Below are 69,077 nucleotides of genomic sequence, written 5' to 3' on the forward strand. Positions count from 1 at the left end.
ACAGGTTTCCAGCATTCCTCAAGTATCTTCTACTATCTAAACTATACTTTAAAGGGACAGTTCACCCAAAAAATGAAGATTCTGCCATCATTTACTCTCCCTTTACTTGTTACAAACCTTTTACGAGTTTAATCTTCTGTTAAACACTAAAGAAGATAGAATGAAACCCAGTAGCCATGACTTTCAGTAGGAAAGAAAAACAATTACCATGGAAGTCAATAGTTAAGGTTTCCAGCTTTTCCTCAAAGTGTCTTCTATTGTCTAAATTTAAAGGGACAGTTCACCCAAAAAAGTGAAACTCAACCATGATTTACTCTCTCTTTAAGAGCTTATTCTTCTGTTAAACACTAAAGACGATAAGCTGAAAATTGGTAACACTGATTTCATAGTATGAAATCAAATACTATGAAGTCAATGGTTACAGGTTTCCATCATTCTTCAAATGATCCTCTTTGACGTTCGTCACAAAAAAAAAAACTTCATTTCTTCATTTCTGGGTGAACTGTCCCTTTAAGAGAGAGAAGTCATAAATCAACATACCTTTGATATCCCTGTGGTCTCATAGAAATGCTGGATGAGTCTGTGTGTGAAGTCAGTGTGTGTTTGTCATGCTGTGTTCCCGCAGTGAAGATGAAGCTGTAATAATCAGCTATCTGCTCCACGTTCTGTGATCTCCACAGCTGGAAGAGTGTGTGTGTCTCCATTAGACTCAGCCGTTAGTTGCGTAATGCCTTATGTAAAAGCAGAGCTCAAGACGGCAAACACACTCCGTATTCAGTTGCTAAAATCTATGCTTTTTAGTATTACTATGCATTTTTCCAGATCAGATTAGAAACACTATACACTACCTGACAAAAGTCTTGCTGCCTACCAAGTTTAGGAACAGCAAATAATAATCTGACTTCTAGTTGTCTTTGGTATCAGAAGTGGCTCATATGAAAGGCAAAGGCCTCTAGATGACGCTTATTTGACCAAAATATAATATGATCAGGCCTTGTTATTAATGTTTGATAGGACAGTAAGGTCTGACTCTGCTTAGACAAAGTCTCCTCACTGAACCTTCAATAATGTCCAGAATAGAATATGTGCTCATGCTGCAGTGGAAACAGAATGATATTGTGTCTGACTCCATCATGAGCTTGGAGGACTGCATCCATACATCTCTGCAATGACTCAAATCACTGATTAATAAAGTCATCTGGAATGGCAAAGAAGTGTTCTTGCAGGACTCCCAGAGTTCATCAAGAGTCTTTGGTTCATCTTCAATGCCTCCTCCTCATCTTACCCCAGACATGCTCAATAATGTTCATGTCTGGTGACGGGCTGGCCAATCCTGGAGCACCTTGACCTTCTTTGCTTTCAGGAACTTTGATGTGGAGGCTGAAGTATGAGAAGGAGCGCTATCCTGCTGGAGAATTTGCCCTCTCTGTGGTTTGTAATGTAATGGGCAGCACAAATGTCTTGATACCTCAGGCTGTTGATGTTGATCATCCACTCTGCAGATCTCTCACATGCCCCCATACTGAATGTCACCCCAAACCATGATTTTTCCTTTACCAAACTTGACTGATTTCTATGCTGGTTCCAGTAGGACTTCTGCAGTATTGGTGATGATTGGGATGCAGTTAATCAGATGATTCATAGGAAAAATCCACCTTCTGCCACTTTTCCAAATGATCAACTAGAAGTCAAGTTATTATTTGTAGCTATTACAAACTGGGATCCACGACAAGACCTTGTCAGACAGTGTACTTCTCTAGGTTTGTGTTATAAGTGTTTCCTAAAGATCGCTGTTTCTAAAGATCAGAGCTGCAGGTACGAACACGTCTGCTCTTCTGAAGAATGCTCTCATATCAAACCACATTCTTTAAAGGCACCTGTTACAAAACAAAAACCACTCTTATAAATGCTTTAAACACAGTTGTGTGGCTAATGTGAATAAAATCGAGCAGAGAAAATGACACAGCAGATTTTTTCTGTGTCTCAGATTAGAGGAATGGCAGAGGATCCCCAAATCCAGGTGTGAAAAGCCTGTTGCATGTACAGAAAGCTGAAGATGAAGATTTCTCAAGATGAACTGATCTGAGAGCAGATTTACTGTGGGTGTTCTGCTGAATTTGACCCAGCAAACACACATGAAAACACACTGACAGCAGCATAGCGAGTGTGTGCATGAGTGAGTGTTTGTGCGACGCTATGAGAGATCAGATGTCAGCTCTTCTCACTGTAAACAGACACTACACAAACACACGACAGATCACGGTCTCATATAAAACACAGAGCGGGACTGCCTTTCTTATTGTGAGACGCATGGACAGATAATGATTTATTCATTATTTACTATTTTTAAAGAAAACAAAAGCAGAGAGATTAGAGAGAAAGAAAGAATATAAAAAATTAATGCTAAACTATTTAATTTATATAAAAATATTAAAAATAATTTAACAGCAATCATATTTTTATTATATAAATATGTATAACTATGTATATATACACAGAGTTGAAGAATTATTAGCCTCCTTTAATTATTTTTTCTTTTTTAAATATTTCCCAGATGATGTTTAACAGAGCAAGGAAACGTTCACAGTATGTCTGATAATATTTTTTCTTCTGGAGAAAGTCTTATTTGTTTTATTTCGGCTAAAATTAAAGCAGTTTTTAATTTTTTGAAAAAAATTATTAGCCTCTTTAAGCTATATATTTTTTCGATAGTCTACAGAACAAACCATCGTTAAACAATAACTTGCCTAATTACCCTAACCTGCCTAATTAACCTAGTTAAGCCTTTAAATGTCACTTTAAGCTGAATACTAGTATCTTGAAGAATTTCTAGTCAGATATTATTTACTGTCATCAAGGCAAAGATTAAATAAATCAGTTATTATAGATGAGTTATTAAAACTATTATGATCAGAAATGTGTTGAACAAATCTCTCCGTTAAACAGAAATTGGGGAAAAAAATAAAAAGGGGGGCTAATAATTCTGACTTTAACTCTATATATGTATGTATGTATGTATATGTATGCGTGTATTCTGTGAATTAAACTGCACAACCCAAAAGAAATAATGCTAATCAAAAGGCTAAAAGATGTCTCTCTATAGAACAAAAATGACTGACTTTACATTACTTGACATTTTTGCATTTATGAGGAAAAAGTGTCATTATGGATGTGACATCTCTTCGTTATGGATGTGACTGATGTGAAATTGCCACTTGTGTGACTTTTGTAAATCAAATATAATTGTTTGAGAACACTGACAGAGATATTTTTGAGTATTTCTAAAGTACTTTAAAATACAAGCCAACACAAAAAATGTAGAAACAATTTCCATATTTTGGTGAAAACCTAATTTTGGAATTGCTCATTTATTTATTTATATTATATATAGATATATATATATATATATAATATATATATATATATATATATATATATATATATATATATATATATATATATATATATATATATATACATACATAAATATATATATATATATATATATATACTATTATATATATATATATATATATATACATACATATATATATATATATATATATATAATATATATATATATATATATAACAAAAATCTCCCTCTCTCTCATTTATTTCATCAAAAATACAGTACAAATAATAAAATTGTGAAATGTTATAGAAAAAATTCAGAAGTAGATTATAATTTAACTTTATCTTTTATTCCAGTGATTTTAATGATGAATTTTCAGCTTCATTACTTCACTCTTCAGAGTCCTTCAGAAATCACTCTAATATTAACTATTATTATTTATATTAATATTATTATTATTATGGTAATAGTAATAAAAGCAATGATGACTGAAGTAACAATTTCATTTAAAACTACATTCAATAAGTAATAAATAACTACTTAATAAATAATTATTTAACGAGGGCAGAACAGTGGCACAATGGGTAGCGCTCTTGCCTCACAGCAAGAAGGTTGCTGCTTCGAGCCTTTGCTGTGTGCTCCTGTTTCCCCCACAGTCCAAACACATGCACTATAGGTGAATTGGGTAACCTAATTTGTCCGTAGTGTATATGTGTGAATGGAAGTGTATGGGTGTTTCCCAGTGATGGGTTGCAGCTGGAAGGGCATCTGCTGCGTAAAACATAAGCTGGATAAGTTGGCGGTTCCTTCTGCTGTGGAGACCCCAGATTAATAAAGGGATTAAGCCTAAAAGAAAATAAATTAATGAATGAATAAGTATTAATATTTTTTTACATTTAATAAACTCCGCCTTGATGAACAGAATAATTTCTGTAAAAAAAAAAAAAACTGACCCCACAAACTTTGAGTTATCTAGTTATCTTGATTAGCATAAAATCAAACAGACAGTAATAATAAGCAAACGTATTTTATAATTACATTTTTGTTGAAACCAGAGTAACTCATTAAAATAAGTTTGTTATTAAAAAAACATTTGTCATGACTGTCATTTTTACAGTGTGTGTACATACAGCATATAATTGATTATGATTTATTGTTATTGTTGCTTAATGTTTTATTTTTAAAAAGTAAATAATATTGTATAAATACTTGCAAATTAACACAAAATCATTAATATATCTAAAAAATAAATGCATAAAATAAATGCATAAAATAAATGCATGCAATCATTAAATATATATATTTTTTATTTTAAAAAGCTGAAGCACAACAAAATTACAACAATTTGACCCTTTTTTAAAATCATATTTAAATATTAATAAACAAGTTTAATTAGAATTTAATTATGAGTCTGAAATGTAGAGAAACACTTTAAATGACAAAATAGCAAAACAAATTATAAAAGATAATTACAGAAAATATAAAATGAACAGAAAAGGTTCAAACTTTAATAAGAATGTTAGCAAAACTGAACATATTTTTATCAGACGGTTATAATAACTAAATGTTTTTCTTAACAAAAATCACCCGAGCTCCACTACACTTGACAGCTTTATCATTCATTCATTTTCTTTTCGGCTTAGTCCCTTCATCAATCCGGGGTCGCCACAGCGGAATGAACCGCCAACTTATCCAGCACATTTTTACACAGCGGATGTCCTTCCAGCCACAACCCATCCCTGGGAAACATTCACAAACACTCATTCACACTTATACACTACGGACAATTTAGCCTACCCAATTCACCTGTACCGCATGTCTTTGGACTGTGGGGGAAACCGGAGCACCCGAAGGAAACCCACACGAACGCGGGGAGAACATGCAAACTCCACACAGAAACGCCAACTGACCCAGCCGAAGCTCGAACCAGCGACCTTCTTGCTGTGAGGCGGCAGCACTACCTACTGCGCCACTGTGTCGCCTTGATAGCTTTATACCACACCTTTTTTACTTTATGACTACATTGTATAAACCAGGGGTCACCAAACTTGTTCCTGGAGGGCCGGTGTCCTGCAGATTTTAGCTCCAACCCTAATCAAACACACATGAACAAGCTAATCAAGGTCTTACTAGGTATACTTGAAACACCCAGGCAGCTGTGTTGAGGCAAGTTGGAGCTAAACCCTGCAGGGACACCGGCCCTCCTGGACTGAGATTGGTGACCCCTGGTATAAACTATCCATAAATTAACAGTTTTACATCTTTTGTTATGCTTTTACCACATATATTTCTGCTTTTGGATTGCATTATGGGATCTTGATTTTTCCTCCAACAACATTTGATGTTAAAAAGTTTAAAAAAGTTAATTTTATTGACATATGTAATAGTTTACAGTGCTATATTGTCCGCGTTGGTGTTGTATGTTACGCTACAAACACCCTGTAATAAACTGCAGCACATCTGTTATTTTACAGACTTATTTCTTTATATATTATCTCTTATACATTATAATATTTCAAACGATTAAAATGTCAATAAGTCACTTCGTTAAACTGTAGAGTTGAATTTACAACATCAGAAGTTGACAGAGCAGAGATCAACATCCCATAATTCACAACCATAAATGAACAGAAGACACTTCACAAAATACAGAAACTGTTCATCAACTGATCATTTTACAGGTAATCTACTTCCAGCAAATCATTAGAAACATTCAAGACACTGCTTCTGCTTCATTAAGCCTTATTATTAAGTGAATATTAAGCTGTAAACCTGCTGTCGTGTTAATAATACAGTAAGTCAGGAGTTCAGCAGCGGATGTGGCCAACGGGAACGCTGAGTGTGGCTAAAAAACAGGAATATCAGCCTACGGGACCTGAAGGAGACCCCCTGTGTGCGCATTCTCTACAGGATGCAGTACAGTACAGCTGTCAACACAAGACTAACACACCATCTGAAGGATATTCACACAACACAACACACACACACACACTCAAACCATCTGTGCAAGATATTATGTTCATATTTCATTGCAATGAATCTTGGAGCAAATCAATATCTTTACTTTATTAAACACAACTATTTTTACAAAAAAATAAACAGGGTAATGAGTGTAAAAATACTTATACTATTAATATACATATACATTAATATATATATATATATATATATATATATATATATATATATATATATATATATATATATATATATATATATATATATATATATATATATATATATATATATATATATATATATATATATATACATATATATAGATAGATAGATAGATGTGTGTATATATATATAAAGATGTGTGTGTGCTGTGTGTGTGTATATATAGATGTGTGTGTGTGTGTGTATATATATATAGATGTGTTGTGTGTGTGTGTGTGTGTGTGTATATATATATATATAGATGTGTGTGTGTGTGTATATATATAGTACATAGTAATCTGCTAGTGTTCGCTTTGCTTTGGATTTTTTTCAAGGTTAATTATTGTGATAACCCTGATTTCAAGAGATAAATACTGGGAAATCTCTGTAGACTGATGGCGTTTCATGCCGTTCAGCCTTATAATCTTAAAATGTCAGCAAAATCAGCTGCTTTGTCTTCACTTTAGACATTACGCTAAAGAATCATTCCAACACTACCTCTAAAGTGACGTTGGTGAATGAGCAGCGGTTTCTGCTGTTCTGACATCAGTTGCAGATGGGAATGAATGGCGGAAGAAAGTAGTTCCTCATACAAAAGGGTTTTTGAGACTCTCCATGTTTGATTTTCTTTTTTGTACACACGATTATGCCGTTGATCTGTCATAAACGCAATATCACACTTGTAGCAGTGCGATGTATCCTCACTGGTGGGACACTAAGGCACCCGGCCTGCGACCCCCCACCAGTGCCGATGCTTGCACATGTGTATATAAATACACTTACACAATATATACACTATACATATATAGATACACAGATAGCTATATAGAACGATAGATAGAACGATAGATAGACGGGTGGATGGATGGATGGATGGATGGATGGATGGATGGATGGATGGATGGATGGATGGATGGATGGATGGATGGATGGATGGATGGATGGATGGATGGATGGATGGATAAAATCTTAAAATACAAATTAAACAAATGAAATAGGATAAATTACTGTTGCTGCTAATTTCATGATATGAATAAAATGACATTTAAATCTGTATTATTTTGTTTACATCACTTATTTAAAACAATAAAAGGTATTTAAATTGCAGTGTATTTGGTGTTATATCCTCAGTGTTTATCTTTTTTTTTACTTAAGTATAAGTTGATAGAAATAACAAGATAACAAGTTTAAATTTGGTTTAAATAACAAGAATGTAGCTAAAAAGATAGACAGACAGACGGACGGAGATAGATAGATAGATAGATAGATAGATAGATAGATAGATAGATAGATAGATAGATAGATAGATAGATAGATAGATAGATAGATAGATAGATAGATTGAAACAGTTTGAAAAAGGATAGATAGATAGATAGATAAGATAGATAGATGGATGGATGGATGGAAAAACAGTTTGAAAAAGGATAGATAGATAGATAGATAGATAGATAGATAGATAGATAGATAGATAGATAGATAGATAGATAGAATAGATAGATAGATAGATAGATAGATAGATAGATAGATAGATTGAAACAGTTTGAAAAAGGATAGATAGATAGATAAGATAGATAGATGGATGGATGGATGGATTAAAACAGTTTGAAAAAGGATAGATAGATAGATAGATAGATAGATAGATAGATAGATAGATAGATAGATAGATAGATAGATAGATAGATAGATAGATAGATAGATAGATAGATAGATAGATAGATAGATAATTGATTGAAACAGTTTGAAAAAGGATAGATAGATAGATAGATAGATAGATAGATAGATAGATAGATAGATAGATAGATAGATAGCTAGATAGATAGATAGATAGATAGATAGATAGATAGTATGATAGATAGATAGATAAATTGAAACAGTTTGAAAAAGGATAGATAGATAGATAGATAGATAGATAGATAGATGGAAGGATGGATGGATGGATTAAAACAGTTTGAAAAAGGATAGATAGATAGATAGATAGATAGATAGATAGATAGATAGATAGATAGATAGATAGATAGATAGATAGATAGATAGATAGATAGATAGATAGATGATAGATAGATAGATAGATAGATAGATAGATAAATGGATGAATAGTGTATATTGATATATTTCAAACATTACATTTTAAAGCTGCTGCCCCATAGTTCAGTGAACATTATACAGTAATTTCATTTGAATATCGTAAGGCACTGACTGCCACACACCAAAGCAAAATTCCTACCTCACCCATCTAACCATGGCATATTCCTACAGCAAAGCAAATGATATAAAAATAAACTGCCAATAAAAAAAATCAAGCCATACCTTAGTTAAATCAAACGTACTACAGCAGTGTTGATAACATGATTCACATTTTCAGGAGATTCCATGATGGTTACATCATAAAACACCACATCATACCGTTTTAAATTGTATATTTGTCATCCAGAAATGCAGATAAATGAATACCTGCACTGTCAGGTACTTCAACGATCAGTAAACGTCACATAAATACCATAGTAAATTGTAAATTTGCATCCTGCAATACAGATAACTAAATGCTACACTGTCTGGTATTTGGAAGAGGACAACATCATAAAACACCACATAAATACCATGGTAAACAATATAGGTCATTCAGAAATGCAGATAAATGAATACCTGCACACTGCCAGGTACTACAACAACAACTACACCAAAAACACACCACATTAATACCATGGTAAACTGTCAGGTACATCTACAGTGGCAACTTCAAAAACAACACGTAAATACCATAGTAAACAGTATATTTGTCATCCAGAAATGCAGATAAATTAATAGGCTACCTGGCAATGTCAGGTACTTCCACGATGACTCAAAAACACCACATAAATACCATGGTAAACAATATAGGTCATCCAGAAATGCAGATAAATGAATACCTGGACACTGTCAGGTACTTCAACAACAACTACACCAAAAACACACCACATTAATACCATGGTAAACTGTCAGGTACATCTACAATGGCAACTTCAAAAACAACACGTAAATACCATAGTAAACAGTATATTTGTCATCTAGAAATGCAGATAAATTAATAGGCTACCTGCAATGTCAGGTACTTCCACGATGACTCAAAAAAACACCACATATATACCAAGGTAAATGACAAATTTTACCATTTGAATACCTGCACTGTCAGGTACTTCCACAATCATAAAACACCACATAAATACCATGGTAAATTGTATATTTGGCATTAAGAAATACAGATAAAAGAATACCTGCACACTGTCAGGTACTTCCACGATGACTACATCAATAAACACCACATAAATACCATGGTAAATTGTATATTTGGCATTAAGAAATGCAGATAAATGAATACCTGCACTGTCAGGTACTTGAAGGTGACTACATAATAAAAGCACCACATAAATACCATGGTAAATTGTATATTTGACATCCAAAAACACCACATAAATACCATGGTACACAATATTTTTGTAATCCAAAAAAACAGATAATTGAATACCTGCACACTGCCAGGTACTTCAACAACAACTACACCAAAAAACACCACATAAATACCATGGTAAACGGTATATTTGTCATTATGCAGATAAAAGAATAGGCTACCTGCACTGTCAGGTACTTCTACAATGACAACTCCAAAAGCATCACATAAATACCATAGTAAACAGTTCAGTGATCAATTTTACCATTTGAATTTCTGTAGTCAGTACTTCTACAATCATGAAACACCACATAAATATAATATAAATTGTATATGTGTCATCCAGAAACGCAGTAAAAATTAATGCCTGCACACTGTTAGGTACATCCACAATGACAACTTTCAAAAACACCATATAAATACCATGGTACATTGTATATTTGTCATCCATAAACAGCCCATAAATACCCCATAAAGTAAATGGTAAATTTTCCTATTTGAATACCTGCTCTGTCAGGTACTTCCACGATCACATAACTCCACATAAATACCATGGTAAATTGTATATTCGTCATCCAGGAATGCAGATAAATAAATACCTGCACAGTCAGGTACTTCACACACCAAGGTAAATGACAAATTTTACCATTTGAATACCTGCACTGTCAGGTACTTTGACAATCATAAAACACCAAATAAATACCATGGTAAACTGTATATTTACCATTAAGAAATGCAGATAAATGAATACGTGCACACTGTCAGGTACTTCCACGATGACTACATCAATAAACACCACATAAATACCATGGTAAATTGTATATCTGTCATTAGGAAATGCAGATAAATGAATACCTGCACACTGTCAGGTACTTCCCCGATGACTACATCAATAAACACCACATACATATCATGGTAAATTGTATATCTGGCATTAAGAAATGCAGATAAATGAATATCTGCACTGTCAGGTACTTGAAGGTGACTACATCAATAAACACCACATAAATATCATGGTAAATTGTATATTTGACATCCAAAAACACCACATAATACCATGGTACACAATATTTTGTCATCCAAAAAATCCGATAAATGAATACCTGCACACTGCCAGGTACTTCAACAACAACTACATCATAAATCACCACATAAATACCATGGTAAATGGTATATTTGTCATTATGCAGATAAAAGAATAGGCTACCTGCACTGTCAGGTACTTCTACAATGACAACTTCAAAACATCACATAAATACCATAGTAAACAGTTCAGTGATCAATTTTACCATTGAATACCTGCAGTCAGTACTTCTACAAATATAATATAAATTGTATATGTGTCATCCAGAAACGCAGTAAAAATTAATACCTGCACACTGTCAGGTACATCCACAATGACAACTTCAAAAACGCCATATAAATACCATGGTACATTGTATATTTGTCATCCATAAACAGCCCATAAAGTAAATGGTAAATCTTCCCATTTGAATACCTGCACTGTCAGGTACTTCCACGATCACATAACTCCACAGAAATACCATGGTAAATTGTGTATTTGTCATCCAGAAATGCAGATAAAGGAATATCTGTATACTGTCATGATGGTGCCACTATGACAACATCAAAAACAACCACATAAATACCGTGGTAAACGGTAATATTTGTCATCCAGAAATGCAGATAAATGAATACCTACACTGTCAGGTAATTCCACAACGACAACATAAAAACACCATACATACTAAATATAAACACCATAAATACCCATGGTAAATTTGTCATCCAGAAAAGCAGATAGGCTAACGTTAATGAAGTGTGCGACCTTTCCTTGACACTGCAGCTCCACATACCGATCTCCGCAGGCTCCATCCCGCAGCCGAGCACCGCGTCCGCGTCCTCCGCCAGCGAGGAACATCCACCGGCCGCGGCGGCCTCCATCACCGCCGGTTTCCCGCGGGGCGTCGAGCGTCAAAACCGGGCGAGAAACGGAGACACGGGAAAACGGCCGTCCGCTGCCGCACCGCGGTCTATCATGAGGAGAAGATTCGCACGCGCGCGCCGCCGCTGCTACGTCAGAAGTGACGTCACCGGCCGCGCGCTCTGCGACACCAACAATAATATTTCACTGTCAACATTCAGAGAAGTTTTGGGATGACTTATCTTTATAAGCCCAAGAAAAAGCAAGGTTTAGGTGTGATTTGACATCCAAATATGAAACAATTTATTTAGATTTAAATTATCTGTGGGATTTATAATGAATCTTTTGATTTTATTTGTTAAATATTCATAAATGTAGATGGAATAATTCTGAAACTTATTTAGATGTTTCATTATAGATTTTCCATTATATATAGACACACTCCAGCGTATAACAGCTAGAAACGTCAAGATACATATACATTAGTTACAATAGATACAAGATACATTATAGTTGCAAAGGAGTTGAAGTTAATTGAATAGTAAACTTACTGTCTATTAGGGTAGGTTAAATAATGCCTTACAGATACTAAAATTAAATGTTAAATTAAAGGTAAGTGTTTTTATTTATTCTCGAATATGTAAATAGTTTTAGCTCATTTATTTCCTTTTTATATTTTAGTTGTTTGCATTATTTAGATGTCTTGTTAAAATAGTATATTTGCTGTTGTTTAAAATAAAAAACAATAATATTTCTGATAGCCCTGTGTTTAATTGTTTCTCTCCCTTTTTTCTTATGTTGTAAGTCCAAAAGAAATCAGGTTTTAGATGTAGATTTGACCTCCAAAGATGAAACTATTTATTTAGACTCAAATTATCTGTGGGATTTATAATGAATCTTTTGATTTAATTTGTTAAATATTCATGAGTGTAGATGGATTAATTCAGAACCTTATTTAGATGTTTTCATTATAGATTTTCATTATATATAGACACACTCCAGCGTATAACAGCTAGAAATGTCAAGATACATTACAGTTGTAAAGGAGTTGAAGTTAAGTGACTAGTAAACTTGCTGTCTATTGGGGTAGGTTGAATAATGCCTTACAGATACTGACAGTGTAAAGGTTTCTATATTGAGGTGAAGTGTTTTTATTTATTCTGGAATCTGTCAATTGTTTTTTTAGCTTATTTGTTTTCTTTTTGTTTTTAGCTATGTTTATATTATTTGGATGTCTTGTTAAAATTGTATATTTGTTGTTGTCTAAAAAATTAATAACAAAAAGCAGTATTATTATAAATTAATATATAAATATATAAATTATATATATATAATATATAAATGATAAATTATTATAATAAAAAGCATAATATTTCTAATAGCCCTGTGTTTAATTGTTTCTCTTTTTTGTTCTTATTTTTTTATTTTTCATTGTTAAAAATAAAGATTTTGCCTATTTGTTATTGTATGTACGTGCTTATATTGTAACACTGCAATGTTGGGCTTAATCAAAAACACAAAAAAAAACCCACAATATTTCTGTTCTTTAATTCATTTTCCTTCAGCTTAGTCCCTTTATTCATCAGGGGCACCACAGTGGAATGAACCGCCAACTATTCCAGCATGTTTTACACAGCAAATGCTCTTCCAGCGGCAACCCAGTACTAAAACACCTATACACTCTCTCATTTACACACACACTCATGCACTACGGCCAATTTAGTTCATCAATTCCCTTATAGCGCATGTGTTTGGACTGTGAAGGAAACCAGAGCACCCGGAGAAAACCCACGCCAACACGGAGAGAACATGCAAACTCCACACAAAAACGCCAACTGACCCAGCCGGGACTCAAACCAGCAATCTTCTTGCAGTGAGGCCACAGTGCTAACCACTGAGCCACCGTGCTGTCCTGTTTTAAATCCATAAATGTAAATTTACCAACACTAAACCATCATTTTTCCTGTTTTTTCTCTTTCTTAATCTCTCTTTGTACCTTTTTTCCATTGACAATGTACACTGACCGGCCACTTTATTAGGTACACCTTACTAGTACCGGGTTGGACCGTCTTTAGCCTTCAGAACTGCCTTAATCCTTCAAGGCGTAGATTCAACAAGGTACTGGAAATATTCCTCAGAGATTTTGCTCCATATTGACATGATAGCATCACACAGTTGCTGCAGATTTGTCGGCTGCACATCCATGATGTGAATCTCCCGTTCCACCACATCCCAAAAATGCTTTATTGGATTGAGCTCTGGTGACTGTGGAGGCCATTTGAGTACAGTGAACTCATTGTCATGTTCAAGAAACCAGTCTGGGATGATTCACGCTTTATGACATGGTGCGTTATCCTGCTGGAAGTAGCCATCAGAAGATGGAGACACTGTGGTCATAAAGGGATGGACATGGTCAGCAACAATACTCAGGTAGGCTGTGGCGCTGACACGATGCTCAATGGTACTAATCGCCCCAAAGTGTGCCAAGAGAATATCCCCCACACCATTACACCATCACCACCAGCAGGATGGATCCATGCTTTCATGTTGTTGACGCCAAGTTTTGACACGACCATCCGAATGTGGCAGCAGAACTGGAGTCTCATCAGACCAGGCAACGTTTCTCCAATCTTCTATTGTCCAGTTTTGGTGAGCCTGTGTGAATTGTAGCCTCAGTTTCCTGTTCTTAGCTGACAGGAGCGGCACCCGGTGTGGTCTTCTGCTGCTGTAGCCCATCTGCCTCAAGGTTCACATCACAGAATATATTTGTGTTGCAAAAAGATGGTATTTTCCAGCTCAAATCTCTATTTAAATGATTCCAATAAGGGATTATGTTCATGTCTTTCTCTTACTCTCTTTGTGCCTTTTTCTCTTGACAATGTAAGAAATATTTAGTGTACTGTATACAAATATTGTTTACATTCTGGGCGTCACGGTGACGCAGTGGGTAGCACGATTGCCTCACAGCAAGAAGGTTCCTGGTTCAAGCCTCGGCTGGGTCAGTTGTCATTTCTGTTTTTGCATCTTCTCCCAGTGTGTGCGTGGGTTTCCTCCAGGTGCTCTGGTTTCCCCCAAAAGTCCGAAGACATGTATTATAGGTGAATTGGGTGATGTAAAAATTGTCCGTAGTGTATGAGTGTGAATGAGTGTGTATGGATGTTTCGCAGTGATGGGTTGCAGCTGGAAGGGCATCTGCTTGCGTAAAACATATACTAGATAAGTTGGTGGTTCATTCCGCTGTGGCAACCCCAGATTAATAAAGGGACTAAGCCAGAAAAGAAAATGAATAAATGAATGTCTGTTTTCTATGTGCACTAATATAAAATGGATAAATGATTTAACACAAGCATTACTTTTGTTTCTGACCTCTTCCATTCTAATGGGGATCTGTTGACTGAGGAATGTTTTATAAATAACAATCGATTCGCTGTCCTGTTTAAGGAATGTAAGTCAATTTATAAAGGCTGTCTCTAATGGATTGCTGTCTGATGAAAGCTGCTTTTAGTTATGAGGCAGGTTCCAAACAGTTGCCACAGTTATTCCTATAGGCGGTAAACCAATTTTAATTAAAGAATGCAACAATAAGTTCATATGTCAAGAGTTTCAGACACAAAATTTAAATGATGCATTCCTAATAAAATAAAGAGCTGCACTTTGTAGACATACAGCACGCAGGGTCTTTAATCAGTTTATTCTGGCCATGTATTTACTATAACTTACTGTGAAAATACTTTTCTATTCATGTAATTGAGAATGTTGATCAAGATTTTACCTTACACTGTAAAAAGTGAAAACTTTAATTACTTTGACTTCTGACAATTAAATTAATTGAGTTGGACTAACTTAATTTATGACAGTATTCAGTAATATATATATATTTTTTTAGCTCTTTTAGGTGTAATAAGTTTTAGTAATTTAAGAAAACATGAATGAAACAGTACAAACAGTACAAATCATTCAATATGCTGTTAATATAATAGTAAAAATACTTTTATTACAGTTCAAATATTTTCCTTCCCATATTATATAATAACTTGTGGCAAGTACAAGTATTGTTCGCTATTAATCGATAGACAGATAAATAAACAGACATAAATAAATTACTAAAACTTGTTCCACCTAAAATAACTACCTTAATTTATTACTGAAAACTGTTATAAACTAAGTTTGTCAAACTTAATTCATTTAATTGTAACAAGTCGAAGTAACTTGTTAAAGTTTTCACTTTTTACAGTGTACTTAAGCGTTTTGTTTGGATTTAAGTACAAAACAGAACTTTTACATTAAACCGAAAATATATTTTCTCAATGCTTTTACTTTATAAACAATGTTTTATACACATGAATGTAAACACACACATCAGAAGCCTTTCTTTTATATATTTCTGACTGAAATGCAGCATTATTTTGAGACTATTTCTAACTCTGCTTGACTAAAAGGCTTTCAAAACAACAGAAATTTGTCAATTGTTTAAACTTTTCCTTTAATGAGTGACGATTTATTTATATACACCTGCTTTAGTACATTTTGGCTTTTATTATTTCCTATTTGACCGTCCCTATTTATGCGCATTGATCTTAATAAAATAATAATAAAAAATAGGATGCACAAGATAATCGATTTATTTCAACACTAGCACAAACAGCCCATTAAAACCTCATTAAATCCGTAACAAATCTCATAATAAAGACAATGAGCAATTTTAAAAGGTTATTAAGTTTTTTAATGAAAGACTTGGAAAAAGCTAATAATTAAAAAGTAAACAGCGCCACCTGTTGCATGACATTGAAATCGCAACATGCAGGAAAAACGCATTCCTTTACATTCTGTTCAAGGGTATTTATATCAGCCTGGTAAGTTTTTGAACCATTGAAATACATTAAAAAATAAATTATTTAAATAAATAACCTAAAAAATGCACCAATAGTCAAACATTTAACAAGTAGTTTTTTTTAAATGCTTTACTTTCTACAAAATAAATCAGTTAATTATGCTTTTGCAAATTATAGTCTATAAAAAAACAATTGATAACATTTAAACTATATAAAATTATCTAAAGAAATAAAAACTTTAATATATTAAAAATATAATTAAAAATTAACTTGCATGACAAAGATAATGTTAGAGATCCATGAACTCAAAATATTACATATCAAATTATTACATAATCATCTGCGCTCATAAAGATAAAATGTGTAGAGAAATACAGCCCATAATAAAGGAGGTTGATTTCAGACACTGTCCTGAGGTAACCCAAACCTATACTGATGACTGTGATTCAAAAGTTGGCCATGTTTTAGGATTTTCTGCACTGTGGAAGTGTTGAACTCTAGCATTGGAATAAGAACAACACAGAATTCTGGTATTGATGACATCATTTCCAACAGCATCTCAAAAATACATTTAAGCTTCTAATTAGATTCCTTTAGAACTTATTCCAAAGCTATGACACGCATTTAAATAGAATCTTGCACACAATTGAAGAACTGTTGGGTTAAAATAAAACTACAAGATGTAAACTGACAATTCAGAAAAAATACGTTTATCTACAATTACACATTTATTAAATTGTTTGTTTCGTTTTTTTTTTTTTTTTGCTGTTTTTAAATAGTTTAAATCTTAAAATGCTTTTTCCTCCAAATTAAACTATATTTGACTAAATTTGAAGAAATAATGCACAAAAGCGCACACACACACACACACACACACACACACACACACATCACTCTAAACACGTGCTCAGCCAAACAGCAAAAATATATTCAAAAAGGTGGCAACAGCAAAGCTCCAAAAAAAAAAAAAAAAACACCAATTTATTCAAACAAAGCGGCTGACACAAAGAGTGTAATTTAATGAATTTTCTTGGAGCTTTGGTATTGCCTCCTTTTTGAATATTTTTTTCTATATATAAAGGAAGAATAAAATTGAGACATAAAAACTATTGCTTTCCAAAACACTGCGAGATGTAAAATCCAAATAAAGATTTGTGAGATGTAAACAAAATGTATAAGAGGGGTAAAAAAGATGTAAATAAACCACTCACAAGATGTAAACTAAGAATTTGTGAGAAAAAAAAAAAAGATTTATTAAATTTGCAAAAAATTCTATATTGGAAGAAAACTAAAATTCATAAGGGGGTACAAATGAAGAAGAAACAAAAAACAAAAAACAGATGTAAACTCAGAATTCTGAGGGGGAAATAATCCAAGATTTAAGCATCTGTATAATAGATTTAAGACTTTAATCAGGTCCCATTAGAACAAATTCTAATATAAACAACTTGCAAGATGTAAACTGTGAGTTTAGAGGAAAGAATTCATTTGTGAGATCAACAATTTGACAGTTTTTTTTTTTTCATTTAAAAAAATGTAATACTTTTTAGAAAAAAAAAATTTAATTTGGAGGAAAAAAAAATATTTCAAGCTGTACAATTTACATCAAGAGCAAAAGATGTAAACTCAGAATTTGAAGGATTCTATATTTCAACATATCAAAGGAATATATATTTTAAAATGTGAACTCTATTGAGCATCTAGATTTAAGATTCTGATTAGAACTAATTCCAAATATGACACACATTCCAATCTTGTGACAAAAGAATAAAATCCTGCACACAAGTTTACAATTTCTGGGTTTGAATATAATATTATTTCACTCGTTTAAGACACATTTAGCCCAAATTTCAAAATAAACAACAACAAAAAAAGAATTTAAAGCATTTTTTTTCAGAAAATGACAATTGACCAGAATAAATTTGCTGTGTCAGTGAAAGTCCACCAAATATTCATTTCTTAGCTCTTCTGAAGATAAAACATGGATATTTTCATGTCAAAATGTAAATCAAAGCTCTTCTAACATTTCCGTTAGTTTGTGCGAAACCAAAATGTATTTTGTTAGTCTTAATGTGGGAAAAAAAACTGTTTTGTAATCTTTAATCAAAATCTGCCCATCTGCTACTACTCTCTTCTCTGATTGGTCAGCTTGGGTGAATTATGCCTAGCCACACCCCTCAAACATAAATTAGCTACAAATTAAACAAAAGGCGGAGCACCAAATTAAAACCACACCCCCTTCTCAATATTCAGTTTGAGTCAAAAATTCATCATAGTACACTGTAAAAACAGATGTATGAATTAGCAGTTTCCCTATTTTGTGATTTTAGTTTTTATTTTATACCCCCCCCCCCATCATTTATTTCTGCTTTTGAATGTCATTAGGAGATCTTGATCTTTCTTCCAACAACTTTCAACCTTAAAAGTTGTAAGAAGTGACTTTTATGAACTCTTGTAAGAGTTTGCAGTACTATCTTGTCTGGGCTGGTGTTGTGTGTTACGCTACAAAAACCTTGTAATAAACTGCAAGCCAGAGGTGGGACAAAGTCATTGTTTGGCAAATCACAAGTAAGTCTTAGTTCATTGCCCTCAAGTCCCGAGTCAAGACAGGCAAGTCCTGAGTCAAGTCCCAAGTCAAAGGCAACAAGTCTCAAGTCAAGTCCAAAGTCCTATGGGTTGACTTTCGAGTCTTTTAACAGAAAAATAAAATGTATACAGATTATGTCTGGTGGTAAGATCTGCATTTATTAAACAAACCTTTTTTTAATGAAAGGACAATGCTCAGATACATAAAAATACAACTGTAATTTTCTGAAAACGTTCTGAACAGTGCTGCGTCTCGTCTCCACATTGCACAAGATCGAGTTCCACCACAATAGAGTCCATTTAGCCTCGCATCACACAGAAATTGCAGGTCTGCTGCTGTCTAATTCATGAAGTTTAGTTGTGCTCTGTTATGTCTTCGATGATCAACTTGTGATTAACTAAAATTACATAAACGACCCCAATGAGGCAGCAGTAGATAAACAACTCTGTCAATTGAATCTCGTGTGTGCTGAAGAGATTGAGATGCAAATCCGTCTAGCAGCAATGTAAAATGGTAGCACATATTCTCTAGGAAGTAGGCTACTTCATACAAACAATAACGTTGTTTTCTTCACATAACGTTGAACTTTGCTCTCTACCTTGTGTGATGCTCATGCACCGATTTCCTGTTTTTATTTATTTATTTAATTTATTTTTGGCGTTTTTTTTAGATAGGACAGTATTTAGACAGGAAGTGAAGTTGGAGAGAGAGAGAGAGAGAGAGAGAGAGAGAGAGAGAGAGAGAGAGAGAGAGAGATAGGATAGGGAAATGTCCTCGAGCCGAGATTTGAACTGGGGACGCCCTGACGTGCCACTGCACCATGTCAACACACCAACCACTAGGCTATTGCACCGACCGATTTCCTGTTTGTGGACAAAACTACTTACGAGCTCTCAAACAGACGCTGCTCTCGCGGGCAAATTCTCACGCTCTCAAATATGCAGTGCTCACAGCATATATTGTTTTATTCTATATTTCTGTAGATATTATTTCTTACACATTATATTATTTCAAACTACTAAAAACTTTGCTCTCTACCTTGTGTGATGCTCATGCACCGATTTCCTGTTTTTTTTTATTTATTTAATTTATTTTTGGCGTTTTTTTTAGATAGGACAGTATTTAGACAGGAAGCGAAGTTGGAGAGAGAGAGAGAGAGAGAGAGAGAGAGAGAGAGAGAGAGAGAGAGAGAGAGGGATAGGATAGGGAAATGTCCTCGAGCCGAGATTTGAACTGGGGACGCCCTGACGTGCCACTGCACCATGTCAACACACCAACCACTAGGCTATTGCGCAGACCGATTTCCTGTTTGTGGACAAAACTACGTACGAGCTCTCAAACAGACGCTGCTCTCGCGGGCGAATTCTCACTCTCAAATATGCAGTGCTCACAGCATATATTGTTTTATTTTATATTTCTCTAGATATTATTTCTTACACATTATATTATTTCAAACTACTAATAATGTCAATGAAAGTCCCTTTGTCCACTGTTGATGTTGAAAATTCAACTCTACAGTTTAACAGAGCAGAGATCAACATCCCAGAACTCAATTCACAGCCACAAATAAACTATTGTGAATCACAAAATACAGAAGCTGTTCATTAACATACATTTTGTACAGTGTGAAATAGGTCTCAGTCTTATTTTTAATGCAGATTAGATATTTCTAGAACACATACCTCTCCACATACGTCCTGCATGCAGTGTAAGAAAGAACAGGCCACACCAGATGATCTGACACGACTCTTTAATTATGGCTGTTGATTATAAAAGATTGCTCAGGGTATTTTCAGTGCATGGAGCTCCTTCTCTGGACACACACGTCTGGACATCTGCAGGGTTTTCCCAGTATTTTTGCACGTCGGGAACATCAGGCCGAACCCACCTGAACACAGGCTTGAGGAGCAGCCGTCACACGTCTGGGCTTCAGCCTGCAGACGTCCAGCGTTTCTGCTCCAGAAAGAAAAGAGTCCAAAACACAGTGGACGGAGACGCCGCAGCATACACACGCTACAGGTACTTGGGAAGATCCTTCTCCACCACCTGAAGGACAAATGCAAATGCTTTATTAAATGTAAAGAGCTCACAATTACGACTTTTCTCCTCAGTAACTGCAAGAACTAGAGTCTAAACTGTAAAGAAACAACTTTCCCAGTTTACAGAAAATTGTGGGAAACTCAAGAGTTCACACTTGGCTAATAAATAAATTGGCTTGAATAAATAAAAGCTGATTTGGCATGCTGTCCCAGGAGAGAGCCTCAGGTAGGTCTCAAGAACTCCCCTGCTATTGGATTTAGGAAGTGGAAGGGGGGTTTTGTCAAAAAAATACAAGGACCACAATGGTAAGGAAAGCTATTTATATGCATTTGGATACGACTGATTGGTTGGTTAGTGATTGCTCATGGGAGACCAGCCGTGGTCAATTATAGCATGTGATCCTCTCGAATTTAGTTTATAAAACTTCACTTGTCAATGGTCATTTTATTTACTGTTATGGAAACAAACTACTACCCAAAAATATGTAAGATGTAAACTTGTAAATTTGTAAAATTGTGAGAAATTTAAAGAAAGAAAGAAATAAAGAGAAAATTAAAGAAACAGAAAAAAAATAAATAAAAAGAAACAGAAAAAAAAGAAATAGAAATAAATCAGAAAAAAAGGAAAACAAAGAATACAAAAAGAATGAGCAAAAGTAGTAAATTAAAAAATACATAAATACAAAAACATGAAAAAAAAGAAGAATTAAAAAATTTAAATAAATAAAAATAAATATATAAAGAGAGCAAAAGAAAGGAGCGAAAGGAAAAAAAAGTAAATAAAGAAAATATAGATAAATAGATAAAGAAAGAAAACAAGAATGAAAGAAAAGTAGGAGAAAAAGGAAAATAAACAAAAGAAATAAGAGCAAAATAAAGAGTGAAAGGAGAAAAAAGGTTAAATGCAAGATATTTCAAAAGAAAAAAGCTAAGAAAAAATATAGAAATAAATCAGAAAGAGACAAAGAAAAATAAACAAGAATGAAAAGTAAATAAAACGAAAAATATAAAGAAAACATGAATAAAAAGAAAAAATTAAAGTATCAAAAAAGAAAAGAAAAAAATGAAGAAATACAGAAAGCAAGAGAAGGAAGGAAAGAGCAAAAAATTAAATGCAAGATATTTAAAAAAGAAAACAGATATAATAAATATTTAAAAAATCAGAAAGAAAAAAAAGGATGAAAAAAGTAAATAAGAAATATATAAATAGATAAGAAAACAAGAATTGAAAATTAAACTAAAACGAAGTAAAAGAGAAAAGAAATAAAATAAATAAATAAAGAAAGAGCAAAGGAAAGGACGAAAGGAAGCAAACTATTTAAATGCAAGACGTTTAGAAAAAAGAAATATACAAATAAATCAGAAAATTCAGTAAAATGGTGAAATGTTATTGCGCTATAAAATAACTGTTCAGAAGAAGATTATGATTTAACTTAATCAGTATTCCAGTGATTTTAATGATGAACATTCAGCTTCATCACTCCAGTCACATGATCCTTCAGAAATCACTCTATTATTAATTATTAATATTATTGATAACAGTAATAAAAGCAATAATGACTGGAGTAATAATTTCATTTTAAACTACATACAATAAGACAGCAGTTAATTAAAATTCTTATAAATATTTAACTAATTTTTTTTTTACATACAAAAATTTTACTTAGATAAAACTTTCTTTCTTTTTAAATAAATGCCGCTTTGATGAACAGATTAATAAAACTAAAAAAAAATAAATAAAAAAAAATAAATAATAATAATAATAATAATAATAATTAAAAAAAAAAAACTAAGCCCAAACTTTTGATTGGTAGTGTGTATGTGTATGTATATGTATTGCAAGACGCAAACTGAGAATTTAAAAGGGAAAGAAAAGATAAGATTAAAATAACTTTAAAACAAAACCAAATGCCATTTGACAGCTGTTTGACTTTGGCATACACTAGTAATGACTAAACAGACAGCACAACAAAAAGCTGAAATGAATCTTTTCTGGAAGAGTGTGATTGACTTACACTTGGATCATCCATTGGTCCGTACCTCTTTACAACCTGACCTTCTCGATCAATGAGGAACTACACAAAACAACAGGCAGAGTTCACGACAGTATACACAGATCATTAACACACATCTGTTTTCATTGCACATGTTGCACATTTATTTTGGAAAAATTAGAGATGCACTGAATAAAAGTACATTTTCAGCTGAAAGATTTTAATCACCAAAACAACTCGGCCGAAACATTGTGTTGTGATGATGCAAACAGAAATCACGGCCTGCACATGCTTGTCTAAACCACCACGTCTGCCGTGTGTCTATTGGTTCTGTTCAGATCCTCTGCACTTCACTGTACTTGATTCGTTTTATTAAAGATTGTTACATGAATGGGAAAATAAAGTAGCGCGCACCAGAAATGATCCAGACCGCCATGGATGTGGTGAACCTGGGAGTCTTTCACATGAACCTGGCTGGCGGCTGTTGCACAGATCAATCTATATTCTGTTCTATCTATCTATAGTTTATTTTTACTTTTCATCTGCACCAAGGCTCGCGGCAACTTCCTCACTGTTTTCTTGCAAGTCTTTATTTTACTAATTATGTAGATCATAAAGAATTATATGCTTCAAGCTCCATGAGGAGTGTCATTCATGTCTTTTCAGGAGCACTCAGAAGACAATCGCCTGTGATGTCATTTTGTTTACGATCATCAGCATGATGTAGGCCTATAGTTATAATTACATTTATCCAATACAGTTATAATATTTATACATGATCAAACTAGTGTGTAACTTAAGCAAAACTGATACTAAAACTGTTTTAAGTTTGGTCTCCAAACAAATGTTGCATTTTATAATCATTTAAGTTCAAAAATGAGTGGATTCTATCAATGTATGTTTTGGGTAAATAATAAAATTCCTTTTAGCAGAAATAAGTCCCCATTCCCAGAAGTGATGATCCATGGTTGCAATGTGCTAAATAAATATTTTAATTGATTTATTATTTTAAACTTTAAAATTAAATTTATTCAATTGCGACACCTTGATTTTAGTAAGGTTAGTACACAGTCATAGCCATGAATGCAATGGTACTAACAATTGACATCATTTATTTCAGTGTTTCGTTTTTCAGCTAGGAATTTTCTTTTGGTGCATTCCTAGTAAAAATGCTTGTATTTACTCAAAAAAAAAAAAAAAAAAAAAGCAATTTTAAAACAAATCCCAAAATAATAATAATAATAATAATAATAATAATAATAATAATAATAATAATAACAAATGCAAATAAAAATTGCACAACAAAAAAAAGTAACACTACAAAGAATTTTTCAAATTAACATAAATATTAAATAAGTAAACTGAGGACTCAGAAGAAAAACTATTTTGTGAGATTTAATTAATAATAATAATAATAATAATAATAATAATAATAATAATAATAATAATAATAATAATATGCGACGCAGTGGCACAGTAGGATAGTGCTGTCGCCTCACTTCAAGAAGGTCGCTGGTTCTACCCTCGGCTGGGTCAGTTGGTGTTTCTATGTGGAGTTCGCATGGGTTTCCTCCGGGTGCTCCGGTTTCCCCCACAGCCCAAAGACATGTGCTATAGGTGAATTGGGAAGGCTAAATTGTTTGTAGTGCATGAGTGTGAGTGGATGTTTCCCAGAGAAAGTGGATGCCCTTCCAGCCGCAACCTGTGTAAAACATATGCTGGATAAGTTGGCGGTTCATTCCACTGTGGCGACCCCGGATTAATAAAGGGACTAAGCCGAAAAGAAAATGAATGAATAATAATAATAATAATAATAATAATAATAATAATAATAAAGATGCAACATGTAAACTCAAATCAAACAGAAAAACTAATCATTTTGCAATAATTATTAGTTAAAGAAAAATAAATAAATAAATGGCCAACAAACAAAACCTGAGAATATCCCAAGAACACACGTACCTTGGTGAAATTCCACTTGATGTTGCTGTGGGAATAAAGCAGTATAGCAGATGATCAGTGCATCAGACTAGAGAACGAGTGATAACGGACTATAGAGAAAGCATTGACTGACTTCCCCAGCGTTCCTCTGCCTTTGGGCTGCTCCTTCATCCACTTCCAGAGAGGATGAGCTGAGTCTCCATTCACATCGATCTTACTGAACAGATCAAACTCTGCATTGTAGCCTTTAGCAAACTCCTTAATCTCCGCTTCACTTCCAGGCTCCTGCAAACACACAATTCAGCTTTATTTGTTTATTTATTGTCACATCTGCAACTCATGTTTATTTTATGGAAAGTGCAGCATAGATCGAATTGAATATGCAAATCCTGTGCTGAATATGCAAATGTTGTGATGTCATTGCTGGGTTTGAATATTTTAATTAATGCAAAGATGATTGGGATCATTCACAATTGAATATGCAAATTTTGTGATGTCATTACTGGGAATGAACATTTGAATAAACAGAACAATTGGATTCATTCACAGTTGATTATGCAAATCATGTGACGTAATTTCTGAGTATGAATATTTGAATACACGCATAGATGATGGAAATCAATACATATTAATATTTGAATGGATGTAAAGAAGATTAGAATTCAAAATTCAATATGCAAATGCTGTGATGTCATTGCTGGGTATGAATATTTAAATACACACAAAGACAATTGTAATCATTCACAATCGAATATGCAAATCCTGTGATGATGTCAATGATGGGTATGAATATTTAAATACACACAAAAGACAATTGGAAACATCTACAGTTGAATATGCAAATCCTGTGATGTCATTTCCAAGTATGAATATTTGACACGCAAAGATGATCAGAATAATTCTAAATTTAATATGCATATATTCAAATGAGCAATGACATCACATTTGCATATTAAATTCTGAATTATTCTGATCATCTTTGTCTTAAAATATTCATACCGATTGGTTCCAGTTGTCTGTGTATATTCAAATATTCATACTCTGAAATGACATCACAGGAGTTGCATATTCTATTGTAAATGATTCTAATTATCTGTGTATGTATTCAAATATTCCTACCCAGCAATGACATCACACAAATTGCATATTCAGTTGTCAATACTTCCAATCGTCTTTGCGCATATTAAAATGAGCAATGACATCATTGCATTTGCATAGACGATTGGAAGTATTCACAATTAAATATGCAATTTCTGTGATGTCATTGCTGGGTATGAATATTTAAATACACACAAGAGACAATTGGAAACATCTACAGTTGAATATGCAAATCCTGTGATGTCATTTCCAAGTATGAATATTTGACAAGCAAAGATGGTCAGAATAATTCTAAAAATTTAATATGCGTATATTCAAATGAGCAATGACATCATTGCATTTGCATATTAAATTCTGAATTATTCTGATCATCTTTGTCTTAAAATATTCATACCGATTGGTTCCAGTTGTCTGTGTATATTCAAATATTCATACTCTGAAATGACATCACAGGAGTTGCATATTCTATTGTAAATGATTCTAATCATCTTTGTATGAATTCAAATATTCCTACCCAGCAATGACATCACAGAAATTGCATATTCAACTGTGAATACTTCCAATCATCTTTGCGCATATTAAAATCAGCAATGACATCATTGCATTTGCAAAGACGATTGGAAGTATTCACAATTAAATATGTAATTTCTGTGATGTCATTGCTGGGTATGAATATTTAAATACACGCAAAGACAACAGGAATTATTCCCAATTGAATGATATTCCCAGCATGTGGACTTCCTCAAAACTTAAATCAGAAAGTTTGAGGAATCAGGAATATTTCAGCTGTGTGGCCATATTAAAAAGACTAGAAAAGCAAATAATGACTTGTACATTCATTTCTAAAGAGAAATGCATTCCCTTGTTCTACTATTACTGGATATGCCTTCGACTTTCAGTGTCTGAGCAGAAATTGTTAATTAAAATAAAGCTACACTAAATGGTAAAAGCACAAATTCAAAAATGTAATATTCCAGAAAGGCACACACTAGCACCATTGCTGTCATAATCTGAATGTAAACGTGTGACTTATTTATTTTAGATTTTGTCTTTTCATTGTTTGCATGTTTTTTGGACGTGTGTTCATAATAATTTATTTGTTATTTTAGAATTTGTAATAGTTTCATTTATTTTGTTTAAATAGAACAGATCCATTAAAGTTAATAATATTTATTATTTTAATTCCCGTCGCCACTATTTGAAATAGTATGGAATAATTTTTGTGCCAATAAGAATGAACGTAACTTTATAAAACTGAACGTAACTTTCCAAGAAACGATCAAAAATATGCCACTGCAAAATAAAAACACAATGAAAACTAAAAAAATGAACTCAGTCGCATGAATTTAACATGCTCTTCAAATATGCTTCATTCTTTGTTAATGATTTTCAAAGAATCGTTTTTGCGAATCATGGCTTTTGAATGCGTTGCCACAGTTTTCGCTTACGCTTCGTAAATTTTCATTTGCTGTTTTGGCACAAATCTCGTGGGGGCGGGCTTAACAGCGATCTACACTGATTGGCTAATGAGCTTTTGATGGACAGTTGCTCTCTGACCTGGAAGCACAGACGGTGCCAAAACAGCAAACGAAAATTTACGAAGCGCAAGCGAAAACTGTGGCAACGCATTCAAAATCCATGATTCGCGAAAACGATTCTTTGAAAATCATTAACAAAGAATGAAGCATATTTGAAGAGCATGTTAAATTCGTGCGACTGAGTTCATTTTTTTGTTTTCATTGTGTTTTTCTTCTTTTGCAGTGGCATATTTTTGATCGTTTCTTGGAAAGTTACGTTCAGTTTTATAAAGTTACGTTCATTCTTATTGGCACAAAAATTATTCCATAAAATAGCCTCATTTAAATTGGTTTGATGTTTTCCAGTTAGCGTTTACATTACCTACACTTATAACCATTTGAGAAAACCAATTGAAACAAACCAATTAAGTTCAAAAACAAATCATAATGAATTCTGTGAACTTAATCCATTTTAGTCCACAAAACAATGAGCACAGTAAAACCCCATAAATAAAGAGAACTCAAACTGAGTACTGTAAAACCCAATAAGACAACTCAAACTATTTGAGGAAACAGATTGCGAAAAAAAATTCAAAAAATAATCTATACAAGTATTGTGAACTTACTCCATTTAAGTTAAAGTAAAGAGATATTTAGCTGATATTTTAGCTGTAGTTTTAGGTTTCTCTTCAGTAATTCTGCTTGCTGACAGCAGCTGAACATTATTAATGATCAAACAACACTTACTCATTACTTCAACACGGAGTTCAAAACTCTTTTTAAACGAGTAGATTTAACTTCCAGTAATTTGAGTTAACTACACTCATTTTATTTGATAAATTTGAGGATTGTGTTTTACACAGTAAAAAGCGATTCGTTAAAGTGAGTAAACCAATTGCCTTAAAAGCAACAAGTTGACTTCCCAAAGATAATGTAAGCAAACCCATTGTAACTTTGAACTGTTGCGCTTACTTAATTTCTATAATTATGCTAATAATTCTACTCACTTTTTTTAAAGTCAACTAATCCCTTTTTACAGTATCAGACTATTTTAGCACGTCTGTTTTCAAAGAATGACAGTAATTATTACAATATTACATATTTGGTGCTTCATTAAGTATAGAAAATCTTCAATTATAGCCTGTGTTGAATTTAGAAGACATGCTGGAGTCTGGAGGAGCAGATTTATTTTAGTTACTGTATGCCATTTTGCTAGAAACAGAAAAGCTGAAAAAAATAAACAACAGATATAAAAGGTGTATTGGAAAAAAGTCAGTACAATTTGCATAATTGGAATAGTTAAGTTGACTCAACTTTCATAAGTTACAATGGGTTTACTTCATTTTTGTAAAGTCAACTTGTTGTTTAAGGCAATTGGTTTACTCAGTTTAAGAAACTAATCATTTTTCACAGCGCAGGTTCAATCTGTTAAGTAAAAGTTCAATATCAGTCCTATAAATGCAGTACATGAACAAACTGATCAGAGATCTATCTGAGATTTTACATGAAGATCTTGAAATACATGTAGCATTTCTTTTTGTAAGATTAAATCTCAGCACACAACATGAAGTAATCCACTTACAGCTTCTCTGACCTACATACAGCCTGTTCAACACTGGACCAGAACTAACAATGCTCATGTGCCAACATAGAGAACTACTGTATATTAATTACATTTCATATATTGTTTTTTTTTTTTTTTTTTTGCAAATGAACTCGTCATTGCACAACAACAACAACAACAACAATAATAATAAAACATGACTTATGATAAATGAACATAAATGGATGTATCCGGTGTTTGCAAATGAACTTCAAATGCTCAAGACTGAAACACTTAATGCACAATTACACAATAATCCTACATAAATGACTTTATAAGGACATTTTATCATTTCTTACTACTTTAAGCATATACGCATAGCTGAAAAATGAAAATGAAAAAAAAAAAAAAAAAAAAGTGCAACATGTTGATTTAAAGGGGACCTAAGATGCTAAAATCACGTTTATAAGGGGTTTAAACACAGTTGTGTGGCAGCAGAGTGTGGATATAAGCAGCCTCTAATGGTCAAAATGTATTGATTTTATTTTTTTTATAATCACTCTGATTGACAAACACTTTGATTGACATTCTTCCTTTGTACATGTCATCAGAGGGGAGAAGCCCCACCCACTAGTGACCATCTCTCCCTCATTAACATAGGAAGCTAGTCTCGTTTTTGAATCTGCCACTATGAATCTGTCAGCACAGGCATTTGTAGCTCCGCCCCCTTTTGAAGAGAGCACCTATTTGAATTTAAAGCGACAGTCACCAAACCACCACAATTAGGATCAAAGCCTAAAGGGGGCAGTTTCAAAGAGCTCGGAAACATTATTTGTGTGGAAGCTGAAACTTCTCACACACATTCTAGGGACATCAGAGACAAAAAGTTGCATAATAGGTCACCTATAAGCATCACTTGGAATATATTTAAAAACTATTGAAAAAAACTGTATCGATGATGTACTGCAGTATGATACGCACCTGCTTTCCGAACTGGTTGCAGGGGAAGCCCAAGATGCGTAAACCTTTCTCAGCGTACGTGACGTGCATTGCCGCAAACTGAGTGTAGTTTACTGGAGTTTTACCTCATTTAGAGGCTACGTTTGTGATGATGCACACAAAACCCCTGAAAAACAACACACAAACACCGTTTCACAGCCAGATCACACACTAAAAATAACCAGATGCACAATTAACGTGTGCTGACGGTGATGATAATGAAGAAACACAAGAGACGTGATGTGTAAATCCTCTTTCATTACTGCAGATGGTTGATTAAACATGGTAAAGTACTTGTCAAATTCAAAAGTTCGATGTTTTGGTAACACTTTAGGTCACATTTCAGGGTATAAACAACCATTAACTAATACTAAACTAGCTTAATAAACTACCAATTAGCTGTTTATTAAGAGTTAGTAAGGTAGCAGTTGGGTTTAGGGATGCAGAATAAGGTCATACTTAATAATCATAGATATATACACTAGATATCGCATAGGGACCCTGAGCATGCATCAATAGCGCCGCCACATTTGTACAGGGCTCCCAGGACAAATGTCATTCAACCGCACTAGTCAAGACAGTGTTATTACGTGAAGATGCTGGACGTTAGCGCTGTAGTAATGAGCAAACACAGAAAACAGAGCACAAAGGCGGAAGATTTCACAGGTGACATTTAGTTTTTAACGTTTTTGTATGTTATAAACTTGTGCTAAACAGGTAACGTTATTGATGATAATACGGTCACTTACTGCATTCACCATAAGGCAAAGTAGCAGCAACTCGCACTAAACACTTAGCTTATGCTAGTTTTGTTGAATGAAATCAGCAAACAATGCAAAAGAAATATGACACGAGATGCTGCGGTGCCAGAAACTAGTCGGCTAAGTGAAGGAGTCATTCATAACAGAGATTTATTCACAAACGAATCACTCCCTCTGTCAGAATGAGCAGTGAAAGCAGGAGAAGGGGGGGGGGGGGTGTTTCAGGGCATAGATTAGATCAGATTTAACAGGGAGGGTGGATAGTACATTTTCATGCACACAAACACAAGCTTTTTGTCAGGAATGCCTGTTCGATCACTGATCCATCAATGTAGAAAAGCAATGTAAAATTATAAGTTTCATAATTAAAAAAAAAATTAGCATACTGACCTCCGGGGAAACTCCCGATTATAGATATATGTGTGTATCTCTGGCTCTGGATGGCCACAGTCCTTCACTGCAGTTTGGTTCCGCATTCATTTCAAAGGAGCGCTACCCTGTACTAAAATGGCTGCTCTATTGACGCATTCCTTCCAATAGACAACAACAGAGCAGGCGGCATCTAATGTATACATCTATGCTTAATAATAATGAACAGTTCATATCATAATAATAGGCAAGTAATAAACCTGTAGCTAATAGCATGAATTGGGACCTAAAGCGTTACTGATGTTTTAATAAAACGTTTATTGTCAACAAAACTGCTTAAATACGACCTTACTGCAAATTTCAGTCTCACATGATTCTTCAGAAAACAATATAATACATCTTAAAAGGTGTTCACAGAGAAAAACAACACTTAAATTATAATTGTCCTCATATTTCATTATATTATTGGTATTTTACTGTATTTGATCACAAATACAGCAGGAGGAGACTTAAATAAAACATAAATAGAAAACTTACTGCAATTAATACCATTGTTATTTGATATAAAAACAATTAAAAATAATAATTAAAGAAATAAATTAATGCATCAGTTAACAATAGAAGTATTTAAACCATAAATTATATTTTAATAATACAAAATAAAAGCAATACTTGTTATTTTTTTTCAACATTTACAGACTTAATAGTAAAAATGTAATAATAAATAAAATAAAAATGATTAAAAACAGAAATAAAATCTATTTTAAACATTTTGTATTAGTAATTTATATTAATATTAAAGCACAATACTTCTACACGTATTTACTTTTCAATGTTTACCATCATGACACTAAATTAGCTCAATATTAAATTGAATTAAGGTGAAATTATAATAATCTTGAAATGAGTGTGTGATGTGCTGACCTGTATTTCTCCAGAGAGACGTCATTTCCATCAATGTCTATGGCTGAGAAGTCGTAGATGGATTTGGCTGACTGCCAGTCATTGGCTTGGGCACACTGTAAAACACAGAGAGGTTAAAAGGTCAGGGGTGTGAACAGTGCCTGGTGATCACATCAAACACACACTTACAGAGACAAACATGCATGTATAAATACACAAACGGAAGCAAATTACATGTGCGCGAACCAAGTGTGCCACACGCATGCTTTTGAGTGATGCTCTCCCGGCCGTTAGATCGCCCCCTGGGGGCTGGCTGCTGTACAAGTCATAAACCCTGTCTCCTCTGTGTTAATAAAGGAGACTTGAGCACAAATAAAAAAATTAATAATGACACTTGCAATAAAATGTCCCGAAAGATGGTTCTGGTTAATTTAGGCACTGGTTATCAGCTGATATAGGTTCAGATCTTCATCTTCGTAAAGTGTATGCTTTTAGCCAGTAATTTAATGCTGTAAAAACGAGGCGTGTCATCGTGATTGACAGCTTCTCTAAGCAGACTGTTGGAGATGTAAATACTAATGTCTGATTTCTGTGTTATTTTACCACGATAAAATGAGTTGATCAGCAGTAAACTATACTTTCCGACATCCAGGATCTAATGGAACACTGTTTATTCGGTAAAGCGAGGGCTTTATTATTAGTTTGCTGATACACGCCTAGCGATGATCAGGAAAATACAGGTGATCGCTATCTAGCATTAATTCTCTTTAAGCGTCTAGAATAACAATTACGAAGACAAAAACGATGTTAGCTGATCTCCACATTGATCTCCTGAAAGGTTATTTGAACTTGATTTAAAGGACGTCTCTGCATTTTGAGTTTCGGCATGTTATTGAGTTAATCTACTGACTTTGCTGTTATAAAGTATTAATGTTGTAGAAACCGAATCTCATATAACAAATAGAGCTTTAAATGTAGAGTATATTTAAATACTGTACCTATGCATGTAGTTATGTATATGCAATTCCGTGCAAATGTCAACCTTGCCATGAAAAAACAGTTTTCACCAAAATACGGAACCCATTTCTGGGTTTTTTGGATAAGCAAGTGCACTGAAAAGGTGTTGCATGCAAAACTGTTGCAAACAATGTATTTGTGTTGAATTTAAACAAACAAATTAAATTGAGCAATGTTCAACTTAATTTGTTTGTTTAAATTCAGCCCAAATAAATTGTTTACAACCAATTAACGTTAAAAAATGGAGTAAATCATCTTTGAATGATTTTTCTCAGTGTGTTTTACAGTACTTTAGAAATACTCAAATGCATCTGTCAGTGTTTTCAAACTGTTATATTTGATTTACCAAAGTCGCACAAGTGCCAATTTCACATCTGTCATACCCATAACGGAGAGATGTCACACACATAACGACACTTTTTCCTCATAAATGTGAAAATATTAAATAAAACCAATCATTTCTGTTTTATAGAGAGCAACTCTTACTCTTTTGATTATCATAGTTTCTTTTGGGTTGTGCAGTTTAATTCACAGAATTTCTACAAAGTATGTTGTAGACTTTGTAGAAATTCCTGTGACACTCCAGAGACAGACGAGTCTTCGCTGAGGCCAGCTTCCAGCCTCCGCCACTGAGACTGCAGCTCTGCACAAGACGTTTGGCCAGTGGAGAAATTAAAATGGTCGTGCCCAACTGAGCCTGGTTTCTCTCAAGGTTTTTATTCTTCACTTCCGCCATTAGTGAAGTTTTTTTTCCCTCTCCGCTGTCGCCACTGGCTTGCATGGTTCAGGATCTGTAGAGCTGCGCATCGTTGGATTTGCCCTTCAATATTTGGACTCTCAGTAGTGATTATTAAACCACACTGAACTGAGCTGAACTGAACTTAAACACTGAAAACTGAACCACACTGTTCCAATTTACTATGATCTTTTATGTGAAGCTGCTGACACAATCTACATTGTAAAAGCGCTATACAAATAAAGGTCAATTGAATACTGTAAACTCCTAATAAACATTCAAATGCAGGTAAATTGTTCTTCGCCAGATATTAAGGCATCAAAAGAACCAAATGAAAATGGAGGCAAACCATATACAAGCGATGTAGCAGCAGCTGATAAGGTTATTGTACAAATTGATAAGGATTATTTTATATAGAGCAGGGATGGGATGTGTAAATATCCTGTTGATATTTAGAAATAGTGCTGTTTTTATCTTTTAAACGCATGATTTTTCCCGCATGGCAAAAGCTGTCCATGGTGTGTATATTTTGGGTCATGTTGATTGCTAATTAAAAACAAAAACCTTGCTAGAAATGTACGGGTTGTTTATAAGCTATTGCTCATATTTTACAAGTGTTATTTCTACCCCATGAAGATAAAAAAATACCGACAACCCTGTTATAAGAGAATTATTGTTTTGTGCTCATAGCTGAGTCTAACTTAGGCTAGAGTGCATAAAAGACTGTTTATTTCTGCAATCCAATATATATATTGTTTATATTAAATTTTAACAGCCTACATCTCACAGTTTTTAATAAATCATATATTATTATGTGTTTTTAAATGCAAGCGTTTGAATGTAAATGTAAAGATATAATTTATATTAGCAAGTTCATGAGATATATGAGAAGTTCAGGGGGCGTCATTGATTTGTCACGGCTCCGCCTCTGGCTCCATCAGGCAGTCCTTCTGCGCATGCCCAGGCTCCAATTTCTGCAGTGTTTTGAGACTGAATGCAAAACGCCTTAAGATGGGCACATACTAAGCGTTCAATGGGAAAAGGTACTGTTGCATCAACCATATTTTTTTCACAGTCATTGGCGTGAACACACACACATTCTAACGGCAACAAACACACTCACACAAAGAAAAACACAAATTCTCACACACATATTCTCACAGCAACAAACACACTCGCTAAAACAAACAAATGCACACACACTCACAGAAAAAAAAAAAAACTACACACACACAATATCACAGAGATAAACAAACCCACAATCACAGGGTAAGTTACACTCACAGACAAACACACACATAAACACACTCAGAGAAAAACACTCACAATCACAGAGATACACAAACTCACCAAAACAAGCACATGCACACACTGAGAAAAATACACTCAGAGACAAATACACAATCACAGAGATAAACAAGCACACACACTATAAATGAGTTGTGCAAGTTAATCATGTAACTGTTTTGCTTATGAAACATCTCAATCTTCACCTTTGCCCTCTGATATAACAATCATATGTCACTTATGCAGAGCACGAGACTTCAGCAGAAAATCTGACATTAATTCCACACACTGCAGACAAAAACACTTTTGAGATTCCGGTTTCTCCTTTTTTTTTGGTTTTGTTCAGTCTAATGTTCTGAAAATATCCACAACATGTTTTAAAATATTTCTTTTGTCGCACTTTAAGATTGTGTGTCTGTAGATTTCAATTCCAACACATTTTTAAAAGCCTTTTTCTGTATTTCCCTGCTGTATTCAACCATAATATGCATGATTATTGATTTTATTCTACAAACTTCCTTTAATTGCCGTTTGCAGTTTTTTTTCTCCTGAATTATGGAGTGAGATTTCCAAAATCCTCACTCTAAAACCCTTTAATGTGTCAAAAAAATGAAATAATTCAACAAAATTCAATGCAGTGTTCAGATTTTTTTGCCAGAAAAGCATGCAAATGAGCAAATATTTCATTAAAAATGTCATATTTTCATATTTAAACTAATTTAATAATAAAGTTGACATAATATCAAAGTATTCCTAATGTAACCAGTCATTAGGGTGATGATAATTACAGGTTTGTTTGTTTTTTTACCTGCAGTGTCTAAAATTAAATATGAAATTATTTAAACTAATTTAATCAAATGACCAAACTCTACATCGGGATATTTCTACAACAAGCAGCTTTACCGGCAGTGGTCTTGTGTACAGAAAACACAGGACTGATCACGATTACAGGAAACGCTCATGCACGCACACACACACCCTATGGGTTAAAGCTAAACAGATTTGTGAGTAATCCACTACACGGCTGTCTCTAAACTAAGCCTAGATGTTAGTGTAAGACAGACCATTCAAGACCTGAAATACATCTGTACATGCATGAGGTTAATTAGAGACATTTAGGAATTAGAGATCGCCATAAAGTTCATGGGTGGGTTTATTAACGATGATTAGGCCTGTCACAGTAATCAATATACTGTATGGACTTATCGCACAACACATGGCCATGACCTCAATCATTTTGTGACACAGACACACACAAAAAACGGTTATGGTATGGTTAAAAGAAACACTATAGTATTTACTATAAATTACTATAGTATATTTTCATGTGGGTGTCTGACAGCTGAAAATAGATCTGGCAGCAGATATCACAGCCTCTCCTACTCTCTACCTTGTTAGCATTTATTATTATTGATTTAGGATTTGCTTTTTACAAGAGTGTACTTGCATTGTGATATCGTGTTGATCATTCTGGCTTTATACGAGTGGCGTAAAATGATTTTAAAATGGCAATAATATGATTTAGTGCAATATATTTTGGTGCAATAATATCGCACAACAAAAATTAGATATCATGACAGGCCTAATGATGATGATAGTCATTAAGAATGACAATCAGATCTTCTTTTCAGTATGAACAAATGGAGATACTGAAGAACTCCATGCACATTACACCTGCATGAATGATTTATACTTCAGGCTACATAATCTAAATATCTTTACGACCGATCTGGGTGTGGCGATTAAAACTCTGATTATACGCTCACTTTACTTCATTTTATCATTTGACTCAAAGTTGAAAGCTCTATAAACAACTTTAACCCTTTGACTGCCCGCTCTACCAAATGGTTGACCATGTATTGACTGTTTTAAACAATGTAAAACAGTCTGTAATGGCCTCCTCACTGGCCTTCCCAGAAAGACAGTCAGACAGTTGCAGCTCATCCAGAACGCTGCGGCCAGGATTCTGACCAGAAGCAGGAAATCAGAGCACATCACGCCTATCCTCAGGTCTTTACTCTGGCTCCCAGTTACATTCAGAATAGATTTTAAAGTATTATTACTGGTCTATAAATCTCTAAATGACCTAGGAGCTCAATACATTACAGATATGCTCACTGAATACAAACCTAACAGATCACTCAGATCTTTAGGATCAAGTAAACTAGAAATTCCAAGAGGTCAGTCAGAGCAGGGTGAATCTGCCTTCAGCTACTAACAGCGCCCCCTGCTGCTGGAATCAGCTTCCAGAAATGATCAGATGTGCTCCAACATTAGGCACATTCAAATCAAGACTGAAAACACATCTGTGCAGCTGTGCCTTTACTGAATGAGCACTGTGCTACATCCCACAGATCACACTATTATGTTTTTCTCTTCTTTTTCGTTCTTTTATAACACATTTGATCTGTTTTTATGCTTATTTGTTTATTTTTTTTAACCATTTTTATTATTTGTTTTTTTTTTCTTATACTCGTTTCATTTATTTCTTTTTGTGTAAAGCACTTTGAATTGCCTCTGTGTATGAAATGTGCTATATAAATAAACACGCCTTGCCTAATGGTTTACACACACACAGCAATGTTGGTTTGCAACAAATAAATAAATAAATAAAACAAACATAATCTGTCGCACTACTTTGATTAGGCTTTTATTGTGTTAATAAAACAACAACAACAAAAAACATGTTAAATGAGAATCTGAAATATTTTATGACATACTTTAAAAAATAAAGATTCATGTTCAAACAGAATATGTTTTTAAAATAAGTTGGTCTTTAGATTTTTTATAGTATATTTATTACTTTTACCAACCGGACAACCATTTGGTAGAGGCTGATATTTTAGAAATGATGGCACGTGTTGAAAAAAATGCATTGAGTGTGTTAACTAGTGACATATGGAGCTAAGAAATGCAATCAAAATTGTGTTTCTTGGTGGGGTAAAGGGTTAATTAGGATGTTTTTTTATGTATTAAATAAATACTGAAATATTGGATTTGGCAGATGCTGCTGTAATGAAATTTATTACATTCATATACAATAAACTGTATATATATATATATATATGAAACAATAAAACCTTAAGTGTAAACATGTTACAATATAATAAATAAATATCATTACAACACAATCTTAAACGCATTAACAACCTAAAAATGACTGACTCTTCATTAAAAATGCCATAACACTTATTAGGCTAAATAATAATACAAATAAATGTACTTAATTGAGTATTAGATGCTGTAATGACTACAAATGCAATCTATTAGGCGTATATACAATAAACTGAATTTATGAAATATAATAAAACCTAAACAGTGTAAAGATGTACAATATAATAAATATATATCTCAATACAACACAATATAAAACACAATAAATCGCCTAAAATGAATGATTCTTCATTAAAAATTACTATAACACTCATTAGGTTTATACTAATACAAATAAATGTACTTAATTGAGTACTAAATGCTGTAATGCCTCCAAATGTAATCTATTAGATTTATAGAGACAATAAACTCTATTTATGAAACAAAAAACATGTGTAAACATGTACAATATGATACATAAATCTCAATACAACACAATCTGAAACACAATAAATCACCTAAAAATTCATAATTTGCTTCATTAAAAACGCTCATAACACTTATTAGGCTTAAAAATAATACAAATAAATGTACTTAATTGAGTATTAGATGCTGTAATGCCTATAACTGCAATCTATTACACTTATTTACGATAAACTGTATTTATGAAACCTAATAAAATCTAAACAGTGTAAACATGATGCAAAATAAATAATAATACAACACAATATTAAACACAATCATCTAAAAAACGAATGATTATTCATTAAAAACGACCAGAACACTTATTAGGCTTAATAATAATACAAATAAATGTACTTAATTGAGTATTAGATGCTGTAATGCCTATAACTGCAATCTATTACTCTTATTTACGATAAACTGTATTTATGAAACCTAATAAAATGTAAACAGTGTAAACATGTTACAATATAATATATAAATTAACATAACACAAATCTTAAAACACAATAATCAGCTAAAAATAAATCATTCTTTGTAAAAATGACGATGACACTTATAAGGCTTAATAATAAGTGTACTTAATTGAGTACTAGATACTGTAATGCCTATAAATGCAATTTATTAGACTACTAGACAATAAACTATTTATTAGGCTAAGAAATAATACAAATGTACTTAATTGAGGACTGAATTTATTAGGCTTAAGAATAATAATAATGATAATAATAATAATAAAAATAATAAAGTACTTAAATTGAGTACTAAATTAGAGTAATGACTATAAATGCAATTTATGAAACATAATTAAACTCTAAAGAGAGTAAACATGTACAATATAATATAAATAACAATACAACACAATATTAAACCCATTAATAAAGATAAAAATGAATGATTCTTCATTCAAAAACGACCATAACACAGATTAGGCGTAATAATAATACAAATAAATGTACTTAATTGAGTACTTGATAAATTAAAACTTAAGATTGTTATCACGGATTTTTCTCCACGTGATTAAAAGCAGAAGACTAACGTTAACGGTTAACCGAAACCGGGCCTTAAACATATATCTACACAAAAACAGAGATTAACGAGCAGTTTTGTAGAAAATACGTCAACATAAATCACGTAAAACACCACAGACGCCGATTAATTCCGCAGGGGCGTGATTTCATCATTGAAGCTAACGGCTAATGTTGCTGCATCGGAGTGAATAAGCGGAGACACACACAGGTGCCACAAAAATAGCCACACCGCACTTTGACCTTCTAACAACGAGTGCACGAACTAGTTGTTAAATAATCCATTACTGTGGTAAACATGTTAAAAAGCGGGTTAAAAGCTTATATGAAGACTTACCATTGCTCTGGCGAAGCTCTTGCTGCCCACCGCTCCGACCAACAGCGCTCTCTGAAACAACCACATACTAGTAGCGCTGCGCCACAAAACCACGCCCAGTTTTGTGAAAAACACGCCTTCTCCGCAGTACCCAGCCAATCAGAGACGTGCCTATGCATCTGACGCAAAGCCATAAGGCCATTACGTGCAACGCCTATATATAAATTGTATGTAAATTGTATTTCCTCGTATTTATCATATACATATCCATATACACACATATACACAGAAGCCCTTATTCGTAATGCCAGAAAAGATTTGAATATTTTGTTTCCTCGTATTTATTATATACATACACTGACACTAAATATAGAAGCTGAAAAAAGGAAAATAAATTAATTAATGCTAATTATATTAATATATTCGTTTATTTTAAATGTTTCGAGGTTTGGTCCTCCGTAATCTTACATGTTATGCGATATTCTGATTTAATCTTCTTGTCATTTGTTTTCCTAATAAACCGATTATTTTCTGTATATTTAATGTATATATTATGTCAGTTGTTTTATTTGTAATATTTTAATTAAATATCTTGTTCTCATATTGCCCAATGCCTACTAAGTCTATTGTATACACCTTATATAGACTCTTGATATAGACTGTTACTACTTATTTATATACATACTAATTTTATATAGCATTTAATTTCATACCGTAATGTTTTATGATTGTGAAACTAACATATAAAACACACTTGAATATATCAATTTATAATCATAATACATTTATTAAAATAATTACGTTCATTTAGCATGGCAATAAATAGACACCATGCGGGGTCCTTGACCTCTGTAATCACATGACTGTTGTCAGGAAGTGCGCGTAGTTTAAATATTATAATATTTTGGCTTTTATGATTAATAAATCTCGCTGATGGATGATGACGAGGAGACTTATCGATTATGGAAAATCCGGAAGACCATAATGCAGGTGTGAATGTCAACTGAGCTGTCTTTGTTTTATTTCTGTCACATTACAGACCAACAGTGAAGGTTATTCGATTAAATGGTAAGACATCAGTCATTTAAAGTGTACAACTTGTATTTTCAATTACTATTATAAGAGAACTGACACATGTAAACAAAAATATACACTGACTGTATGTATTAAGAGAATATACACTCAGCGGCCACTTTATTAGGTCCAACTGTTCCTTAACACAAATTTCTAATCAGCCAATCACATGGCAGCAACTCAATGCATTTAGGCATGTAGACATGGTCAAGACGATCTGCTGCAGCTCAAACTGAGCATCAGAATGAGGAAGAATGGGGATTTAAGTGACTTTGAACGTGGCATGGTTGCTGGTGCCAGACTGGCTGGTCTGAGTATTTCAGAAACTGCTGATCTACTGGGATTTTCACGCACAACCATCTCTAGGGTTTACAGAGAATGGTCTGAAAAAGAGTAAATATCCAGTGAGCGGCAGTTCTGTGGGCGCAAATGCCTTGTTGATGCCAGAGGAGAATGGCCAGACTGGTTCCAGCTGATAGAAAGGTAACAGTAACTCAAATAAGCACTTGTTACAACCGAGGTCTGCAGAAGAGCATCTCTGAACATGCAACACGACCAACCTTGAGGTGGATGGGCTACAGCAGCAGAAGATCACACCGGGTGCCACTCCTGTCAGCTAAGAACAGGAAACTGAGGCTACAATTCACACAGGCTCACCAAAACTGGACAATAGAAGATTGGAGAAACGTTGCCTGGTCTGATGAGTCTCCATTTCTGCTGAGACATTCAGATGGTCGGGTCAAAACTTGGCATCAACAACATGAAAGCATGGATCCATCCTGCCTTGTATCAACAGTTCAGGCTGGTGGTGGTGGTGTAATGGTGTGGGGGATATTCTCTTGGCACACTTTGGGGCGATTAGTACCAATTGAGCATCGTGTCAACACCACAGCCTAACTGAGTATTGTTGCTGACCATGTCCATCACCTTATGACCACAGTGTCTCCATCTTGTGATGGCTACTTCCAGCAGGATAACGCACCATGTCATAAAGCCCCAATCATCTCAGACTGGTTTCTTGAACATGACAATGAGTTCACTGTACTCAAATGGCCTCCACAGTCACCAGAGCTCAATCCAATAGAGCACCTTTGGCATGTGGTGGAACGGGAGATTGGCATCATGGATGTGCAGCCGACAAATCTGCAGCAACTGTGTGATGCTATCATGTCAATATGGAGCAAAATCTCTGAGGAATATTTCCAGTACCTTGTTGAATCTACGCCATGAAGGATTAAGGCAGGCCTGAATGCAAAAGGGGGTCCAACCCGGTACTAGTCAGGTGTACCTAATAAAGTGGCCGGTGAGTGTATATATTTCTTTTTGCTGTTTTATGGTAATTCTGGTGTTACAAATAGTGTCTTTTATTAGTGTTTACATTGTTTTCATGTTTCTTTTCAACGTTTTAGTAATATTTGTATAAATTATTAAATAACTGAAGGCACATTTGATCATTTTTAAATGGTTAAGTTACAAAGTAGCAGCTTACTGATTTCAAACTCGTTTATTAATTTTCCTTCAGCTTAGTCCACTTATTCATCAGGGGTCGCCACAGTGGAATGAACCGCCAACTATTCCAGCATATGTTTTACACAGCGGATGCCCTTCCAGCCACAACCCAGTACTGGGAAACACCCATACACACTCATTCACACAAACACTCCTACACTACGGACAATTTAGTTTATTCAAGCACCCAGAGGAAACCCACGCCAACATGAGGAGAACATGCAAACTGCACACAGAAATACCAACTGGCCCAGCCTGGAGCCAAACCAGCTACCTTCTTGCCGCGTCGCCCTGATTTCAAACTCCAATTCATGAAAAAACAAAGTGTTAAATAAGAATAGGCACACAAGAATGATAACAATTAAACGAACCAATTAATACTACATTAATTTTAAAGATGCTGTTTAGCACGTAAAGTTAGCTGAAATAAATGTAAGATTAAATAGAGATTTCAATATCTTTCATCTTTGATATTTCAATATCAATATACAATGCAATACTTTCTCCATTTGCATTTGTACACGGCACCTTATAACCTGTATATTCATAACAAATCTGTACACACAACTCAACATCCAGATTTTTTGACAAGCAGCATCTCTGTTTAATGTTTATCATATTTTTATTTATTTATTATTATTTTTTTTTTATTATTTATTTATTTTGTGTTGTCACTTGTCACTTTATGTACACTGGAAGCTTCTGTAGCCAAAACAAATTCTTTGTGCAATAACCGTTCCTACTTGGCAATAAACTTGATTCTGATCTCATTAAGTAACTAAAATACTATAAACGTATTTAAAATGATTTTAAGTAACGAAAATGGTTTAAGTGCGATTGAAATGATCTGCAAATCACACAGAGTTGAAGACAAAAGTTATTTGCCCTTCTGTAAAAGTTAAATTTATTCCCAAGAGCTGTTTCACAGAGATTTTCTCAACGCATTTCTAAACATAATAGTTTTAATAACTCATCTCTAATAACTGATTTATTTTATCTTTGCCATGATGACAGTACATAATATTTGACTAGATATTTATCAAGATACTAGTGTTTTGATTAGAGTGACACTTAAAAGGCTTAACTAGGGTAATTAGGGTATAGTTAGGGTAATTAGGCAAGTCATTGTATAACAGTGGTTTGTTCTGTAGACAATTCAAAGCTAATATTGCTTGAGGCAGTGTTTCCCAACCCTGTTCCTGAAGGCACACCAACAGTATACATTTTCAACCTCTCCCTAATCAAACACACCTGAATCAACTTATCATAACATCAGAAGAGACTCCAACACCTGAAGTTAATGGGTCAGAAAAGGGAGACATCCAAAATATGTACTGTTGGTGTGCCTCCAGGAACAGGGTTGGGAAACACTGGCTTAAGGGGCTAATAATATTGACCTTAAAAGGGTTTAAAAAATTTAAAAGCCGAATTAAAAGAAATAAGACTTTCTCCAGAAGAAAAAATATGATAGGAAATACTGTGAAAATTTCCTGAATCTGTTCAACATCATTAGGAAAATACTTGAAAATGTACAGGAGGGTGAATAATTTAGCTTCAGCTGTATGTAAATATATATCTTTATAAATTATACATGATCATTTTGTAATGCCATGCTGTATTTATATTGCACAAATATACACACTGATAAACAAACCTGTGTTGTTGTTGTTGTTGTTGTTGTTGTAGCTGTGCCATGACCGCGGGTATCTGGTGACGCAGGACGAGCTGGACCAAACCCTGGATGAGTTCAAGATTCAGTTTGGAGATCGACCCAGCGAGGGACGACCCAGACGCACTGACCTCACCGTTCTGGTGGCCCACAATGACGATCCCACAGACCAGATGTTCGTCTTCTTCCCAGGTCAGCTCTGATCCAGCTGTGTGTGTGTGTGTGTGTGTGTCTGTCTGTCTGTGTGTATATGTCTGAGTGGATTCCCGGATGCTCTACTACTATAGTCTCAAACTCAATTCCTGGAGGGCCGCAGCTCTGCATAGTTTAGCTCCAATCACCTCCAACTCACACCTGCTTAATAGTTTTAAACCCCTTGATTATTTGGATTGGCTGGGTTTGATTAGGGCTTGAGCAGAACTGTGTAGAGCTGTGGCTCTCCAGGAATTGAGTTTGAGGCCTATGATCTACGATTTCCATTAGAAATGAGAACTGTAGAACCGGACGTACTTTAACTGCGTAAATTACCCACAATACATTGCATGTTGGACGTGAATTCAATTAGAACTACAAACTCGGGTAAAAAAATGTAAACAAACTACAAAGATGGCAGGCACCTAAGACCAGGGGTGACCAACCCTGTTCCTGGAGATCTACCTTCCTGCAGATTTCAGTTGCAACCCATATCAAACACACCTGCCTGTAATTATCAAGTGCTGTTCAGGTCCTAATGAATTGGTTCAGGTGTGTTTGATCAGGGTTGGAGCTGAACTTTGCAGGAAGGTTGATCTCCAGGAACAGGGTTGAGCACCACTGCCTAAGACCAACCGTCAAGTAATGAGGCTTCGGTAAAGTTGTTTATGTATAGGCATATGTTTTCAAGGCCTGGAAAGTACTTAAAAATAAACATAAGTCCTAAAAAGTGCTTGAATTTAAGTTTATGGTGTTATATCACCAATTGTACTGTGCTGCTTTCCAAAATTAAAGTAAGAAATTAATTCACTGAATTGTATTTAATTTCTTTAATCAAGACTACATGGACAACATCTACATTATGAAAATGACACATTCAAAGCATCATCATCATTATTATGACATTTTAATGTTAATATTAAAGCGCCATGAAACCCCCCATTTCACACCTCTAGTTTGAAAACGTCAGGAAAGTGGGCGAGTCCAGCTCTGTTTAGGTGGGAGTGTCGAGTGGTGAAAGAGGGAAGGCAAAACAAACACAGACGCAGAGGAGAAAGACAGTGACTATGTTTACATGGACATCAGTAATTGAATTATTTGCTAAGTTCTTAATTTGTCTACTTTAACTGCAGTTTGGCACTTTTACTTTCATTCAGGAGCATTTCGTGCATGCCCCCTGTGACAAACCAGATATTGGATGCGAGAATGAACTGCTGGAGAGTGAAGTTTTAATGGAATGTTTGAAACCGCACAGCGAATGGCAAAAAAACCCTCTGAATTTCTCGGTAACTTAGATGTAGGTAGGTAGCATCAGAATACAGTGTGTGTATAGACTATACTGTCACAAAATACACAATGGTAATAATCTGATTAAGGTGTTTACATGTTTAGATTCGGAGAGCCATATTGTCCATAATATTGTAGTGATATTAACGTACTGTAAACCTAGTGACCAAATCATTTTGACTAAAGTATGTCTTTACTAAAAGAAAGACTGGAAGGACTTGGAAGTCTTTTTCATGAATTAATGCTGAAAACTCAAAGATGTCACGTTGTACCCGCCGGCACAGACATCCAGTCTCTACGCTGGAATACACACAAGGATCTAATCGTTTTGACTCGTTCTTCCGGTTTGGAAATAAATTTTTAAGCTGAATTTGCTCAAAACAACGCAAAAACAACCAGTTTTCACTTTTTTGTGAAATATCTGTGTCCTAATAGTGTTTTTAGCAGCGTGGGACACATATATGACTGTCAACATCTCAAAAAATATGTTTAGGTTTTTCATGACCCTTTAAGTGTAAAGCTGCGGTCCCACTGAACTTTTCTTCCCATAGAAGATATTTATATGCAACAGATTGCAAACGTAAGCTCGTGCGACAAATTTGGTAGTTCACTGCATTGGAAAGTTCAAGCTTGGTGAACTCTGACCTGATTGTAAGACCAATCGAAGATCAAAACATGACCTCTCTGGACAGAAATGTAAAATATGGACCAATCGCTCACTTTTTAAAAGGTCTAATCATCTTGTTTAGTCCCGCCCCTTTTTAGCAGCGCTGTACAACAGAATTTTGCACGCTCAAACTGTATGGTGACCGCAGCATAAGTGAAATGTTCAATACTGGAAGCACTTCATGGTGCTATACATTATATGCTGGGAGTGTACATTTTCAAAGTCCTTGAATTTGGTGTCCACAAAAGTGTGAGAACCCTGTTATTGATGTATATTATAGGTGGGCATAGATTAAAAAAATTATCTAGATTAATCTTGGAATTAATCAAGAAATGGCTCATTAGAATTCTGCTGAAGGCATTCAGAATATGTGTGCTACCCAAATAATGACTAAAAGTAAGTCTTTGAGAACGGGTTTTTCAAGCCAGGTGGCGCATTAGACCAGGGGCTCATCTCCTGTTTCCAAAATGCATCACAAACTGCTTGAGAAACTGTTCTACTATGATAATTGGTGATGAAAATAAATGATGTTCAATAAGATATACTTGTGTTTACTAACTGTTTATTCAGTTAAACATGGATGCTAAACTTTAGGCCTACATAAGCTCCAAACAGCGATTTCTGATGACCTTAATCTGACTAAAGTCATCACTGAACTAAACGGAAATGGAATTAAGACATGTGGAGTATACAGATATTAGTGGCATTACTGAAGTAAACACTGCAATCAAACTATTACCGTCATGTAGGACTTTTCGTCATATTTTCCGACAAGATCCGCACACGCGGCTGTCAGTAAAGGACCGTATACACACACACACACACACACACACACACACACATCATGAAATGCGGAATTTTTTTTCTTTCCATTTGACGTGCGTTATTAAATTCCATAACACTTTCACCAGTCCTTACTCCTTAATTGCGTCTAATACCCCAGTTTGTCACAGGGGCATGAATGAAATGTTCATGAGTGAAAGTGAAACTGCCGAACTGCAGTTAAAGTCACCCAAAATTACAGGAAACTCCTACATGAAAGCTCTTCACGTAAACACCTTCATTATATTATTGTCTATTAAGGCAAATAACTAGATTACAGATGTCCATGTCAACACAGTCAGTAGTGTCTCAAAGTTAGTGAAAGATCCAGAAGGGCATCCTGCTGATTTGATTCAGAAGGGCACCAGTCAGATATACATCCACGCTACGATATCAAGGTGAAAGTCATCATAGCTTGCGTAGAATAGACCCAGCTCCCAACCCAACGTTAAGAATAGATTAATGGCGATATTTTTTTTATCGTGTGATAAGAGTCTCGCGTTTACGCAGCATGTCTACCACTATATATATATATATATATAAGACGTGTTTAAACATTAACTTCTGAATGCAGAATTATCCAAACACCTGAGGAGATTTCTCTGCATGAAAGACTCTCGAACACACACCTGAATCTCCAATAATGTAGGAAACTAAATATGAAAGAAATGTGGATGATGTGTCGAGATAATAGACAGAGGACGTAACAAGTATGCACTTTTTCTTGGCAAAAAACAAAACAACATGCTTTTAGAACGCAGTACAGGTATGCAAATTGGGTATGTGTACACAGACTTTTAATTTACAGTCAGCCAGCACAAGGGTTCTGGTGATCTGTCGCGCCATTACAAAATCACCGCATTTAAGATGTGATTTCTTTAAAACTTCACTGGCTGATTGAGATTCAATATAAAGTGGGTCTCAGACTGTACACGAAGCACTGCATTAATTCCATTTTCCCTGTCATGTCTTTAAAATACGAACATTTATTTTACCCCAGTATTTTCAATGGAGTTTCTGTGCTAGTCTGCTGCTACTGACGGCGCTAGAGTTTACACGCTTTATCATCTGGTTTTACGCTTGAGCAACTAAATGAATGCTTAAGACTATTTACAGTTGTTATCAGTGGCTTTGGTGCATTTCTCACAACACGATTTACATTTGAACTGCATTTCTCAAAACAATTAGTACAAACTCCAAAACCAAGCTGATAACCTGCAAAAGCGTGTCGCATGCTCAAAATGGAGAGCTCATTCCTCAAAAGCAAGTATTGATGTCAGTGAAAGTGTCAGTGTCATCAAGATGAAAAGTCCTGACACCATTGTTTATGAACACGATAGTCAGATGGCTCTGTCATGTTTTCATTAGGACAGTTTACTCATTACTCGTGTTCATTTTCTCCAATGCAAAACAGTCAGATTTAGGTGAAAATGCTCAAGACAGCACTATACACTATTAGCACAGCCATTTGAAGACTACAGTAAAGTTAGACATCACTGCGTTTAGTGAGGTATCCGAGTACAAGACACTGAATATGTATGCTTCACATGTTTACTGCAGATGCTCTTTACATTTCTAATTTATTCACAGCATTGTGCAAAAGAATAAACACACTCCTATTTACAACAAACATACACTTCCTTTGGGTCGAGCCGTGCACAACTGGAAACAATAGTGCAGTACATAATAGAGCTGAACCTACAACATACACAGGTCTGTAAATCCTTCATCAAACTGTTCAATTCAGAAGACATTTTCAGGAAAAAATAAAGCTTAAAAATCTTTTATAAAATTTACTTGACAGATTCTGACTAGTTCAACATTTTTATATGTAATGACTCCAGTAATGAAATGAGGACTATTAGTTTAATATGGAGTGACTCACAGGTTTAGTTAATCTTGACTGACATGACATAAGCAGATGATAATGTTATAAGCAGCAGAGAGTTATATGAAAGCGACTGATGCATGTCCAAAAGCATTCGCAATTTGTTGGAAGGAATGAGAAACTGCTACTATGATGTGCACACAGGACTAACTGTTGTGAGAAATGCATTAACTGTTGTGCAAATGTAAATAGTGTCATGAGAAATGCACCAGAGCCACTGAGAACAACTGTAACTGAATGTATTGTATTTACATTACAACATCGACGCTATAAGAGGAACCGTATGAAATTAAAAATAGTCACATTAAGCTTTCACCGAAAGTTTACCGTTGGCTGAAATACACAATCTGTGCATGGAGCCCATTGGGATGCAGCAACAGACTTTTATTTACAGTGTCTCCAGTTTTAAACTGATTTGAATCATCACATACTTGAATAAATTCACAACCGGTTCATCAAGTGTGTGTTTGTCCATTAGAGGAGCTTAAAGTGGGCATCAAGACCATTAAGATGTACTGCCAGCGCATGCAGGAGGAGAACATCACTCGAGCTGTTATTGTGGTGCAGACGGGCATGACACCGTCCGCTAAACAGGTGCTAAAACCACACCGTCTCACTAAAACACAGGCGAGGTTTGACTACACTGTTAATAACATCCACAAATGAGCTGTAATTCATGTTTTTATGGTTTATTTCAGCTTTTGAGTTGCATTATGGGAGCTTGATCTTTCTTACAACAACTTTTAACCCTGAAAAAGTGATTTATGAATATTTTTGAAGGTCCAATCAAATAAAAGTATTTTTTTTAGATGTTAGTATCAGTATGTTAGTTTTAAGGATATCTATAAGCTAGTGCAGGCATGGGCAAACTCGATCCTCGAGGGCCGGTGTCCCTGCAGAGTTTTGCTCCAACACTAATCAAACACACCTGAACACCCTAATTAGTGTCTTCAAGATCACTAGAAAGCTACAAGCAGGTGTGTTTGATTAGGGTTGGTGCAAAACTATGCAGGGACACCGGCCCTCCTGGATCGAGTTTGCCCATCCCTGAGCTAGTGTGTTCCAAAACAGTGACGAAATTCACATTTAGAGGATATAAACATCTAAAGCTTGCAGTTTGTCACGTCCTCCTAAATCACAGGTGTCAAACTCAGTTCCTGGAGGGCCGCAGCTCTGCACAGTTTAGTTTCAACCCTATTTAAACTCATCAGATCAAACTAATTAAGTCCTTCAGGCTTGTTTGAAACCTACAGGTAAAGCTGCGGTCACACTTGACTTTTCTTCCCATAGACTTCCATTCATAAGCATGCGAATGCATCAGACCGGAAACGCAGGGTCATGTGTCAAGTTTCACATGTCGCTGCGGTGCAAAGTTCAAGCTTGGTGAACTCTGACCTGCGAAATCGCATCACTTGACTGCGTGAGACCAATCGAGGATCAAAACACGACCTCTCTGGACAGAAATTTAAAGCATGGAGCAATCGCTCGCTTTTTTTAATGTCTAATTATCTTGTTTAATCCCGCCCCTTTTCGCCGCATGGCACGACAGAATTTCGCACACACAAAGCCCAGTGTGACCATAGCTTGAGTGTGTTGGAGCAGGGTTGGAACTAAACTGTGCAGAGCTGCAGCCCTCCAGGAACTGGATTTGACACCTGTGTCCTAAATGAATCAACGATCAGCTCCTACTTCAGTTTCATCAGATCTTCTGACCAATCAAATGCTCTCTAGTGTCTGACATGCCCTGTCCTCTTTCTAGACACTTCTCATTTGCTTTTCATTTGATGGGCAACCACTCTCACTGGCAGAGCTGTGATAAAAACCACACTATTGGCTGCTTTTGTAAAATAGGAGGAGCTACTCTGTCCCACCCTCTCTTAAAAAAAAAATGCACATGTAAAAGCACTTAACGAGAGCTTTAATGGTGCGCAGATGCGGATGAAGCATCAAGTGCGAGTGATTTACATGTTAAGTCAATGCAAAGACGCGAAACAGACATTCTGCTGCGCAATTGACCCTTTGCTAAGCCCCGCCCTCCTTAGTTACTGTTGCTACGCCTGTCAAGCTTTCATGCCTGGCACGTCTTTTACAATGTGTATGTGCCAGTGTCAGACATTCCCAGGGATATAACTAGTCATTTTTGGCGAACAGGTGAGATATCAGAGAAATCAGACAAAAAAAAAGGACGGCAGTATGCATTACAGGGGTATATTCACCACATAATAGGCAACCGATTAGACACAGGTGTCAATTCCAGTTCCTGGAGGGCCGCAGCTCTGCACAGTTTATTTTCAACCCTAATTAAACACACCTGATCAAACTAATTAAGTCCTTCAGGCTTGTTTGAAACCTGGAGGTAAGTGTGTTGGAACTAAACTGTGCAGAGCTGCGGCCCTCCAGGAATTGGAATTGACACCTGTGGATTAGAGAATAATTGAATCAAAATTGAAGCTAGGTTAGCCTAGCCGTCTCATATGCTGATCATTCAACAGCTTAGTTCATGCACAGCAGGAGAGCTGACATTTAAAAATAATCCAATAATAACTAATTAAACCGTGATTTCTCTATTTTTAGCCAAAAAGCCTGATAGATTAATTGTGCAATGAAATATAGCGTTACTAACCGACAAGGAAACAAGCATGGACAGTGCTTCTACATCATTCATTCATAGAAAGAACAGCCAGAAAGTAGAAACTGATGGATTTGTGCCGAATATTAGCATCATTGACCCATAACAATGTACAGTAACTATAGCCGTCAGCATGTTTGTGTGCTCTTTATACCGTTTCTATTCTGATTTGCAGTTAAGTGGGTAAATAAATTGAAATGCAAATCAAAGTATAAACCGCAGAAGTGAACAAATAGATTTTCCCTACCTGCAAATATTAATCCGACATTAAATATAAAAGCAGACACTAACCCGATATAACGCCGTCACCAATGACTAAATCTCCAAAAGACTGAGGAAAACTTCAGTGATTTGTATCTCTGACATGGTCATGAGGGATATAAATGACTGAAAAGCAGCTGCGGGTGAAGTATATTGATCGCAAGTGCTCAGATTGTGATCACATCTCTGTTTTGTTCTGTTGATTTGTAATCTAAACATTCGTAGCTTGAAACAGATGGAAATATGATTGCTATTAGTATGACTACTATAGCGAGGGCTTAAACGGAGCGGTGCTCATAATATCGAGGGGGGAGGGTGGGGGGGGGGTGGGGGGGGGAAGACAGCCGGGACACAGAACCTGCTTTGTATTTTTGTAGGTAACACAGTTTAGATCTGTTTAGAGTAAGAGGTGTGGGAGTTATTGTCGTCTATCACTGAATGTGTCAGGAATATCGAAACAGAACCAACTTAACTCCACCTCTATAGCGCCCCTCACAGAGCTTAATCCACGCTGGCATTTCTCCTATTGGGTTTTAGGTTTTGGAAAGGGAATAAAACTCCACCACCCTGTTCAAACTTTAAGGACACCGGGTATCAGATTTGCACAATCCATATGATTTGGCTTGTTTTCCTCGCTCGAAAGCTTGACAGAGCGCCTGCGCGTAGCTACAGTTGCTAAGCCACGATTGGTGGGTGGCGGTTTTTGGGTGTGGCTTAGCGAAGGGTTGAGCATTTCAAGAGTTCATGCTTGGCTATTGCTTGATATAAATTTGCAGATTTGGCATGCTGTCCCAGGAGAGAACCCTGAGCTCAGAGATACTTGCTCATGTAGCATGACAGGGGGTTCGAGATCAAGTAGGTCTTGAGAGCTCCCCCTGGTAAAGGAGGATATGGGGTGGGTGGGCTTATTTATTGTAGGCTAGAACTCATCTGATTGGTCTAGCAATGACTATTGATGTGATGCCAGCCGCGATAAATCATATCACGTGCTCCTCTCGAAACGAATTTATAAAACGTAATTTTGTGTGTTTGACGTGCAATTCGCTCCAGTTTGAAAAATCTGAACTTTAGCGCACATTCGTGCCACGTTAACCAATCAGCAGCTTGCTCTTGTAGGGGTGTGACTATGATGTAGCGCCTGCAGTTGGTGTCCTGAAGGGAAATCCTCCTGCCGACAGCCGACAACAGCTCATCAAACTGGGTTCGGCTCAGTCTGAAGCACTGCTGAAAGCCTCCATCATCCAGGCACAGTTTCTGGAGGAGTTTATGAGCTCGGAGCTGGGTGCACCTCTGAAAGAATCTAGTGGACTCAGACACGGCGCCGAGCAGCATTTCAGTCACGAATGGAGCAAATTTAATGTGCAAACGAAGCAAGTAAACTTGATATTTACGCATATATTTGGGTGTGAATCGCACGATTTATTCGAGCATGCTGCATCTGGTGTGAACACAGCATAATAGTGTGCAGTGCTATATCGTCTACAAAAGCTGTGTAATAAACTGCAGCACATTTGCTGTTGTTATTTCTCTAGATATTATTTCTTACACATTATATTAAACTACTAAAACATCAATATAAGTCACTTTATTAAACTGTAGAGTTGAATTTACATCCTTAAAAGTGGACAGAGCAGAGATCTACATCCCATAATGCAACTCACAATTGGAAATAAACACTTGTGAATCACAAAATAAACTGTTCATTACCAGATATGTTCGACAGTGCAGTGTTGTGTTCGTTAACCCATCTGGCTTGGTTCTGCAGTCTCTAGTGGACATGGCACCGAAATACATCCTGGAGCAGTTTATACAACAGGAGCTGCTCATAAACATCACCGAACATGAGGTCAGACACACTACACCAAGGGGTGTCCGAACCCGGCCCTGGAGAGTTTAGCCCAACCATAATCAAACACACCTGAACCAGATAATCAAGCTCTTAAGCTGCGGTCACACTGGGCTTTCCTCCCATAGACTTCCATTCATATGCACGCCAGATTGAAAATGCAAGCTCGTGCGTCAAGTTTCGCCGATCGCTGTGTTGGAAAGTTCAAGCTTGGTGAAATCGCATCACTTGACTGTGTGAGACCAACGAGGATCAAAACATGACCTCTCTGTACAGAAATGTAAAATATGGACCAATCGCTCGCTTTTTTTAATGTCTAATCATCTTGTTTGATCCCTTTTTAGCAGCGCAGCACCACAGAATTTCGCACGCACAAACTCTAATGTGACCGCAGCTTTACTAGATATACTAGAAACTGGCAGGTGTGTTGAAGCAAGTGGGAGCTAAACTCTGCAGGACACCAGACCTCCAGGAGTTTGAACACCCCTGCACAACACAGATTACATGCGGACCGCTGGAAACCTCTGTGCTGTGTTTTTATTAGCAAAATAATCCAAATTCTTCCAATTCACATTAGACTTTCCTCCTGTATTTCTGTTTTAAAGCCCTTTCTATTTTCTCTCGCTGTTTATACTTCTTGATTACTGTTTTTTATTGTTTTTACTTATTGTTTCCTTTTTATTGTCTTTTCTGTCTTTATAGCTAGTAATAAATATTACAATTATAAATATTTTAAATACAAATATTAGTTATATTATATTTACATATATTGGATTTTGAACTACACTACCTGACAAAAAGTCTTGTCGCCCATCCAAGTTTTAGGAACAGTAAATAATAACTTGACTTCTAGTTGATCATTTGCTATATGAAAGGTAAAGGCCTCTAGATGACGCTTATTTGACCACAATAAAATATGATCAGGTCTTGATGTTGAATGATTTCATTAGGACAGTAAGGTCTGACTCTGCTTAGACTAAAGTCTGCTCACTGAACCTTCAATAATGTCCAGTATAGAATATGTGGTCATGCTGCAGTGGAAACAGAATGAATATTGTGTCTGACTCCATCATGAGCTTGGAGGACTGCATCCATACATCTCTGCAATGACTCAAATCACTGATTAATAAAGTCATCTGGAATGGCAAAGAAAGCCTTCTTGCAGGACTCCCAGAGTTCATCAAGAGTCTTTGGATTCATCTTCAATGCCTCCTCCTTCATCTTACCCCAGACATGCTCAATAATGTTCATGTCTGGTGACTGGGCTGGCCAATCCTGGAGCACCTTGACCTTCTCTGCTTTCAGGAGCTTTGATGTGGAGGCTGAAGTATGAGAAGGAGCGCTATCCTGCTGAAGAATTTGCCCTCTCCTGTGGTTTGTAATGTAATGGGCAGTCTTGATACCTCAGGCTGTTGATGTTGATCATCCACTCTGCAGATCTCTAGCACACCCCTATACTGAATGTAACCCCAAACCATGATTTTGACTTATTTCTGTGTGAATCTTGGCTCCATGTGGTTCCAGTAGGTCTTCTGCAGTATTTGTGATGATCAGGATGCAGCTCAACAGATGATTCAGCAGAGAAATCCACCTTCTTCAGCCACTTTTCCAAATGATCAACTAGAAGTCAACTTATTATTTGCTTCTCATACAACTGGGATCCACAACAAGACTTTTGTCAGGTAGTGTATGCCATTTTGTTTGGCATCGGTTAAAAAGGTACTAAATTGTAGCTCTGTATTTCTTTTCTAAATGCTTCTCTTTAAATACATGAATTCATCTGATCTGTATTTGTCTTGCAGTTGGTTCCTGAACACATTGTTATGACAAAAGAGGAAGTGACCGAGCTGTTGGCCAGATAGTATCCAGGGCAGCTATAAAGTCTATTGATATATTTAACATGTCGAAACGCTGTAGTGTTAGCGTAATGCCAAATGAAATTCTTATTCAGTTTTTCAGCTTTTAAAGTCTTGTGAGGGGCAGCACGGTGGCTGAGTGGTTAGCACTGTGGCCTCACAGCAAGAAGGTCGCTGGTTCGAGTCCCGGCTTGACCAGTTGACATATCTCTGTGGAGTTTGCATGTTTTCCCTGTGTTGGCGTGGGTTTCCTCCGGGTGCTCCGGTTTCCCTCACAGTCCAAAAACATGTGCTATAGGGGAATTGAAGAACTAAACTGGCCATCGTGTGTGTGTGTGAATGTGAGTGTGTATGGGTGTTTCCCAGTACTGGGTTGCGGCTGGAAGGGCATCCGCTGCATAAAACATATGCTGAATAAGTTGGTGGTTCATTTCGCTGTCGCGACCCCTGATAAATAAGGGGCTAAGCTGAAGGAAAATGAATGAATTCAATCGATATGATGATATGACAGAATAAACATCGCTAGTAAGATCAGCATTTTAGCCTGAGTGGTATTTTCACCTGTTATTTACGTTTTCTTGACCGTAATCAGTAAGCTGAAGGAGACCCAGTTACCCAGAATTCAGTGTGGCGATCCAGTGGCACGATACTTCGGCCTGAAACGAGGACAGGTCTGTAAATCATTGCTGTTAATGCATGGCAGTGTTGTAATGCTTGTATTGAGGATTTCAGCAGATGCATCAACATCGCTACCATCGTACTGAAATCTGAAAAACATCCATTTTCCGCTAACATTTGAGCTTGTTCTTAAACAGCACTGATTGGCCATTGTGTTCAGGTGCTCAACAGAAATGACTGTGATTGGCTGTGAAGGTCATCAGTTCACCAGTATCCACCGAGTGCAAACACTGATAGACGGACATTGATAAGCGGATAATACACGGAAATACAGTTTAGCTCACAAACATAAATACACTGAAAAAAAAATTATTTTTGAAAAATGGTTGCAATTATTTTAAACAAACAAATCAAATGTAGTAATGTTCAACTTAATTTGTTTGTTTAAACTCAGCCCATATACAGTACATTGTTTTGTAGGTATTGGCATGTTTTATGTGTCCTGCAATTTTTGTGCGTGTGTGTGAAACACAGCTCGGGGGCCAGTCCATCTACTGTGCACAGGTGGTGCTGTCGAGTCATTTTTCCACACCCACTTCCGAAACCTATAACAAACGTAATGTCGTGAGTTTTCAGGCATGTTTAGACCCTCAAAATCGTGATTCATTCCGGAAAAGAACAATAATAAGAAATCGTTCCAGTGCTCGGTCCCTAAAAATACAAAATCTACCCCTATCTCCCTGACTATGTATAAAAACAGGAGAAAACATTTACATAAAAGAAAAGTGTGGCATCCCCTACTTACCGTGTAGCTTGAATATTTACAATATAAACACACAAAACAAAAATAACAAGAGGGGGAAACACGGATGGATACACAACAAATACCTAAAGTTTACACACCAACACGGGAAACACAATAAAAAATAACACTTAGCAACACAATAGTTTTTATAGCACACCAAACGCAAAACAACACGCCAACCAAACTCGCTTTCTCGCCCCACGCCTATTTTCCCTTTTTAAAGGATGCCCTGGGTCACTTAAGCAGATCCCAGGGCACGACGTCTGCGTAATTGGGGCGGGGCCTGCAGATGTAAAGAGAGAGAGAGAGACACACACACACCTGCTAACACAACAAACTGTATTTCAGAATAACGCGAAAAAAAAAAACGTGAAATAAAATGGTAAAATAACAGTGAGTACGTTTACACGGACACCAATAATTCGATTTTAATATGATTAAGACAATACTCTAAGAGTCTACCATGTAAACAGCGATTTTTGATCAATTTAATTTGATTAAGGTCATAATCAAACTAAATAGAAATGGATTAAGACATGTGGAGTATGCCGATTTTAGTCGCATTATTGAAGTGCAGCACAGACATGTAAACACCTTAAACTATTACCGTCATGTAGGACTTTTCGCCGTGTTTTGCGACAGGATAGTCTATACACACACGGCTGTCTGACACTATTATCTGCACCTACTGAGTCAGTGAAGACCACAGATACCTGCATCACCAAACGCTGAGTTTTTTTTTTTCTTCCTCCAGCAGTTCATAGTTATCCAATATCTCGTTTGTCAGGGGGGCATGCATGAAATGTTCCTGAATGAAAGCGAAAAACTGCAGTTGAAGTCGACAAATTAAAAATGAAACACCTGAAATCACATAAAACTCTGGAAGATACGTGGATATCACCGTGATGCATTGATATTAATCGAATTATGTGTTATAAGATGTAAAACGGGATCATGAAAGGAACACTCAAAAAGCAGCTCATGTAAACGCCTTAATCTTATTATTGTCTTAATTAAATTAAAGCAAATAATTTGATTACTGATGTCCATGTAAACATATGGGAGTTTAGTAAATCTAGGACAATTAAAGTATTAACAGCAGGGGCGTAGCAACCGGGGGGACGGGGGGATGCGTCCCCCTCACTTTTAGAGACAGACCATTTAGAAACAGGTGATTAATAATTATATGAACGTATGATCTCATACAGCCGCCCCCCCCCACTTTTAAAATGTCCGCTACGCTCCTGATTAACAGTAAGTGTAAAACAACCACCACAACCAGCCAGGACATTCTCTTGTCAGGATAGAAGCAATATCAAAATCAACACGTATGCCAGCGAATTTGATGAAAACTCCACGTTTATCATGTACAATACAGGGAAATGGATGTTTTTAAAATGTCGATGTTGTGTTGTGATTGTGTTTGTGGTGTTCACACACAGGTGGTGAAGATCATCCGGCCCAGTGAAACGGCAGGACGCTACATCACATACAGACTCGTACAGTGAAGTCCAGCAGTGTCTTATTTTTACTATCTCGTTTTATTATTGGAGTTATTATTATTTATTATTTGTGCCGTCTGCATTTTGTGTTCTATAATGGATGATTGAGATGTTTGTGATTGACCGCAACAGTTATGTATTTAAATTTAGATTCGATATCCTTTCTATTGTAATCCTGTACTATGTTTGCTTTTGAGAAAAGGGGAAAATAAACAGTTTTGTTTTGTGAATGGGATCAGGGTTATAATTATCTAACAGCACATTGGTGGTATTAAACACAATATAAGCAGAATAAAGCTACGGTTACACTGGACTTTTCTCCCCATAGACTTCCATACGCACATGAATGTGTAAGGCTGTGCGGCAAGTTTCGCATTTCGCTGTGTTGGAAAGTTCAAGCTTGGTGAACTCTGACCTGCGAAATCGCATCACATGATTGCGTGAGAACAACCGAGGATCAAAACATGACCTCTCTGGACAGAAATTTAAAATATGGACCAATCGCTTACATAAAAAAAATAATAATTTAATTAATCCCGCCCCTTTTTGCAACGACAGAATTTCGCAAGCTCAAACTCTAGTGTGACTGCGGCATAACTCACTCTGGTTTAATTAATTAATACAAAAAATAATGCACACCTGAGGTGGTGATGTCGAAGCCGTTAAGCTATGGTCACACTGGGCTTTAAATTCTGTCGTGCGGCGCTGTGAAAAGGGGCGGGATTAAACAAGATGATTAGACATTAATAAAGCGAGCGATTTCTCCATGCTTTAAATTTCTGTCCAGAGAGGTCCTGTTTTGATCCTCGATTGGTCTCACGCAGTCAGGTTAGAGTTCACCTAGCTTGAACTTTGCACCGCAGCAACATGCGAAACTTGACGCATGACCCTGCGTTTCCGGTCTGACGCATTCGCGTGCGTATGAATGGAAGTCTATGGGAAGAAAAGTCAAGTGTGACCGCAGCTTCACTCCTCAAGTGTGCATCATTTTCCAATAATTTAATGGACCGAAGTGCATTATTCTGCTTATACCACAGTTCCCACAGCTGCAGTCACTGTTTAGATGTTGTGTTTCAGACTTTATTTGTCAGGTTTTTTGTCCTCAGACTGCTCCTGTGTGTAGCACTAGTGTCTCACACATCTCCTCTGAAGCCTTCTGTTGTGTTTTGATGTGATTTTTCACTGTGAGAACTCCTCATTCAGTGTAGTGATATGGAGCTGTAATGTGCTCAACCTCTTGCCGGAACTACTTTAGCTGTGCATTTATTTGGCAATTACCAAACACCTTAAAACACAGGTGTCAAACTCAGTTCCTGGAGGGCTGCAGCTCAAAAGTTCCTCAGTCTTGTCTGAAACCTCCAGGTAATGCTGTGGTCACATTAGAGTTTGTGCGTGCGGAATTCTGTTGTACATCGCTGCGAAAACGGGCGGGATTAAACAAGATGATTAGACATTTAAAAATGTGAGCGATTGCTCCATGTTTTAAATTTCTGTACAGAGAGGTCATGTTTTGATTTTTGATTGGTCTCACGCAGTCATGTGATGCGATTTCACAGGTCAGAAATCACCAAGCTTGAATTTTCCATTGCAGCGAGCTGCGAAACTTGTCGCATGATATTGCGTTTCCGGTCTGACCCATTCAGGTGCGTATGAATGGAAGTCTATGGGGAGAAAAGAGCAGTGTGACCGCAGCTTTAGTGCAGTGCTGCGGCTCCCCAGGAACTGATTTTTGATACCCCTGCCTTAGAATGATCATCAGCCAATCAGAATCAAGTATCCAACAGTATCCTGTAGTGTATATATATATATATATATATATATATATATATATATATATATATATGTATATATAAAATATTTGTTTTCCTTTATACTGTATATAATTGAATTGATATAATGCGATAGATAGATAGACAGACAGAGACAGACAGATAGATAGATAGACAGACAGACAGACAGACAGTTAGACATATAGACAGACAGATAGATAGATAGATAGAGCTGAGCATATATAAGTACACCCCTCACAAATCTCTCTTTTAAATTTATATTTTTAAAAGGAAGCTATACAATATTATATTTGTGCATGTACATTAGATTAATCAGTACTGAAGCCAAATCTGGAGCTTATCTAACAAAATAATTTACAATAATGGTTCAAAAACTAGTACACACAAATTTATGTTATAGAAAAATATTAAATAAAACATTTCTGCAATATTTTGCTTGAGTTTAATTGTATTATCTTTCAATTTCTAAATATGTTTGGTGACTAAAATACTATTTTAATAAATATATCAGTTTAATAAATCTGTTTTGTTTAAATGCAACAAAATACATTGCCTATATTCACTGAGAAATGGAGAAAAATATTCATTTTCTAAATGGGCTGTACTTAATTATGCTGAGCACCAGTGGTGTAGTCCTAAAAAAATAGGTGGTGAGCTATTATCCACCCAATCCAAATTTTAAAAATAGTAAAGGAAATGACAAAAGTCAATGTATCTTTGACTCATTTGAGATATATATATATATATATATATATATATATATATATATATATATATATATATATATATTTATAGATCAGGAGCGGGATTTTGCCGCCGTTTTTATATCAAATTTAAAGGGGACTGAGGCGATCATTTAGTAGTGTACAGGTAATCGCAAAAGTGTTAGAGGGGCTGAATGGAAATATAGGAGGGCTAAAGCGACGCCTATGCTGTTTTATAATTTTACTTGAACGTTTCAGCAAGACCTCATTCAGCTGATTTATTGATTTATTGTGATCTTCGAAAAACTCAAATACTCAATGCACAAAAATGAGGTAAGTCTAATCACCAAAACAAGTGAGTATACCGAGAGTATGATCCTCAGAAGTCGTAATACCCAAACAGCTCGTGGAAAAAGTAGGCATACTGAGTATACGTGCATATAGCAAGGACTACACCACTGCTGGGCACTATATCTATCCATCTATCTACAGTGCATCGGGAAAGTATTGATAGTGCTTCACTTTTTCCACATTTGTTTATGTTATAGCCTTATTTCAAAATGGATTAAATTCATTAATTTCCACAAAATTCTACACACAATCCCCCATAATGACAATGTGAAAAAAAGAGTTTTTGAAATTGTTGCAAATTTATTCAAAATAAAAAACCTATAAAATCACATCTACATCAGTATTTACAGCCTTTGGTGTGAAGCTCTAAATTGAGCTCAGGCACATTGTTTCCACTGATCATTCTTGAGCTGTTTCAGCAGCTTCATTGGAGTTCACCTGTGCTCAACTCAGCTGATTGGACATGATTTGAACAGGCATACACCTGTCTATATAAGGGCCCAGGGTTAACAGTGCTTGTCAAAGCACAAACCAAGCATGAAGACAAAGGAATTGTCTGTAGACCTCCGAGACAGGATTGTTTCGAGGCACAAGGCTGGGGAAGGTTACAAAAACATTTCTGCTGCTCTGAAAGTTCCAATGAGCACAGCGGCCTCCATCATCCGTAAGTGGAAGATGTTTAACCACCAGGACTCTTCCTAGAGCTGGCCTACCATCTAAGCTTAGTGATCAGGGGAGAAGGGCTTTAGTCAGGGTGGTGATCAATAACCTGATGGTCACTCTGTCTGAGCTCCAGCGTTCTTCAGTGGAGAGAGGAGAACCTTACAGAAAGATAACCATCTGTGCAGCAATTCCCAAAGACAGGTGTGCCAAGCTTGTGGCATCATATTAAAAAGACTTGAGGCTGTAATCGCTGCCAAAGGTGCATCAACAAAGTATTGAGCAAAGGCTGTCAATACTGATGTACATGTGATTTTACAGCTTTTTATTTGCAATAAATTTGCTACAATTTCAACAATTTTTTTCACATTGTCATAATGGGGGATTGTGTGTAGAATGTTGAGGAAATCAATCAATTTAATCCATTTTGGAATAAGGCTGTAACATAAACAAATGTGGAAAAAGTGAAGCTCTATAAATACTTTCCGGATGCACTGCTTATACAATATTATACTGCATGTGTATAATATATTTACATATAATACCGAAGTAAAAAATAATTTTACATGCAAACACAGAAACTAATAAATATTACAAAAACCAAATGAAAAAAAAAAAAACAATTCAAACTGAAATTAAAACTAAAACAGAAAACAAAAATTAAAGCCATTTCAAACTCTCCAAAAAACTATTATTATATATTAATATATTATATATAATATTAGCTTAAATCCCAACTCAAGTTTACAAAGTGCAACATAGAATGTAAAACAAATTAAGTACAAGTTATATATTTATTGGATATAAATGTGTCCAGAAATATATACAGATTCATTGTAGAGGCTGTAATTCAGTCACCATGTGGTACAGTCAGGTCAACTGGTTAAGGATTTTTTTTAGTTAATATGATGACACTACAATCCCGCCTTTAAACTAGATTTAGACACACAACACATCACTTCAGAAACAATAATAATGCAGAAATATGAGATGTAAACACTTACAAATAAAGCACATGCGTGACTGAATAATACACACTTACTACCACTATTAAAACACAAATGTAATATAAAATATATATACGAGCGTTAAAACCAGCACTGACCAGCAGTACGACTGTTGTTAGTTCATTTTAACCGTAACACAATTTCATGCTCATTTGCAAAAATAAAACAAACTCCAGTGCATTAATGAAGCTATAATAAATATTGAAAAACAAAACGTTAAACTCTGCGTCTTATGGCCAAAAATATATGGAGATTTTATGCAAAGCTCTTTGAATATTTACAGGATACGGATCATATTATATTAATACACGTTTCAGTAATGTTTGCATTCCAGTTTCGCTCATTTATACACTAGTGCATATTTGTATAATAATAATGATATAGAGAATTTACCCACACATCATCTGAATATAAACACCAAAAACATGATATAGGCAATCAGTTCATATCAGATAGTATTGGAAATAAGACTGATTTCAATAGAAAAAAATAGTTAATATGCACTACGATCAACAATTTAAGATTTTAATAATTCATAAGACACATATTCTGCATTTATTTGATTAAAAAATACAGTCAAATTGTGAAATATTATTAGAATTTATAATAAATGTTTACATATTAAATGTAGGTTAAACATGTATTCACTGCTGTGATGTAAAACTGAATATTCAGCATCATTAGTTAAATGATCCTTCAGAAATCATTATAATATGATGATTCGCTGTACTATAGAGATGAATATTACTTGCTTACTTATAATAATCGTTCATGGTTTATACACTAGTGCATATTTATATAATAATATAGAGAATTTAACTTCCATCATCTGGATATAAACACCAAAAATATGATATAAACAGTCAGATAGTATCAGATAGTATTGGAAATGAGACTGATTTCAATTCTAGAAAAATACAATAAAATAAAATAAATGTTTAATATACACTACCGGTCAAATGTTTGAGATCAGTATGATTTCAATGTTTATATAAGACGCCTATTCTGCATTTATAATTTAAAAAATAAAGTAAAATGATGAAATATATAGAATTTATAGTAATCGTTTACATATTGTAATTTAATTACTTGCTTTGATGTAAAATTGAATATTCAGCATCATTACTCCAGTCTTTAGTTAAATGATTAATCATAAAATCATTATATGTGTTGATTTGCTGTTCTATTATTGGTACTCAATCATTAATAATGCTTTTTATTATTATACATTTAAAAATATATATATTTTCCTGCTTCATATTTATGTGGAAAAGATCTATTTTACATTTCAGGATGTTCAAAACAGCAATTACTTGAAATAAATATACTTTTTTTAACATTATAAATGAATAATTCTTGAATAACTGAAGGTGTTTATGATGAATAAACGTAAATACATTTTGTGATGGACTGCAACAATTATGCATTTAAATTTAGATTTATTTAGGTTCATGCAAAAATATTTATGTTTGTGAATGGGCGACGCATTCATTTTCATTCAATTTTATTTTATTTTATTTGTATAAAACAAAGTTGGTCATAGAAAACAATAGCTGACTAGGAAGTTAAAGCTTTTCTGAAGTTCAGGTTTTGCATTCAAGTCAGTTGTTCATCTACAAATGCAGGGTTCCACAAAACTCATTCATGCTGTCTCAACACAAATCTATTAAGTCAGCTTAACAAATATAAGTAAATTATTTAGCAGATTAGTAGAGTAGTTAAACAATTAAGTTGTGCGGCAAAAATCTCAAGAATAGTTTTACGGATCATTTTAAATATGAACAAGAAGCAAACTAAATTTTTTGAGTGAATAAATGTGTATTTGCACCTTTCAACATTCAGAAAATGTTGAAAAAAATAATATTATCAAATATATCGGTAAGTACATTGTGCTCAGTATGATTATAATGATCTTATTTGGATAAATGACCATTAATGAAAAAAGGAGCATTTTATTTTGTGTTTTTTGTTTGGTTGTTTAGTTTTTAATATATATACATTTCCTTTTATTTTGTATAATTTGTAAATGCAGCAAGGTAATTGTTGTAAAAAGCATGTAAAGTTTTGTATTTCAATGTGTACAAACTGAAAATGAAAATAAAAACAATATATCGGCGATTGGTCAAACACTCCATATCAGTGCATCCCTACTTATAATCACAATTAATGTCTTCTTGATCATCAAATAATCAAGGTATACTGTCTTCTGAAGAATCATGTGACACTGAAGTAAATGCAGCTTTAAAATCACAAAATTAAATGACATTTTAAAATGCATTTAATAAGAAAACGTTTATTTTAAAGAGTAATAATACTTTACAATTTTACTGCATTTTTCTATGAGAGAAAGTGGGCCATAGAAAAGAATAGCTGACTAATGAAGATAAAGCTTCTCTGAAGATCAGGGTTTACAATAAAAGCAGTTGTTCAACACTGTAAAAAATGTTCCACACACTTCATTTGTTTTTCCAACACAAATTCATTAAGTTAACTTAACTCTACTAATGAATCTACTTATATGTGTTAAGTTATGCGCCAAAAACCTCAAGAATTGTGTTGCTTCAGATGATTTTAAATAAGTAGCTTGAACAAGAAGCAACATTATTTGAACGAGTGAATCAATTGAAAAACTCCATTTCAGCGCATCCCTACTTAAAATCATAATAAACGTTACTTGATCAAATAATCAAATTATAGTGATTTCTGAAGAATCACGTGACACTAAAGACTGGAGTAATGATTGGAGTTGCTTTGGTTTACTTTGCTTAGAAATTGACCCTTGTAAAGTGGATTAATGAACCACCCCAGTTTAAATCAATGGCTGCTTGCAGTCTGTAGCATTAACAAACCTTTCCTATTTTATTAGACCTGGGATCCTTTCTTTGATTACCCGGGAACCTCTAAGTCCCTAAGAATAAGACTCGGCCTGGACAAAAGAAATGTAATCTGCCTTTCTGTAAAATAATTCAGCATCTTATGTCCTTATTTGTTTATTTAATTACTATTTAATTTTATTACTTTTATTTTTATTATAATTTTTCATGTGGGAGTCAGGATTGTAACTATATAAATGATGGACTTATATAACTTATTACTCAATGTCATTTGTTTTTGCACTAAAAACATTAAATAAAATTATATTTGGAAAAAAATTTGAGTAAGAAAACAGCTACTTTAAACAGTAATACTTCACATTATCACTGTGCTTTTGATCAAATAGGCTTCTTGTATACGCATGACGCACTCAAAGCTCTGGCAATGGTGTAAGTACATGTTCAGGATTCTGCTCTTACTGCTGAGATCTGCTGCTGTTTTCTGCTGGCTCTGGGATGCTCTGTTCTGGGATGGTTTCGGAGACGAGGCCGCTCAGATCTAGACTCACTCTGGGACTCATCTGGTCGTCTTCTGTGCTGGTTTCGCTCTCCTGACTGACCAGAGGTGGGTGGTTGGGTCTGAATCCAGCAGCCAGATCCTCCACATCCGAGTCTGATTCCAGAGAGCGCTCCTGAGAGCCTGACGAGCCCACTGAATCGCCTGCGCACATGCATACACACAAACACACACACACACACAGACACGCAAAATATTTAATAGTTATCTAAATATTCATTCATTCATTTTCTTTTCGGCTTAGTCTCCGTATTAATCTGGGGTCGCCACAGCGGAATGAACCGCCAACTTATTCAGCATTTGTTTTATGCAGCGGATGCCCTTCCAGCTGCAACCCATCACTGGGAAACACTTATACACATACACTACGGACATTTTAGCCTACCCAATTCACCTGTACCGCATGTCTTTGGATTGTGTTTGCATGTTCTCCCATGCGAACGCAGGGAGAACATGCAAACTCCACACAGAATGCCAACTGACCCAGCCGAGGCTCAAACCAGCGACCTTCTTGCTGTGAGGCGACAGCACTACCTGCTGCGCCACTGCATTGCTCCGTTATTTAAATATATATATATTTTTTAATAGTTATCGCTTCTGATATTTGCAATATGTAGTGTTGTCTCACCGCACTCCTGACGGGATCTGATTGGCTCTTCATGAGCTCCAGTCTCGCTGTCCTGAATGAGGAAGAAGATCATAATTTAAGCATTAACAGCAGTACCACTTTCTCATTCTCATGATCTGTGTTTCCATCCAAAGATGCCAATTAGATTTATCCGCAAAACTGGAATATCACACAAAACATTTGCAAATACAGCGGCGTTTCCATCTAATGAGAAACAAGAGAACAAAATCATCACTTCCTGATAAACTGGAGCAAATATCAACCAGAGAAATGTAGTTTAGTGAGTTTGGAGAAGTGTAGGGCTCAAATGGTAAATTGCATGTTCAAAAATTGACGGAGACCTGAGTTGAAAATGAAGAAGTTTTATTTTGAATGCAAGAAGTTAGAGAGTACCAGTTCTGCGCAGGAGAGATGTAATTTCAATTCAGCTCTGGTCTCTTTTAGGCTCTCCATGTTTTATAATGTCTTTCACACACTATCTAATCCCAACCCTATTGACTTATATGATGTCATCTTGGCAGTTGGACCATTCAGCAAGCAAATGTTCCTCTTTCTGGTATCTTCTCTTGACAGTTGGCCTTGACCCTCGACTAGGCAAATGTTTCAGAGCACGAACACACAGTTCATACATTTCAGAGCTCTCTGCATTTTACACACACCCATGCTCGATAACAGGCAGGTTGCTGAGAGCAGCCCATCAACTCTTCTCTTATGCACATATGGCATTTAACTCCTCAGAAAAAGAAACCCCTTTATGTCTGTATTTATTAGTAAATGTTAAAGCCTAACAATAAAAAATGCTATCCTTCAGAAGCCACTTCTCTAATAAATGAGAAGATGAAGACGAAACACAATGAACGCAGTGAACGTGTTGGCTTTTGGAGGCATGAGATGCTCTTTGGGAGCACAGACAGATGCTCAAGACAGTTCTGGAGGGAATAATAATAGAAGAATAATAATACTGAAGCACTTTGATGACGGATTGGTGGATGATGGGGTTTTAGAAATGAGCAAAACAACATTTCAGATCTTTTACAATGTTCTGGAAACACTGCAAAGTCCATTAACGTCATCATTTTTATCATCTGTTCAAACTAAATCACATCACTTTACTGATGCACATGCTGGAGTTTATTTACTAAATGTGTTTATATCGTAGTTCATGCTCATTTTTTCTAATCAGATAAAGTTTATCCTACTCACTTACTTAAAAAAAATGTATGCACATCTTGTCATTTCCCGTAAACACTTTTTATGCAATATTCCAAAATGCACATAAAAATAGGTGCATGTAAGCAGAGCTAATCACAAACACACTCCAGGACAGGGGTCACCAATCTCGGTCCTGGAGGGCCGGTGTCCCTGCAGGATTTAGCTCCAACTTGCCTCAACACACCTGCCTGGATGTTTCTAGTATACCTAGGAAGACCTTGAATAGCTTGTTCAGGTGTGTTTGATTAGGGTTGGAGCTAAAATCTGCAGGACACCGGCCCTCCAGGAACAAGTTTGGTGATCACTGCTCTAGGATAATACAGTTCA

General features: G+C 35.3%; 2 protein-coding genes and 1 pseudogene across 3 annotated transcripts in view; 1 reads left to right on the top strand and 2 right to left on the bottom strand.

Annotated features, from left to right (window-relative positions):
• Positions 1–21,013: 21,013 nt before the first annotated feature.
• LOC130214507 (phospholipid hydroperoxide glutathione peroxidase-like) lies at positions 21,014–40,514 on the bottom strand (annotated as a pseudogene).
• A 746-nt stretch (positions 40,515–41,260) lies between these two features.
• Positions 41,261–59,127, top strand: polr2ea (RNA polymerase II, I and III subunit E, a). The gene is made up of 7 exons (XM_056446243.1): positions 41,261–41,373; positions 44,653–44,827; positions 49,970–50,085; positions 54,147–54,227; positions 56,030–56,088; positions 56,676–56,754; positions 58,949–59,127. The coding sequence occupies exons 1-7, from the start codon at positions 41,317–41,319 to the stop codon at positions 59,012–59,014; spliced, it is 633 nt and encodes a 210-aa protein (XP_056302218.1). The 5' UTR covers positions 41,261–41,316; the 3' UTR covers positions 59,015–59,127.
• A 4,161-nt stretch (positions 59,128–63,288) lies between these two features.
• Positions 63,289–69,077, bottom strand: part of arhgap45a (Rho GTPase activating protein 45a) — a 70,322-nt gene continuing 64,533 nt past the window's right edge. For both annotated transcript variants that reach the window (XM_056446135.1, XM_056446127.1), the window contains exons 22-23: positions 67,539–67,590; positions 63,289–67,054 (exon numbers count right to left, since the gene is read on the bottom strand). In XM_056446135.1, coding sequence (XP_056302110.1) covers positions 66,810–67,054; positions 67,539–67,590 — 297 coding nt within the window. In that variant the 3' untranslated portion in view covers positions 63,289–66,809. The remainder of the gene's footprint in view (positions 67,055–67,538; positions 67,591–69,077) is intronic.

Source organism: Danio aesculapii, chromosome 2, assembly GCF_903798145.1.
Source record: "Danio aesculapii chromosome 2, fDanAes4.1, whole genome shotgun sequence".
Lineage (NCBI taxonomy): Eukaryota > Metazoa > Chordata > Actinopteri > Cypriniformes > Danionidae > Danio > Danio aesculapii.

Coding starts and splice junctions, on each gene's coding strand:
- polr2ea (XM_056446243.1), top strand. CDS start 41,317: ATGGATGATGACGAGGAGACTTATCGATTATGGAAAATCCGGAAGACC. Junction 56,089..56,675: donor ACCGAGCTGTTGGCCAGATA/GTATCCAGGGCA, acceptor GACCGTAATCAG/TAAGCTGAAGGAGACCCAGT. Junction 56,755..58,948: donor TCGGCCTGAAACGAGGACAG/GTCTGTAAATCA, acceptor GTTCACACACAG/GTGGTGAAGATCATCCGGCC.